Source organism: Pyxicephalus adspersus, chromosome 3 (assembly GCF_032062135.1).
Source record: "Pyxicephalus adspersus chromosome 3, UCB_Pads_2.0, whole genome shotgun sequence".
Lineage (NCBI taxonomy): Eukaryota > Metazoa > Chordata > Amphibia > Anura > Pyxicephalidae > Pyxicephalus > Pyxicephalus adspersus.
Window position 1 is genome coordinate 98,707,717 of NC_092860.1, and position 61,164 is coordinate 98,768,880.

At 38.5% G+C, this 61,164-nt stretch overlaps 1 protein-coding gene across 3 annotated transcripts; it reads left to right on the top strand.

The window, feature by feature from the left end:
* The first annotated feature begins 3,041 nt into the window (after positions 1-3,041).
* INTU (inturned planar cell polarity protein) lies at positions 3,042-57,404 on the top strand. 3 transcript variants are annotated; one of them, XM_072405809.1, is made up of 17 exons: positions 17,866-18,033; positions 18,113-18,187; positions 31,272-31,831; positions 34,391-34,476; positions 36,832-37,035; positions 44,471-44,589; positions 45,665-45,754; positions 46,575-46,652; positions 46,925-47,114; positions 49,908-49,961; positions 50,655-50,717; positions 51,281-51,499; positions 51,981-52,484; positions 52,599-52,699; positions 52,941-53,130; positions 54,138-54,283; positions 55,237-57,404. In XM_072405809.1, the coding sequence occupies exons 1-17, from the start codon at positions 18,005-18,007 to the stop codon at positions 55,346-55,348; spliced, it is 2,820 nt and encodes a 939-aa protein (XP_072261910.1). In that variant the 5' UTR covers positions 17,866-18,004; the 3' UTR covers positions 55,349-57,404. The 3 variants fall into 3 exon arrangements, with proteins under 3 accessions (XP_072261911.1, XP_072261910.1, XP_072261912.1); XM_072405811.1 differs by having other exon boundaries at positions 46,973-47,114; XM_072405810.1 differs by lacking the exons at positions 17,866-18,033; positions 18,113-18,187 and adding an exon at positions 3,042-3,492.
* The last annotated feature ends 3,760 nt before the right edge of the window (positions 57,405-61,164 follow it).

Genomic DNA, 61,164 nt, shown 5'->3' on the forward strand with positions numbered 1-61,164 from the left:
TAGCCTGAGACTTTGCATGCTTTCTATTTTGATGCACCTGGAATATAATTTGCTAATAAAAACACTTTAAGTAAACGATTAAGACAGTTAAGGTCAATGGATATGTATCATACGTTCACTTGCAAAGACAACATGCAGAAGAGAACATGGTCCATTTAGGAACCCTGATAAGCACAGTGCTTTTTACTTGAATTTACAAATTGTAACCCTGAAGGGGAAAGTTTTTTGTAGTTAAATACATTTCAAACATATCTGGAATATCTAAGAAGAAATTGATCTTCTGTCTGTGTCTGTAAAGTCTATTCAAAGGCTTCAGTCATAGATGAGGAAGGAGAAATAGAGTTTTAGTGCATTTATGTTAATCTTTCCTGAATGAAAAGGATTAGAAGAATTATGTAAATAAGATGATTAGTCTTTTAAGGACATTTCTCATGAAAGCAGGGTTTGTCTTTCAGGCTGTTTTACCAATCACCTTTGAAATTTCATTGTAAACTTTAAGTAAATGAACACGCATATGTCTATAATATTTAAATCTGGGATCAGGAAATCTCAAAATAAAGCCCCATTTCATGCTAACTTTACCAAAAAGGATTTTCGGGTGATCATTTTTATGCAGGCACTTGTTATGTGGATATGAGTCATTTTATAAACAGAGATTCCCAACACATGTGTTATAGCACAGAGTATCACACAGGTCATGCCCCCTCCACCCTAAAACTCAAAACCACTTGGCTTCAACCACAGTACAATGAGCGTACCACTGAAGTTCGCACTATGGGAAATGATATACAAAAAAGAAAAATGTATTTGACCCCATGAGCCATAGGACACAGTTTTTATTAATTAAAGCTCTCCAAGGCTGGAGAAGTTACACTTTCATTATTGAAGCTGGGTGATCCAGCAAACCTGGAGTGGATTTTTTAAACGTTATTTGCTATTTGTTAGCAAATGTTTTCAATCCTGGACCAGATCTATTCTAGGTTTGCTGGATCACCAGCTTCACTGATGAAAGTGTATCCTCTCCAGCCTTGGAGAGCTTTAATAAATCAGGGCCATTGTGTGAATGGCTGTGAGGTCAGGTGAATGAAGAAGAGTAGTGGTATACCACCTGTGCTGCACATTAGAAAACCTCCGCAATATAAAACAAATTGGACAGCTTTGTGAAACAGAAAAGGTTAGAGGTAATTCCTATAGCTTCTGACTTGTTTTTAATTAGAATTTTTAAACTATTTCTTTCTGCCCTAAAAGCAGGTCTTTGCCCAATCAGCTGTGCTATCACCCACACAATTATAGTTGCCATCATAAGAGCTTCCAACATGACCGCTTGCAGCAACAGCATATCTTTAATCACTTTCATGTTCCCGATAACCAGGATTCAGCTGCACACACCATGATCTTGTGCCTGACATCACCACGCCTACACATTTCATCACACTAGTACAATATTAACAACAAGAAATGTAGTCATACTCGGTTGCTTGGTAATACAAATGGGCAAGTAAAAACATAAGCTTATGAGCAATAAATACATAGATTTTGCCATTCAGGTAAAAATATATACAAGTGGTGCCATCTTAACCCATTAGTTCAACCCAAAATATAAATACATAAAAATGTCCTTCAGAAAACTATCAGCAATAACTGTCATCTGTACTCACTACAGACTGCAATAACAAGGAGATACTTGGAGTCAGGAGCCCGGGTTTATTGGTGTATCCCCGTTCTATATAGGTTGGTTTAGTAAATCAAGGCCACTGTTTTTACCTGTTCCTGAACTTGCTTCCTAGTAATACAGAAAGTACAAACTAGGAACTAAACAGTGCTGCCATGTATTACTTGTTATTACTTCACTGCACTTTCATATCACCTACTTTTCAGAAATGTCCAAATCTGCATAAGGTGGCACACCTGAGTTAAGGGTCCCCTTGTAATGGTACAATAATTGGATTTACTTCATAAGGGTTATAAAGGATAAGGTTGATGCACACATTAAAAGTGAATGATTTCTCCATAAGGGCCCAGGAGACTGATATTAGCCTTTTAACTAAAGAAGTTTTTCTTCTTCTATGCTGACAAAGATGAAAACAAAGGCTTTACACTGCCCCTGACAATAATAGGAGATTAAAGATCTGCCACAATTGCCATACTAATATGATCCAATATGATGTTCTCCCTGACATGAACAAATTAATATCGAACACACATTGTTCTAAAAGGAATGACCAGTAACGAGTCAGCTTTTTCAAAATGATAGAAGGTCATTATTTGCAAGAAAGATTGTTCTTTCTTTCACTCAGATATAAACTTTTTTTTGAAACTGAGTTTTTATTGAAATTTTTTTTACAAATACAACAAAAGAAACAAAACAAAAAGAACATGGACAAGAACAGAGCATACAGGAGCATTAGCAACATATTACCAAAACCATAAGGCATAAAGTAGGAAACAAGTATATATACATATACATATATACATACATAAAAGCTACAAGAAAAAATAGCAATAGTGGAGTGCAAATGATGCAATGTGGTTTCCAGCAATAAACATGACAAACCAGTAAATTCCTGTATACAGGACATAAAATCAAAAATGGGGAGGGAGGAAAAGGGAAAAGGGCATTCTAAAGCGATTTGCTATTTAACAAAAGGAGGGGAGAAAAATAGGACCATCACATCTGTAATTGAGCATAATAGTCGTCCCATGGTTCCCAGACCTGTTCAAATTTAGTGACAGTGTTCCTGAGCAGGGCAGTAAGGTATTCCATCATTCGGAGATATAAACTTTTAAACAGCCCAGTCATTTTTGAATCAGCAGAATTGAGGGTTTTCTGCAGTTGTATCCCCCTCCATAAAAAGTAATATATCTACAACAATGAAAAAATAATTTACATGCTGGCTAACAGAGCATCATCTATAAGTATGAATGATTTTCTCTCTATGTGTAGTAAGCTGAAGTCTCCTATACCTGACTTGTCACATAGGCACAGATTTGTCTCACACTTCTCAATAGTCTTTTTTTTTTTTTGGCTGTCTGACGTTTGTGGAATGAATGGGAAGTGGGAGGGCTGAGGCTTTAGTAAGATCACAACTATGAGCTGCTGGGAGACAGGAGAGAGGATGGCAGAGTTTACCGCACTGCTTGAAGCTGCAAGCTTAAAACATAGGGTCCCTAAAAGAGGAGGGAACAAGGGACCTCAACTTCTCAGTGACCACCCAAACTTTGCTAGGGCTGGAATAAAGAATGGGGAACAGAGGAGGCTGCGCTACAGAAAGATGAAAAAAATCCAGCTCAGTGATTGTTAAATGTGAAGCATTGGATTTACAGCATCCATCAGGCACCTACAAGATAAGCACTGATTAAAATCACATCTGTAATTGTGCCATGAGACATCCTCCTGGGGACCATGTTTAATGTGGGCAATCACGTCATCCCAAGGACTGTCAGTAAGAACTTGGATGACCTGGACTCTGTGCAAAGTATTTTATTGCACAGGTAAGTTAATAAGAACTTAATAATCCTAAAAATAAGAGCAGGTAGAATTACTTTTGATTTCACTTTGAATTATTATTATTTATTTAGTATTTGTTATTACTATCTATGCTTTTTTAATAGGTCACTGTGGTTTATAAGGACAACCTTGCTTTTTTCCTTGAGTTTTTATAAATCAGCAACTTTGATTTTTTCTACCAGAGATATTCTATGTCCCAACAATAATGTGTCCATGTACTGTCAGCATGAACAAGAATATGACTCAAGATATATATTTCCTGGTAGTCGAATATAAAAGAGTAATTTCCATACAAGAAAGCATGTGATATATACTAAATACAAATATTTTCGCGATCTAACTAGTTTATCTGTCCTAGATTTTCTCCTGTATTTATGATTAGCAATTGATTATGTATTAGCACAATATACACCATGTTATCCAAGTCTAGTTTATATTCCAAGCTGCAGCAATGGACCAGTTTGTGGGTCATTGTATCAGTTCATGTTAACCAACAAGGATTCTTGTTACCTTACTATATTCAAGTTCTCACTAAACAGAGAAAAAAGGCTGTAATTTATATCAAGTCATATTTGACCTTACCTTGTTACCTGATTGCTTGTTGTCTGATATTAGTAGTGACGTATGGTAAGTAGTGATTGGCACACACATTAAATACATTGAATAGGCAATGTAAGCACAAGCAGCTGGAGCATATGAAAGTCTTACAATGAATAACTTAGCCAGATTCTGCATGCACATTCTCATTTCATGACAGTGGAAGGACAGTGTCAAATTCGCACCCTAAGGGACATGTCAAGACCAGCAAATTATTTTTAATATTCCTCTTTATTTTAAAAATTCTCACTAAACAAAAACATAGTAAGGTTTTTGGAATCACTAACCCACTAACTTTACAATGATTTGTAGCTAAGCAGTTAATGACTACCTTTGAGAAAAGTTTGTCTCAGCAACAAGTTTTCTAGGGACAATCCCTCTTCATTCACATCTTTGGCTTTGTTACTAAATAAAGAGAGATTTGTAGCAGAGAAATGGATTCTTAGGAACAAATCACCTGCATATGCTGGCTTTATCAATTTGTACCAGCAATTAAATTCCTCCTTTGAACTTTAGCAATTCAGGCAGAAAGGTGATGTCCTTTCTGCAATAACACCTTGTGCCTGTATGTATAAAAGCTGAGCTGCGCATGCGTAGCATCAATTTTGGTTGCCAGAGATAACCCTGCATTTCTGGATTCACTTGCCTGTGCCAGGGATAGTTTTTTGCACGCCAGAATGGGAGTGAAGTCACTCTGGCATGGGCAATCAAGATGGCTGAAGATCATTGTAGTGCAGAAGAAGAAAAAAAGATGCAGAACCTGGGCAAGGGAGCAAGGATAGCTACCGTAAGTGCCACAAGGCTTAATTCTGCTTTAACGTACAAAACCACCTGTCTAACATGGCCCTTAAGCTACATACAATCATGAGATGAGTGTCATCCCTGGTTACCATGTTTGTCTCGGGAGAAAATCGAGTGTGTGTAGAGTGGTCCCCTGACATTTTTCATCAATCTGCATTGAAAGATTGATGAACAACCATTTGGGAATGACCACTGTACTTTCCTAGGCTGGGTACACACATGCAACAAAAGACTGCAGGATGTATGAATGAGCACTGTACATACTCTATGGGGATGGCTGTATGGAGAGATGAGGGTGAGAACAATGGAGTGGCACCCCGCTATGCTCTCTTCCCATCACTTTCTCGTTCCTCCATGGATCTGCCAGGACGGACGTCGAAACACTGAGCTTTGTACTTCCCTCAGGGCTGATATCGAACAAGAATCATTTGGCATGTGTACGTAGCCTTATGGAGAGGAGTACAGAAGGGTGCTGCTTGCTTCTCCTACCCTCTAGAACACAACAATGATGTGTACAGGATTTGTTTGTTCATTGTCACAGGAAATGATCATTAAAGATTGTTTCTAGCAACAGAAATCTGACAGCTGTACTTTATTCTGTTCAAAAAATTGCAACAAAACTATGACTTCAAGTGAGTCAAGGTACTCTGTGAAGAGCTGATCACTATGTCACTGCTTTATAAATGCTGAACAGATCACTAAAACAGACACAAAACCAGAAATATATTAATTTATATACAGTGTATTAAACATCAAATCATGTTTCAAGAGCACAAAATAAGCTGCTGTATAATTTTTATATTAGTGAGCTAGTTTGTAATATTATCTGCTACTTGGAGGTACAATTATTTTCTCACGGACATCTGTTCGTATGCAGACGGATGTTGTAACAGGAATCCTGTTTTAATGTTTGCTCTTTTTAAAAGTTGTTTTTAGGATAACTCCCAAAAATGTAAGAATGTTTTGCACCTTACCCACTGATAGTTCCAGCGTTTGCTATTTCCGAACATTTATTTTGGGCTCATTATTACAAATACAGAATATTTTGTAAAAATAACAGGATATATAGCCTGCTAACATTTATTGCGATGTAGAATGGATCTGACCTTGATCTTGTTGACTTTGAGTATTTCTTAGTTATTATTGTTTGAATACTCCTCATGTCTTGACCCTCAATCAAAAACAATGAACTTAGAATGGATCCTTTTTGGCTGGTGCTATGACAACCATAAAATATATGCAGATGCTTTTCACTGAAAAAGAAACAGTGTTATCATAAGAAAATAATACAATTACTTGGGTGGCTGATTTCCTATGCAAGCAGCTGTAAGCATTTCTTCTACATCATTATTTCTAATAGAATGACTGATGGAGTTTGTGACTGATTAAGAATGTCTTTGCCCTAATTCATCAAGTTCTGTTTTACAAGAAATTCATGCGCTAGGTAGATTTGAGAAACAATATTAGTGACAAAAATGTATGAACCTTTATTTATAAAGGTAATATTACTTTGAGCAGAATTTACTTTTGTTACACTTGCAAACCTAAAGTAGTCCTGAGCTCAAAAGGGTGAGGATTTTCTATCATTAGGGAAACATCTAAATTGTAACTTGAACTAGGAGTTGAAGCAATCCTGTTTTGTAGCCTCAAAGTTGTAGCTCTGTAGTGTAAGATCTAAGGCTGCGTACACGCATGCAATAGTTGATGTTGGAAAGGATCTTTTGTGTTCATTTCCTACCACAAAAGACTGCATGATGCATGAACGAGCGCTGTACATACAGCACCATTCTGCTCTATAAGGGGGGGGGGGGGGGGATACCCGTTAACTCTATCTTAACTTTCATTTCTCACCTGCCAGCCTGTGTAAGCCATTGTGGCAGACTTCAAATATTTAGTCACATAAAAAGCAAATTCCTGCTTGCTTTTTTAATCTGCACAAATTTGGACACAAGTACATTTTTTGTGTTAAAATTCACTAATTTACTAAATCAGCTCTACTGTGTCGGTGAACTGCTAGTGTTAAAGGTTTGAAGTGAGATTCAGTGATGCCTCTTCGATATTGCTCACTGTTCTTCTTGGAGCAAAAGCTATTCTTGTAATACAAGGCTTTTCCAAGGGTTATTCATCCTATAGAAACATGGAAAGGATTTTTTAAAAATAATTTGATATTGTTTGGCAAATGTTTTCAATCCAGGACAAAGTTCATTCCAAGTTTGCTGATCACCCAGATTCACCAGGGATACCACTGGTCAACAAACATTTTCTTGCTAAACAGAATAAAGTAATTTTAGGTTATGTTTGATGCACAGATTCCAAATATGGTATTGGTTTTGCTAGATTGGCTCTAGTTTTTTAAATAATGACCTCAATATTAACCTCATAGAAAACTAATGAAACATGAAAATTAAGCGAAATTAAACTAGATATGCCTACGTGTACAAAATTACATTTTTGAAACACATAATGTCAATATATTCTATATTCAGTATATGTACAGAACTAATCACAAAATCATTAAAAACTCAGTTTGTATGTTTTCCTTTTATGCTGATGATCAGGACAATCATGTTGAAGGCTCCAGCAGTAGTCTGCCATCATGTGTCTATCCCATCTCCCATGATACCTTTCTTCCATCACCTTTATATCTTGCTGGAACCTCTCTCCTTCTTCCTCAATGAAATCGCCAAGGTTTTCCGGAAATTTTTGCAAATGGGTATGGAGATTGTGTAGCTCCATGCTCATAGTAGCACCCAAATTTTAAAAGTTTAGGAGCAAGTTTTGTAGCAGTTCTTTGTGCTTTAGGGTAACCCAAAAAGTTCTTGACAACTATGACATAGCTGTGCCAGGCAGAAGCTTCAGTATCAGTCATGTAACTTGTAAAACTTGAATCATTTATCAGTTTCCGAATCTGGGGTCCATCAAAGACTCCTGCTTTTAATTTTTCACTACTCAATCCAGGGAAGAAGCTACAAATGTAGGAAAGGGTGCTGAGAAGTTCCTGGCTTTGCCCAGAAAGAAGAGAGCCAGAGTTAGGAAATAACACATTTATTCAACATAATCTCCCCTGGGGGAAAATGACTGATGACTGATGCACTTGGTACAGCGTAGTTGCAGCTTTTCTAGACTGTTCAAATAAAAGTCCTGTTATGCAAGTGGGTGTGGACCCACTGTGCCACTGACTGAGTATGCTCCAGAGGGGCGTGACTAAGCCGCTACCTGGTCTTCACTAGAGCCTCTGATGGTGAGGATAGGCTTGGGCTGCGGGGTAGCTGCCAGGTGCCACTCCAGAGCAATCCCCAGGCCAGTGGCAGCTGACCACAGGAGTCAGGAAACCTGGTGCAAGCACCGAGGGGCTTGCGTGGCCAAGAAGTCCAGAAACAAAGATCCAAGGTCAGGGTCAGACGGAAATCAGGCAAAGTCCAAAAACGTAATCCGAGGTCAGGGTCAGGCAGCAAACAGGCAAAGTCCAAAAACGTAATCCGAGGTCAGGGTCAGGCAGCAAACAGGCAAAGTCCAAAAACGTAAGCAAGGTCCGGTACACAGCAAGGCAAAACAGAGAAAACACCTTAGCACTGAGAGTTACACAACGTAAACCTAGAAATTGCTCAGGCAACTTCCTGTAGTAGGAGGTGCCTTTAAATACCTGCAGGAAAGCAGACATAGGCTGTAGAAAACAGAGGGCGTGTATGTGTTACCTCATAGATTAGGAGAGACACACCCACGGCAGCTCAAACACCAGAGCAAGTCTCAGCATGAAGGAAACACAGGCATGGAACACAGGTAGTGGGGTTACCTGAAAGATAGGACCCGGCGCCCATGCCTGCAATTAGGGGCAGCGGCGCCGGCACAACCTGCAGTGCTAACAGTACCCCTCCCTTACGCCCCCTCTCCTCAGGCCTGGTCCTGGACAAGAATTCTTTCAAAAGACGGGGCACATTGATGTTTTTTCTGGGTTCCCAAGATCTCTCCTCAGGGCCAAACCCCTTCCAGTCTACCAAAAACAGGGTTCTTCCTCTACTCTTCTTCATCCCCAGAATGGCCTTTACCTCATATACGTTCTCATCACTGACCGCTACGGGAGCTGAGACAGGTCTCTTGACAAAACGATTCAGGATGACGGGCTTCAGAAGGGAGACATAGAAGGAATTCGGTACCCGGAGTGAGGCTGGCAGCTTAAGTTTGTAGGAAACGTCATTGATTTGTTCCAGAATTTCAAAAGGACCGATGAAGTGTGGGCCCAATTTGTAAGAGGGTATTTTGAGCTGGATGTATTTTGAGGCAAGCCAAACTTTATCACCAGGACGAAACTTAGGAGAAATTCTACGTCTCTTATCTGCGGATTCCTTCATGCGGACAGAAGCCTCCTTAAGAGCTCCCCTAGTCTCCTCCCAGATTTCAGAGAATTCTCTTGTGGTAGCATCTGCAGCAGGAATACCAGAAGAAGAGGACACCGGGAGTGGGATATTTGGTTGTTGGCCATAAACAATAAAAAATGGCGATTTCTTGGATGACTCACTGACATGATTATTGTATGAAAACTCAGCCCAAGGTAATAACCCAGTTATCATGATGGAGGTTGATGAAATGTCGTAGAAAACTGGTCAGGATTTGGTTGACCCGTTCCACTTGACTGTTAGACTGTGGGTGATAAGCAGAAGAAAAGTCCAGAGACACATTCAAGAGATTACAAAGCTCTCCAAAACTTAGACGTGAACTGTACACCTCTATCTGACACAATACGGTAGGGAAAACCATGGAGACGAAAAATATGTTCAATAAATTTTTTTGCCAGCTGAGGAGCAGAAGGAGGACCAGGCAGAGGAACAAAGTGCGCCATTTTGGAGAAACGATCCACCACTACCCAGATCACGGAAAACCCTGAGGACAAGGGTAGATCAGTAATAAAATCCGTGGCTATCTGCTGCCAAGGAGCCTCAGGAACGGGCAGAGGAAGCAAAAGGCCTGGAGGACGTTGCTTGGAGGTTTTATACTGTGCGCATGACGGACAGGCAGTGACAAAGTCTTGAATGTCTTGCCGCATTGTTGGCCACCAGTAACGTTGGGAGATAAGTTTGAAAGTTTTTCGTTTTCCGGCATGACCTGCAATCTTTGAGGAATGACCCCAGACTAGAATTCGCTTCCTGAGGTTCCGTGCAACAAAAGTCTTTCCGGTGGAATCTCAGAAAACTTAGCGGGGAATACAGCAATTTTTGCGGGATCAATGATGTGTTGAGGTTCCTCCTCTTGATCAGTAGCATCAAAGGACCTTGAGAGAGCATCTGATTTGATATTCTTCTCTGCGGCACGGAAATGGAGAACAAAATCAAAACGTGCAAAGAATAAGGACGGACAGAAAGGAGACATTTTTCATGACAGGATGGTCCCCAACGCAGCACCTCTCCGGACTTCCAGTCAAGGACAGGTTCATGAACACGTAGCCACGGAAGTCCCAAGAGGAGAGGAAGCTACAGACTTGACAGAACCAGGAATGCAATTTCTTCAGAATGAAGTGTTCCCACCTGTAGTTTTACAGGTTCCGTGATGAAGTGTATAGACTCAGACAGAGCCTTTCCATCGACGGACGATATAGTCAGAGGCCTCTGTAGGCATTGAACAGGTATCTGATAACGATCCACTAGGCATTGTTGCAGGAAGTTCCCTGCTGCTCCCGAATCCAGAAGCGCCATCTCGGAAAATTGAACATCGCCTAAAGACAAGCTTACTGGCAGAGTCAGAGGAGGAGAGGAATTACCTTCGCCTAGGGCCGCCTCTCCCACGGACCCTAGGCTAGGAATTCCCGGCTTCAAGGGACAAGTGTGGAGCACATGATCAGAACCACCACAATAGAAACAAAGTCCTTTAGCACGGCGGTGATTGCGCTCCTGGTCAGACAGCCTAACCCGATCGACCTGCATGGGTTCAGGAACTGCCGACAACATGGGAGGCAGTGGGTTAGAAGCTTGCGGAGGTGAGAATGCCAGATGACAAGGAACCACTTCACGTGCCACTTCTCTGGCACGTTCCTGGAACCGTAAATCAATTCGAGTAGCCAGGGAGATGAGGTCATCCAGGGAGGAGGGGACATCCCGACCGGCCAATTCATCTATAATTCTCCCACAGAGTCCCTCCCAAAACGTGGCCACCAGTGCCTCAATATTCCAGCCGAGTTCCGAGGCTAATGTACGGAACTGGACTGCATACCTGCCCACGGATTGCTTCCCTTGACGCAGGGAGGATGTGGCAGAAGTGGTGCGACCGGGCTCATCGAATACCTTGCGGAAGGTCTCTAGAAAAGCCTGTAGATCCATTATGACTGGGTCATTCCTTTCCCAGAGGGGATTGATCCAGGCCAGCGCCTCCCCAGTAAGGTGTGACATCAGAAAAGCCACTTTGGCTCGGTCAGAGGCAAATTGGTGAGGTAAAAGTTCAAAATGCAGAGTACATAGATTTATGAACCCCCGGCACTGCTTAGGGTCACCATTGAACTGTGGGGGAGCTGAAAGACAAGGTCCTGAGCCTAATACGTAGGAAGGAGGCGGGGCAGGAACTGAATTGGTTGGAGCAAGGAAGCTTGATGGCACTGGGTTTGCAGATGTCAAATCATTCAGGCGCAAATTCAGATTGCGTAGATAGGACAATATGTGATCCTGACGCTCACGCTGCAGAGCCAACTCCTGGTGTAATTCAGTGGTACTGGGAAGGTCCAGATCAGCGCAGTCCATGGCCTGAGCAAACTATTATGCAAGCAGGTGTGGACCCACTGTGCCACTGACTGAGTATGCTCCAGAGGGGCGTGACTAAGCCGCTACCTGGTCTTCACTAGAGCCTCTGATGGTGGGGATAGGCTTGGGCTGCGGGGTAGCTGCCAGGTGCCACTCCAGAGCAATCCCCAGGCAAGTGGCAGCTGACCACAGAAGTAAGGAAACCTGGTGCAAGCACCGAGGGGCTTGCATGGCCAAGAAGTCCAGAAACAAAGATCCAAGGTCAGGGTCAGGCGGCAATCAGGCAAAGTCCAAAAACGTAATCCGAGGTCAGGGTCAGGCAGCAAACAGGCAAAGTCCAAAAACGTAAGCAAGGTCCGGTACACAGCAAGGCAAAACAGAGAAAACACCTTAGCGCTGAGAGTTACACAAGGTAAACCTAGGGATTGCTCAGGCAACTTCCTGTAGTAGGAGGTGCCTTTAAATACCTGCAGGAAAGCAGACATAGGCTGTAGAAAACAGATGGCGTGTATGTGTTACCTCATAGATTAAGAGAGACACACCCACGCCAGCTCAAACACCAGAGCAAGTCTCAGCATGAAGGAAACACAGGCATGGAACACAGGTAGTGGGGTTACCTGAAAGATAGGACCCGGCGCCCGTGCCTGCAATTAGGGGCAGCGGCGCCGGCACGACCTGCAGTGCTAACAAGTCCTTTAGCTGGGCCGCAAACCAGCTCTCAGCAGCATCTTTGATGTCAGAAATGTCCTCAAAACGTTGCCCCTTCGGGTGTTTCTTCAAATTCAGGAACAGATAATAGTCCGAAGGGGCCAGGTCAGGTGAGTAGGGGGGATGGTGGACCAATTGGAAGCCCAGGGTGTTCAGTTTGGCAGCCACAACGTTGGACATGTGCGCAGGTGCATTGTCCTGCATAAAAAGGATCACTTTGGTCAACTTTCCATGGCATTTCATCTTAATTGCCTCCTTCAGATGGTCCAGGAGGTTAGCATAATACTGTCCGGTGATACTAGAGCCCTGAGACAGGTAGTCCACCAACAGAATACTGTGTTTGTCCCAGAAAACGGACGCCATGACTTTTTGTCCGATTTCTGGGTTTGGAACTTTTTCGGCCAAGGGGACCCGCTGTGGCACGATTCCTTGGTTTCAGGATCATAGATGTGGAGCCAGGTTTCATCCTCATCGTCCTGTGCAGCTTCAAAATGGGCCAAAACGGCTTTGGACGCTTCAACTCGTTCCTTCTTCTGATCACTGTTCAAACATTTCGGCACCCACTTTGCTAAAAGCTTGCGCATGTCTAGGACAGTGGTGATAACAAACCCAACACGCTCCCGTGAGATGTCAAGTATCTGGGCTATCTTTTTTGCGGATATTCCCTGGTCCTCAATATTCAGCTCATGGACAGCATCGCAGGTTGCTGGGTCAAGTGAGGTTGGGGGGTGCCCTCTGCGGGGCTCATCTTCAATGGTGAAATGCCCAGTCTTGAAAGGAGATATCCAGGTTTTGACAGTGGTATAGGAAGGACACTTTTCCCCCAGTGTTTGTGACATCTCAGTGTGAATGTCCTTTGCTGACTTTCCCTGGAAAAACAAAAACTTCATGACGGCCCATAACTCCAACGACATGAAACATGCTTGTACCATTACAGCTTCTCACTAAAAGAAAAAACAGTTTTAAAAATCGCACAATTCTGATATTTGCACAGTTACATACTAAGATATTAGGCTGTCATACACACTCATTTTTCTATTTCATCTGGAAGGGGGCAAAGCCAGGAACTTCTCAGCACCCCCTCGTATTTGAAGCAATCACTGTCCTTGTTCAGAGCAAATTGCTTCATTATTCCTAACTTTATGTGTAGTGGTGGGAAAATTATTTTTGTCAACCATTGGCTCGTTAACCTCCTTGCCGTTAAGCCCGACCTTCGTACGGGCAAAAAAAAATGGCTACGATGGTTAACCCCGAGTTTTTTCCCATCCTTACTTACCTGGTCCCGCTGTGCTCATCCAGCGTCGTGTTCGTGTTCCAGCGTCGTCCTCCGTCGATCGTCGTCCATCGATCTCCCTCTCCAGCGCCGGGTGCCTTCGTCGGGTGCCAGCGGGACCGGTAAGAAGCCGGCCGGCATCTTGTGTTCCGTCAGTGTGTTCGTCCACGTCCTTCTTCTTCCAGAGCCGGATGATCTCTGAAACGAGAACCCGTCCGGTGGAGAAAAAAAAAACGGACGGCTCCTCCCTGCGTGCGTGATGACGTCGGCGCGTGTGCGGGAAATTGAAATTGAAACTCATTCATTCATTTTGTATTGGATTCAATACAAACTCCTGTATCCAATCCAATACAAAATAATTCAAATAATTACAGAGTATATACCTGTAAATTCAAACTGTCATTTTGTATTGGATTGAATACAAACTCCCTATCCAATCCAATACAAAAAATAAAAAAAAATAAAATAAAAAGTAAATAACCTGGAAATTCAAATTTATATTTTGTATTTGATTGGATACAAACTTGCGTATCCAATCCAATACAAAATAATATAAAATGAATACAAAGTACATAACTGGTAAATTCAAACGCTCATTTTGTATTGGATTGAATACAAACTCCAGTATCCAATCCAATACAAAAAAAAAAAATAAAAGTAAATACATTTTTTATATTCATATTATCTACTAGAACCCCTGTTCGGACATATTTCTGTAAGTTACAGGTCTACAATTTAAAAAAAAAATTTCATGAAAAACAGTGGATCACTTTTGGTACAGAAATCTAGACCTGAGTGTAACGCTCAGGTGGTTAATGATGTTTGCTGCACCTTTTTTCATGTTTTCCCTGGGAGGCCATGTCACTTTTTTCCAGTGATCCTGCTTCGTTCCACTATCCCACAAGCAGATGAAACATGGGTACTTTGTGTATCCACTTTGCTGTCCAAGTAGGATTTGGACAGAACAAATTTTAAATCAACACATATAGACTATTGGTGTTCATGATAAGCAAATCTTTTGTAACACAATTTTGATATTTTCATATTCTTCTTTAAGTTTTGTTGAGTGACCAATTGGAATTGATGCATAGCAGTTGCCATTATGCAGTAAAACAGATTTCAAACTTCGAGTGGAACGGTCTATGAAAAGTTACAACAGTACACAAAGTCTCCATCTTCACTGAAATATGGTAGGAGAGTCACCTCTCTTGTCCTATAAACTGTTATTTTAACTTCCGGTCTCAGACAGTTCTTTTCTTTTAGCCTGGATGCTAAAAGTTGAGATGCTTGATTTGACAGACTTAGGTCACGTATTAAATCATTGAGCTCTTCTTTAGAGAACTCCTGGATTGATGAAACACTTCCTTTCTTTTTCACTTCCACTGCTAACTCCTGGATTACACTCCATACCCTGTATATCCTCCATGTCGGATACGGGAATATCAGGGAGTGTACTGACGACACAGGTCATCTTGCTAATTCCAAATCAGGGTACTCTCACTTGTGTTTCTTGTAACGATTGAAACTTTTTACATTCACAGCACAAAAATAACAATCATTATGATGATTTTTGGGGTCTCACTATACCATAGGTACACCAAATTTCAAACTTTTTCCATTTTTCCACTGACGTAGACACTCTACACAAGTTTTCATACCATATGTGGAGCCCAATACTTATCTTGGTCCCCCAGTTTAAGACCAAAATATGCAAGATGTGCTTGTTTCACAAACTCTGTAATGTTTCTTCTCTGTTTTTGCTGAGAATATTCGCCACAAATGTAGCAAAATACATTAGGGTCATTTAAACATCTTCTTTTCGAAGAACTAATATTTTCTGTAAAAAAAGAAAATTATGAAAAAAAGAAGGCAAATGAAAGTTTCATGAAATTAATGTGACATTTATTATATAAAATGCAAAACATTGGTGTAAATAAAGATTTATAATAATATGCTGTGTTAACATTTGTAGTTGGTAAAATCGTCCATTCCGATTCCTGTATCACAAGAACTAGAGCCAGTTTAATGAAACGGATTTCATTTTTGGATTCAGCAGACCTGAAATACACTAAACATATTAAAAAAACCCTTGGAAAGTGAAAAAAAAATGTTTTGTTAAGCCGTGTAATCTAATTTCCACAGTCTTGGAGGGCTTTGATTAATCAGACCCATTAGGCCTGATTTATTAAAGCTCTCCAAGGTTGGAGGGGGTACATTATCATCAGGGGAGCTGGGTGATCCAGCAAACCTGGAATGGATTTCTTCAAGGTAATTTGCTAATTGCTAGCAAATGTTTGAATCCTGGACCAGATCCATCCCAGGTTTGCTGGATCACCCAGCTTCACTGATGAAAGTGTATCCTCTCCAGCCTTATAGAGCTTTAATAAATCAGGCCCATTGTCTAGAGCTTCTGCATTGAGACTAGACTAGACTAGAGGTGCAGAAGACATACTTTTCTTATATTCTCTGCATTAATTTACCAGATTACTGAAAGGATTGCTTTCAGTTTGGTAAGCATATTAGTGGACCAACCTTTTTTCCTTTACACCTTGATCATTCTTGGATTAAGCTTTCCAAGTGATGGACTGCACTACAATTAGATCCTAAAGAACTCTTTGTGCACTAAAAAGTTAATTTTGTGCAAAATCCCCAAGGAAACAGATCATGTGTTTTAATGCTCTTAATATAGTACAGTATTATATTTAAGTTGAAAAGAATGAAAAATACCATTTAATTAACTAACAATAGATGACAGGTTTTTGGAACTAGCGGGCCTCACTCTATTTTCTGCCCATCACAGTGAATAGGGCCCCTGCAGACATACTGCAGGCAGCTGAATCTGTTGGTTAGCACCCCTACAGATCTCTTCAGTCTGTGTTTGAGCTAGTCTAATTATGCAAAAAACTCCTGACAACAGCTGTTCTGTGACGCTAAAATTTGGTTTCTACCAGCAGCTCATTACAAAAGCCGGGAAATGTTGGGCTACTTCCAGTTTTAGTGCCATTCAAGAATAAAAAAAAAAATAATAGCAATGCACAGACAAAACTCTCTGTTTCTTGGTTTTATTTTACACCTTCCTAGCTTTGCCTCTTAGGATATCATTGTGATAACTACAACTAGGCTTGACTCTGAGTCCTGCCCACCACCAGGGAATGCCCCCTGAAGTGAAATCCCTCTCCTCCGTATGCATTGTGGGGAGAGGGATTTCTCTTCAGGGAGCCTTCCCTATTTACTATGCCGGCAGAATATCAACGTCAGCCACGGTAAATAGGGGAGCAACAGCAAGGAGGCGGCACAGGAGCTCCGGCGGCTCCGGTAGTTCCTAACGCCCCCTGGCTGATCTGTCCAGCAACTCGCAGCTCCGGAGCCACGGGTTGCTGGCCGGCATTAGGCCGGATTGGCCAGGGGCGTTAGGCCGGAACAAACTACTGGCTAGGCCGTATCTGGCCTAAAGGCTGGAGCTTGTGGATCCCTGTACTAGACCCTTGTTTGGACATATTTCGGTAAGTTACAGGTCTACAATATATATATAAAAAAAAATTCATGGAAAACAGCGTACCGCTTTTGGTACAGAAATCCAGACATCAGTGAAACACCCAGAAGGGTAAGGAGGCGGTGCTGCACTTAAAAAATTACAAACAGAATTTTACCTTACAAAAAAGGTGAAAATTCTGAGTTTAGGTACGCTTCAATAAAAGAAGCATTGGGGGAACAAGCTAATTTTACCTTATATAGAAGACTTATCTACCCTTTTATATATCTTTTGGTAGTAGGTTGGCTTTAAGTACATCTGTTCAATTGATTGTGAATAGACATATGAGTTCTGTAACTGCACACTACAACTCATTGTATATATTTAGTAACTGTACATGACTTCCTATTACCTATAAATGAGAACTGCACCATACTTTTTAAAATGTATAAAAATATATATATACTGATATATCACACATTACCATTTAACACAATATATTTCCTCTGGAAAGTGCACCGTGTCAAAATTCAGATATAACCAGGCATCGCCCACACCTCAGTGCTGTGTACCAGCTGTCTCACCATAGCAGAGAACCCGCCGTACAAACACACAGAAGCACCGAGACCCCCCACAAGGTCTCTGTCACTCATCCCGCTGCCGCAGAGGCTTCTGGGAAGTGTAGTCCAGGGATGCTATAAACGTTCTACAACTCCCGGAACCCAAATGCTCCCGGGTTACGTGCCGCGTCCATCCAATGAGCGCAATGAGAGAGTAGGCGGGGCTATTCCCTTACCTGTATCTGTTGCTACAAACGCTGTGTAGGAGGTGATGTGCCGGAGTTGTATGGAATTGTTGTAGTGTGATAATGTATCGGTCTTGGCGCTGAGGTTGTGTAGTGCGGGGAAGTTATATAGCAGGACATGGAGAGGGACAGGACCACTCATGAAGAGGAGGAAGATGACGGAGGAGCATGGTGGAGAGTGATGGAAGAGGATGGCGGAGAGTGATGGAGGAGGATGGTGGATAGTGGAGGAAGATGACGGAGGAGGCGACTGGGGCAGCCGCTCATCATCTTACACTGACTGCAGCAGTTGTTGCTCCAGGTAACATTATTCAGTCCCAAGATGTTTTATACTGACCAAGAAATACATTATGTATAGATTTGTAATGCTGGTTTATACTGTGTGAGGAAATGTTTTAAAAATTCCTGCGGGTTCCTCTTCTCACCGGTGACCACCGATTCCCAAAACAGCGGCACTGTGGTCACCCTGTACTATTACCCACTACCCTTCCTGCCATGCCCCTTGAGGCTTGATTGACAGCTCCATTGACCTATTAAGAGTTAGGACGAGGACCTCCTATCGCTGTCACTTGGTGGATAGCTTGGCCTGGTACAGAAAATATCATTTACTGCCAGGATGAGCCGGTTATAAAAAATACAGATATGTTATTTCCATAGACAACATTGTACATGTCATTTTTTTTTATTTTGCATTCGGGTAAGCTATAAGAATCTTATCCAGTTCTCTCAAAAAAACATCAACCTGTGTTGGCGTAAAGCATCACTCCAGTGTTTCCACTTGACTTAAAAGAGAGGATCTTATCTGCTCCTTCTGCACATGGCCAGTCTCAGGCATGCCCAGAAGGAGCCTTTTCTTTAATGGGAGAAAAATATGGGGATCTTGCAGTGATCTTTTTCCCCATTTATGTCACCGCATCTCGTTCCCGCGCAGTGCAAGATTGGGTGACGTACGAAGAAGAACCTAGAAGAAGATGGCGGCACTCAACGCTTCCTCAGAGCCGGCCGGAAGAAGGATCCCAGGACAACGTGGGACCCGATCGAAGAAACCTCCTGATGGATCGACGGATCCACTAAATAAAAGGTAAGTGTGAGGTTTTTTTTTTCTTTTTTTGTCTTTTTCCTTTAGTTCCACTTTAAAGTGAAAGCAGACTTTCCCCATTTTGCTTCTTTTCGAGGCACTGATTCTTTCTCAGAGTGATCTCCTGCCATCTTGATTGGCTGAGGCAGAATGACATAACTCCATCGCATGGGGAGAATTGTGCACTGAGTGGTGCATGGGTAATCAGCACATTCTGGAGAAGATTGAGAATAGGCAGGTTAGTTTGTTTTGTTGTAGAAGAGAGATCACCTGTCCATTCTGTAATATCTGGATTTCTTCCCACATAGTTCTTTATTTTCTTCTGCGGCATCAATGGAGGGAGATCTTAGTGCTGTATTAATAGTATTGATGCAGTGCTGAACCTAGCAATTTTTTTAAGCCGGGTGGGTAGAAATTGTAGGTGGTTGGCAACCCCTGTATTGTGACCCAACTCCTCCATAACCACCGAAAAACAGCCAGGTGGTTACTAAAAAGTGCTGGGTGGTGCGCCCAGCTAATAGGGGCTGGGGAGAACACTGTGATGTTATGGCCTGTGAGTGCCACTCTATGCAACATTCTTATATGAGATCAGGCTGCTTATTGATAAACTGCCAGGGGATGTGTCCATGACACCCTGGGCTCACAGCAAGTGGATAGAATGACTCTGCATTTAAACCTGAGGTCAAGCAGCTGTAAGAAGTGAGATGGGGGTTTGAATTTTTGTCCCCATTTTACAGGACATAGCAGTATATTGTTGTATATTTCTGTCATTCACTTTAGTTCTGCTAATAAAACTGCAGCAGGCAGGTTTTTCTTGTAGATGAGACGGGTGGTGTCCCTTCTGTAATAACATTTTTTTACTTGCTTGTGCATCCTAGTGTCATGCTGGGATGTGCCTAATATCCTGGCATTCCCCGAGCTGCTGGGAGAAAATGAACTTCCAATCGTACGTTACATCATCTCGACCAAATGAGATGGCAGAAGATCTGACGCCCGGTGAAGATTGTGACAATTGCACTTGGCAGGTACACTTATTTTATTGCCCGGGGACACAGATTGTCTCTTCTGCAATAAAGAACCTGCCTGCTTACAGTGGATTTTAAAGGTTTAGTTCTGCTTTAGGTGCCATCATTTTAAACTTGGTACACCTATACATAACCTTGGTACATAAAGGATGGATTCATGCCATGCGCTTTGTACTTATATCCCAATAAAAACATTTGAGTTAATATTACACAGTATTTATATAATACCAACATATTACGTAGCGCTGTACAAAGTCCATAGTCATGTCACTAGCTGTCCCTCAAAGGAGCTCACAATCTAATGTCTCTACCATAGTCATATGTCATTAATATAGTCTAAAGTCAATTTTAGGGGCAAGACAATTAACATAACTGCATGTTTTTGGAATGTGGGAGGAAACCGGAGTACACAGAAGAAACTCGCTCTAACACGGGAAGAATACACACATACAGACTTCATGCAGAAGAGCTGACGTTTTTGTTAATGCATTGTGCATTTTACATTTTTTCCACACCAGTAGCTAGTATATGTTGGTTTGCAGCATGCTGTGATAATGACACCGTGTAGCTCATTGCAGAATGTTGTACTGTTTTTAAATGCTGCATGTTTCATTTTTACCGGCTTCCATAAGTGCAGCACATCAGGGTGAACTGAACCTATAGATAACAATGGGTTTTGGCTAGTCATTTCATTGGACGAATATTGATCAATGTTACCCAATGTATGTGTTGTGCAGGTTAAAGGGAACTGGGTTATTGTTTGTTGACTGGTTTTACTTTAAAGGGTTAATAAACCCCATGTGTTTACTTGCAGTGGAGCACAGCAAACCTACTTCCATGTAGTCCAAGCCTTAATGTGTATATAAAAGAATCTTTTGTGTAAATGGCTTTTTTTTTGCCCGGTAAATGTAGTTGTACAAGGTTTCTAAGTAACTCATTGCCAATGCTTTGGTATGTGTTGGTCTGGGGTCTTAGTATTTCAAGGTTTATAAAGTATATATTTACAGAGGCATGATGGTGGGATCTTTTCACCCGCAACTTTACTTTCCAGGTTTTATAGTCTTACAGCTATTGTGGCAGCCAATTGACTATTGTTTTAGAAAGACTGACAGCTATTGCAGCCTCTTTATATCTATTTATCTCTTCGCTATGTCTCTGAATAAGAGACATTTCCATTTGTTTATATTGTGGGCCAGTAATTTTTAGGATTAAAGCTACGTACACACTTCCAATTATTATCGTCGGAAAACGAACGATGAACGTTCCTGCACGATATATATGAACGATCGTATAGCACCGATCCTGCACATAGAGGTAACGACACGATCGTTCGTAGATATTGTACACACAATAGATACGATCGTTTAAGCGATAGAGGAACTATGTGCACGACAGGAAAGTGAACGGACGTTCGTTCATCACGCATGCTCTGAACATGGACGATCAACGAACGACCGTACACACGAACGATGTTCAACGATCGTCGCCCAATCCGATCCGCCGGTCCGGTCGTTCGTTTCCAACAATTTTCCTCGTTCGTCGGCGTCGTTGGTTACTTTTTTACTAACGATTTTTTGCCCAATCGATCGTTCGTTGTTCGATTGGAACGATAAAAATTGGAAGTGTGTACGCACCTTAACTCCCGGGTATGATAATTACATTTTTTTATTATATTATTATCATAAATTATAAAATACATAATTATAAATATTCATTTTTAAATATAATGAAATAATAGACAACAATGTAATCCTAAAATAAAATATAAAATTAAAAATGTACTTTTATTTTTTATGTTTTTGTACTGTAAAAACCATTTAAAAGCAGAATACATTGTAATTTGCTTTTAAATTTCCCGCCCGGACACACCCCCCAATACATCCCCCGGAAAATGACTCATCCTCCCGGGTGATGCGAGTGGGGATGTCCCGCCCGCCTCACCCTGGCGCTGGAGCTGCTGCTCTGCATCTCCAGAGAGATGCAAAGCACAATGCAGGACTTCTTCATTGTGCTTCACATCTCACTGCTGATGCGAGCGGCGTGGCCCGGTGGTATTTAAAAGCAGATTACTCAGTAATCTGATTTTAAATTTCACGCCTCCCGATGGACTGGCGCCCCGGCATCACAGCGGGACCATCCGATTGCCGCTGGAGCGCGGGGCAAAGGTAAGGGGGGCTTCTAAAGTTACCCCGAGTGTGACTCGGGATTGCTGCTTTTTGCATGTAAAAGCCACCCCAAGTCACACTCAGGATTACCGCTAGGTGGGTTAAATGACCCTAATGTATTTTGCTACATTTGTGGTGAATATATTCTCAGGAAAATCAGAGAAGAAACATTACAGAATTTGTGAATCAAGCATATCTTGCATATTTTGATCTTAAACTGGGGAACCAAGATAAGTATTGGGCTCCACATATGGTATGCAAAGCTTATTTGGAGTGTCTACACCAGTGGAAAAATGGAAAACTGAAAATTTTGAAATTTGGCGTACCTATGGTATGGCGAGAGCCCAAAATTCATTACAATTCGTTACAAGAAAAACAAATAGGAGTACCCTGATTTGAAATCAGCAAGACGACCTGTGCCACATGGTGCTGATGTTCCCATACCAGTGATCAGTACACTCCCTGAACTTCCTGTATCTGACATGAATGATATACAGGGTTTGGAGTGCAATCTAGGAGTTAGCAGTGGAAGTGAATATGAAGAAAGTGTTTCATCAAACCAGCATTTCCCCCAAGAAGAGCCCAATGATTTATTACGTGACCTAAGTCTGTCAAAACAAGCATCTGAGCTTTTGGCAAACAGGCTAAAATAAAAAGAACTTTCTGAGACCGGAAGTTAAAATAATGTTTTTTAGGACAAGAGAGGTGACACTCCTACCATATTTCAGTGAAGATGGAAACTTTGTGTACTGTTGTAACATCCCTGGACTACTAGCCCATATGGGAGTACCAGAATACCGAGCAGAAGACTGGTGGCTTTTCATAAACTGTTCCACTCCAAGTTTGAAAACTGTTTTACTGCATAATGCTATGCAACTGCTATACATCAATTACCAATTGGTCACTCAACAAAACTTAAAGAAGAATATAAAAAATATCAAAATGGTCTTACAAAAGCTTTGCTATCATGAACACCAATGGTCCATATGTGTTCATTTAAAAATGGTGAATTTCCTACTTGGACAGCAAAGTGGATACACAAAGTACCCATGTTTCATCTGCTTGTGGGATAGTAGAGCAAAGCAGGATCACTGGAAAAAAAGTGAGATGGCCTCCAAGGGAAAACCTGAAAATAGGTGCATCGAACAAGCCATTGGTTGACAAAGAAAAAATCATTCTCCCTCCTCTACACTACGTTTGGATAAGTGAAGCAATTTGTTAGAGCTCTGAACAAGGATGGTGATTGCTTCAAATACATTTGTAGATTCTTCCCTGGATTGAGTACTGAAAAATTAAAAGCAGGAATCTTTGGTGGACCCCAGATTCGGAAACTGATAAATGGTTCACATTTCACAAGTTACATGACTGATACTGAAGCTTCTGCCTGCCACAGCTATGTCATGGTTGTCAAGAACTTCTTGGGTAGCCATAAAGCACAAAATTATCAAGAACTGCTACAAAACTTGTTCTTCAACTTTAAAAATTTGGGTGCTACTATGAGTATAAAGGTACACTATCTCCATAGCCATTTGCAAAAATTTCCAGAAAACCTTAGCGATTTCAGTGAGGAACAAGGGGAGAGGTTCTATCAAGATATAAAGGTGATGGAAGAAAGGTATCAGGGCACATGGGATAGACACATGATGGCAGGCTACTGCTGGAGCCTTCAACGTGATTGTCCTGATCATCAGCATAAAAGGAAATCATACAAATGGAGTTTTTTAATGACTTTTTTTTTTTTTTTTGTGACAAGTTCTAAACATATTTTGAATATAGAATATATTGACATTAATTATTTCAAAACTTTAATTTTGAGTAAGTGGGCATATCTAGTTTAATTTTGCCTAATTTTCATGTTTCATTAGTTTTCTTTGAGGTTATTATTGAGGTCATTATTTCAAAAACTAGGGCCAATCTAGCAAAACCAGTACCAAATTTGGAATCTGTGCATCAAACATAACCTAAAATGACTTTAATCTGTTTGGCAGGAAAATGTTTGTTGACCAGTGTTATTGCATGTGTTTATGTAGCCTAAAGCTATGTACACATGTGCAATAATTGTCACTCGAAAGGGTCTTTTACAATTATTTCCAACGACTGCACGATGCATGAACGAACTGTACATACAGCACCGTTCTGCTCTATGAAGAGGGGAGGGTGAGAACGACGGAGTGACATCCCGCTGCACTCTCTCCCCCTTTACTTCCTGTACACATGTAAGATTCTCGTCGATATTAGCCCTGAGCCAATTGTCAAATGGAACCATTGCACGTATGTACCTAGCCTAAGCTTACAAATTATTTATAAATTTGTGCTCAAACAAAATAAATAAACATATATACATACATACCTGTCCGGGATGATTGGTAATGTGGAACTAAACTTCCTAAGTAAAAAATACTGCACCCAGAAAGGTTGTTTATTGCAGAAAGGACCCGTGATCTCCCCTCTGCAATAAAACAAACCTACCTGCATGTTGGCATTTTTCCGCTCACCTCTCATTCTAATGCAGGTGGCTGCATCTTTACCCCAAATTGTTCTAGGTTCAGGTCTTTAGCATCTTGATTTGGCAGGATGGAAAGATGCAACTACTGCCCATTCATACACTGAGCTGCACATTACAGATTGCACACGGCAGGTAAGTATGTTTTATTACATAAGCGACATCTCCTGCCCATCTGTTCCTTCTGCAATAAATAACCTGTCTGTTCACATAAAACAATAGTTATGTTTTGAGACATAAGTGTGCACTTGGATTATTGCAGGCTTGTATGGTGTAAAATGACTCCTGGTTGTCTGAAAAATAGTGAAGACTGACGCTGGTGAAGATTTTGCACCTGCTGTTTGTTAGTAAGAGCATCCGGGGTGTTGATTTGTCATCATAATGGTAACAATAGTTTGTTTGACAGCGGCGTCACTTTTTGTCTTGGATTACTGTGAACATTATATGGCAAATGTAACCTAACCTGGATGCTTTCAACCAGTTAAGTGCTTTAGTGGGAATTAAATTATTAAAGCTGTTAGGCAGAGAGCTAATTACACAGATGACATGGGAAGACTGTTTTATTTTCATTTTGTGTTCAGTCATTCCTGTGATTCTTACAGCTTTGCCAGTCAGCATGGTCCCAACCATCAGGGAAGAAGACCTCTCACTGAAGTTAGGTAACACAGGTTTTGTAGTGGCAGATTGATATTTGCTTTACATTAATTCATGGGGCATAACCTGGTAAACTATTGATATCTCCCGGATACTGTGAGATCATTACATGGGCTGTAAATGATTTATTCTCTGACAGATGCAGAAGTCCATGCAGGGAAGACAATGACTGATCACTACTTTTCTCACAGCTCAGCTTCTTACAGCTATCTGTTGTTTCTGAGATAAGTACCCTTAATATGTTAGTTTCAAGACTTAATAATTTGTTTCATGATTCGATTGCATAGTATTTTAATAGGAGGGGATTTCTCGTGTCACATCACTGCCTCCCACGCACTGTATCAGCACATAGGTATTCCATGACAGAGTGTATATATAAAAGACAACTACCCTAAGCAATGCCCACACCCCAACCATGAATAAATGTCAGACTGGACACAAATCAAATCTCTGAAGAGGAGGGCCGGGAAAGCCATAATGGGTGGAGTGGGCCAGGTGGCCCTTATAATTCTAAAGCTTGTAATGTTTGTTGTGTGGAAGGCAAAAATTTAGCAAAGAGAAGGACGTGTGCAAAAATGGACTAAGTGTGCAAAAAGGCAGAAGTTAAGCATTAAAAGCAAAGACTATATATGTTCCCATATAGCAGTTGCAAATATTATTAAGAAGTTTGGGTTCAAGGTACTATAGCCAATTGCCCTGAATGTGCAGAGCAAGAGAAAAATCAATCCTAAAAAGGGTGGCAGGGTAGTGCGAATAGTAAAGCAAAGAGCCAACTGTAAAACATGGTGGAGGCTTGGTTCTGTTTTGGGGCTGCTTTGAGGTGTCTGGAATGAGGTACCCTGAGTCTGTGCAAGAACAATAAAATCACAAAACGATCAAGACATTCTGGAAGGAAAATGTATTAAACGGTCTTCTATCCAAGTTGCAGAGAATTGGATCCTTCAACAGATTCATGAACCAAAACTCATTGCTAAAAGCACCCAGAATAACTAGGAACAGAACATTGAACTATTCTGATGCAAGGTTTCTAGGAGATCTGATTTGAATTGTTTGGCACATTATTACAGAAAGAACTAAAACATGCACCGTGGAGGGGACAACCTTCAGAACTGACACAGCTGGATAAGTTTGTTTAGGAAAAGTGGGACAAATGACCCATTAACTGGTGCAGAGGTCCTACTGAGAGCTGCAGTGAAGGCCTCTAAAGGTTGTTTAACAAAATATTAGATTAAAGATCCCCGTTTTGGTTCAAATTTTGTCATTTGTGGCATTATTTGTTTTTTGATTGTTAAATACAGAATAAACAACGATGGGTGACAGTTACTTTTATCAAGTTACATCCAGGATCAATATAGGTTCTGTTTTTTTTTTTTTTTGTTTTGTTTTTTTTCCCTCCACTGTTATCACTGCTTATATTTGCTACTTTCTGACCGCAGTTTAACTTTAGGTAACATATTTGAGACATATGTTCTACTTCTATTGTTAGAAATGACTTTGACATTAACATTTTTCTATAGGCTGCTGCTATGTTTAAAATAAATCGGAGTCCTCAATAGCTCGGGATTGTCATGGAAACCATGTTAGATGTATATAAAGGTTTTGATGTAAACCAGGCATGTCCAAAGTCTGACCCGGGGGCCAATTGCAGCCCGTGTTCAGATTTCCACCGGCCCGCAGCCTTTGTCATCAATAATATGTGGCCCACCAGCACTGTTGACCACAGTATAAAATACACGCGTACAAAAAAGCTGTTTTATATTTCATTACAGTTGACCACCCCCTTGCAGTTATTGGCCCGCCACTCGGCGGGCATAATCCCCATGTGTGCATAGGGAATCCCTACGTCATTATAGTGGGCGTAAGCTGTGCGGGACCCACACAGACCACGCCCACTCTGATTCCAAGAATGTGCTCTGCACGGAGCTCCCACTGACACCGTACTCTGTGCACAGGGAATCCCTCTTGTTACCCTGGTGGGCGTGTGCTGTGCGGGACACGAGCAGACCACTCCCACACTAACCCTGAGTACTTGCTGAATGGTTGGCCCCCTCACATTTTAAACTTACCAAATCTGGCCCTCTTTGCAAAAAGTTTGGAAACCCCTGATTTAAATAGTTTGATGCCGTTACATGTTTAACCATGTTTTGTTATAGTATGCTGCTTCTCTTTACATAATTGTATGCCCTGTTTATGATCCCAAAACCTAAACTTTTCTCCCTGCTAACTTTAGTACTGCAGTCCTAAACAGCATGTAGGTAATTTGTTGACTGCATTTTCACAATTCCAGATTTATCTTGCTTTTGCACACTTGCAGGTTAGTCCCTCTTTTTCACTTTCACAAAACAAGCCTTAGAAGCTGCAGTTGACAACCTAAGCCACCTAAGCCACCTTGTTTCCTGTCTGATGGATGAACAGGCTCACCCTGCCCAACCTTCCTTATCTGTCTTGTCATGGCTCTTTTCAGCCATTTGTCTTGTGTCCTGTTAGTCATTTAAGCCAGCAGTCGCCAACCTTTCGGACCTCATGGACCACTAAATTCATCATTTTAAATCCTGCAGACCATTAATATGAAATTTTTACAACAATAAAAACATTAATAAAATAATGATCTTCCTAATGGTGCCTGGTGGGGACTGTGCAGTCCCTGATTCATTGATCAGCTCCAGGTAAAGAAAAGTATTACTAATATCAATAGTTGCATTATCTTTGGTATTACTAAAGAAATGCAAAATGTTTGTTTGCTTTTTCCCCACTCATTATGGGTTTATTCTATTCGAATCTAAGACCAAACAAGAAATGACAGTTATCAAAGTCAAACTTTTTCATGCCACTAAATATAACTGTCAAATAAAGTATGCAGTTAAAGTGTACTTAGCTAAAAGAGCATCTGAGAAATTAACAAATAAAATAAAACAATTGGATGAGAATCGGTATTTTCGGAGTGTGGTGACTGTTGTAATCGAAAGATCAGACCGAAATTGAAACAATACTGAAGCGTACGGCTCGGCAATGGTTGCCTCATATACATTAGGACTACACTAAGGTCACGCTGCGCCTTCCTTGTTTTTCTGTCTCAAGTACAGTTCATGAATTTAGTGCAATATAAAGGTGAAAAATTGTCATTCAGAATATAGGAATTTATAGTAAATTTTTTTTGTTTTATTTAAATCAAAATTTTATCGTGGACCACTGATTGGTGACTGCTTATTTAAGCCATGTACACAAGTCATAAATGTCACCCAAAGAATGGTTGTGCTCGTCTTGGGTGAAAAGCTGACATGTGTACAACAGTCCCCTAATATCTTTCACCAGTCTGCCATAGCCGATTGATGAACAACCAATCAGGAACAACTGCTGTTCACTCCTATGGTGAAGGGCACAGTGGGGGCCACTCATTCCCCCCACCCCCTCCCCATAGAACGAACAGTGCTGTGTGTGCAGCATTCTTCATCTGTCACTGGAAGCAGTCACTAAAGAACTCTGCTGAGACTTTAGTGTCCACTTGATTTGTGGGCATTTCCTAGGGTTGCACCTTATGGATTTATATCAGCATAGTGGCCGAATTGCACTCTTTCTAGTGACGTACCTTTTGTGGAGCATAAGGAGATACTACTGTAATATATGAGCATTGGTGAAGCATAAATTACATTATAAAAAAACATTTTCAGAGAATAAAAAAGATGTCTGTCTTCAATCCTTGCTTCTTTACAACATTATTCATGGTTTAGGAACCGTGGAAAACAAATGGCTAATAAATAGCAATGTTTAGTTGAAATAATTTGAAGAACCCCCTGCAAATGAGAGGACAAAAGCAATTTGTTCAGTAAAAAAGTGTGACCCCAATATCATATTTCTGTAGTAAGTCTGCATTTTGTTCTGCAAATTATCATTATTTGTATTTCAAAGCAGTTTCCAGCGCTAAAGCTGTTTTATGGTGTCAAACTGGATAAGCTTACTGCAATAAAAGCGTGAATTTATTTGGTCTTACACACACAGTACGCAGAGCCCTATCTAGAAGAAAGAGAATTAGGGGGATGTCATTCACATTGTACATTTCTAAAGGTTCTCCGGCCCATGTGGACATGCTTGTTTATTCAGTCTGCCATCTGAAAGCCACAAATGAATGAGGCCGTGCTGTGTAAACGCTGCCTTAGCAGTGGTTGAATACTAAAATGCTTATATGAGCTGTTTCTGTCTCTGGAGGGGCATCTGTTTTTCATTCCCATGGTTTATGAAAAAAATAGTAAGCCAAACCTTCATGCTGTATAATTCTTTTACTCTTTGAAAAGCTGAGTATTGAGAAGTGTTGAGTGGAAGAGGCCTGATATCAGCTGTACAAGGATGTAATGAAATGCAATGTACACAGAAGTGAAAAGCCAGCTGTCTTCTTGCAGGGCCTTTTATACGTGAAAAAATCCTAATTTATTGTAACGTTTGACACAATCGGCCAATTAGATTGTATTCTGTGATCTCAGCTTGACTGTATTACACTAATCATAATCGATGGCCCCTTGCAGAGCTTTAGTTTGAACTAATCGTCTTTTTATGTATATTGACAAGTAGTTAACTTATTATTTTTAGTTTTATAATACATCTTTCCAGAGCTGCACTAACCTTAGAAGCCACATAGCTAATATGCCTACAGTTTTCAGTTTGTATCTAGTTCTCTTATGCTGTTCCTATTGAATAATGTTACTTGTTGATCCTGGTGATCTTTGAAAAAAGCCATCAGGTGGGTGTTTAAGGAAAGGACAGGCAATGTCCCTTCTGCAATAACCCTCCAGGGTGCGGGAACTGAATGAATTCCCACTCAAATTACTTTATCCTGACCTGGCCAATCATGATGGCCAAAGATCAGAACGTGGAAGAGAAGTAGTAAGAATGGCGAAACAAGGACTGGAGTTAGTTACGCTTTAACAGGAAAATGTCAAATTTTAGAATTAACAAAGTAACCTTGCTCTCATAGTACAAATGCGTTTTTATCAACCCCCAAAATAAATATAATAAATAGAAAAACATGCAATAAATTTTTTGTGCACTTCTGAGCCTTATTATCCTGATTGCCTGCTATTGATAGGCACTGACCTATTCCTATACTTAGAGTACAATGAAAGAAAAGTCAGAAGTTTTTCTAGAATCCCTGAAATGAGAAAATAAGTGCGCTGCTTTTGCTGACCTAATCATCTGAAAATCCTAGTTGATCTGGAGTTCTGACCTTGCTTAAAGGGGAACTAAACTCTGAGTATTGGTGATCTTTTTGTCATCAACACAGCATAATTGTTGATTATGGCACACACTTACCTTTTTCAAAGCATCCTGCATCAGCCAGATTTCTAATATTTTCAGAAGTATAGGTCAGCAGTAGCAACTATTTTCTCATTTCAGGGTTTCTCTAAAAACCACTGACTTTGACTGTGCCCTAAGTACAGGAAGACTTAATGCCAAACTACAGCATGCAACCAGGATAAAGAGCCTGCTCATTCGGGATCCGTAATGAAGCAAAAAAAATTTCAGCATGACCTCCTTTTTCATATGAGGTCTATGATATCAACCTCAATGTTTGGATTCCTATAAGCCCACCTAATAACCCGTCCGGTGTAAGCTACTCTAATGGCTCTAATTCCCTTAATTTACTATCCTGGTGACAGAAATTATCTTCAAAGGTAAGTAAACCACATTGTCATCAGAACAAGTCTACCCGTGGGAAGATGTCTTCCCTATTCGTCTGACAGTTCAGAATTATGGAACTTTCCCCTGTCCAGTGACCAGGACAAATTAGTTTTCTTTCTAACAAAGGAACAAACATTAGAAACTTTACAGGTAATCTAACACATTACCACTTTTTCAGAAAAAATGGATTTGAACATGCTTTAACTTCATGTTTTTATAATATTTTTTCTAATAAGTTCTAATGTAAAACATATCTAATTGCTAATAACACATCTTTCTTTCACTTGTAGTGACTTGGAGCCAGAGTGGCTGGAGAGTGTACAGAGAAATGGAGAGCTCTTCTATCTGGAACTAAGTGAAGAGGAAGAAGAAACTCTTCTCAATTCACAAGGTGTAAACCATGTGCGGTTTTGTGAAAATGAAGCAGAAATGATATCGGGGGATGTCAAGAAAGATAAAAAGACTGAGCCACGATTTAAGAAGCTTGCTAAAATATTGAAAAATAAACACCTTGGCAAGAAAGGATCTACAAGAATAAATAGCCAAGCAAGGCCAACGTCCATCCTCAAACACCAGCCCAGCCAAAAAACAGGAATGATTGTACATCAGCAGTACAAAGACATTTGTCTGTATGTAAATCCAAACCGTTTACTTGAAATTGGACCAAATGAGAAGCTTAACCTGCTGCAGGCACTGATTGGAATTGTACATCAGTCCTCAAGGACCAGTAAGCTCATGGAAAGGCAGGGCAAGTGTGATGCAGTGCATAAATGGACAAGTAATGAGAAACTTGTGATACATGGTTTAATTCCAGAAAGTCCAGCTGCCAGAAGTCGCCAAATTCTTATAGGTGAGAGTATTTTCCATTTGAAACTTCTTTTTTTTCTTCTAGTGCTTATGATATTACATTGTGTAAAAGACAATACATGTAGTGTAAGCATTTAGGCATAAAGAGGTTTAAATCCATATTGTCTTTTATTGGTCTAATCAGTCTGCTGATGTGCCTTTAACTCTTAACAATTTTCTCATTTTGATCACACTTTGGTCATTTAAATAAGTTCAGAAAACACCTGTGGTTGATGTTGGCAGTCCAGAGAGCCTGAAACTTACTGTAGTGAACTAACAATGCTGCAATAAATCTGGAATCTGAAGTACAGCACACAAAAGTTATGATGAGAACAGAAGTGTACTTGTAGTCCTAACACAAACTTCTGTCCTAAAGTAACAATGCCACTCCTTCACACTCCATGTACAATGAGTGAGTGTTGTACCCCTTGTACATGAAGTATTTTATTTGTGGGACCAATAAAAAGTAAAACAAAAACTAAAAAAGAGCCGCATTGCATTCACCATATCTAAGGACTGGTAAGCTACAATTTAGGAGATTTTTGTTCTTTGTATTAGCATAACATCTAAGTAATAATGAGGTAACTGACCCTAGAGGAGCTGTGACATGTGTTCTGTATCTGTAACGCATACTACAGCTCCTCTAGGGCTGCGGGAGTGATCAGGGGAGTGGAGCCGTCAGCATAGCAGAGCTCCGCTGATTGCTCTGCTCCCTGATTGGATGAGGCTTTTAAAGGGAAATCCTGATGATGCTTGAGCTGTCATCAGGGTTTCCTATTTCTCAGCCAATCACAAAGCACTAGAGGTGAATGGAGAGCCCTCACTGTCAGGAGGAGTCCCATGGCTGTGCTCATGTCATGATTGCAGCCATGGAAATCATCCTGTTATTTAGATAACCTGTAAAAAAAAAAAAAAAAAAAAGTTTACACAAACACATTTAATAAAATCATTTAACATTAAAGCCTCGTCCAATTTTTTTACACATATTTTAACCTTTTCAGGGAATGAGTAAGGGGTTTTATGTACCCCTGTACTCATTCCCTGAAAGGGTAAAAAGTAAAACTTTTATAAACGCTTATGTAAAATTGCGGAAAGTCGCTGTAAAACGCGTCATAGGCGTTTATAAAAGTTTTTTAGCGTTTTAAAGTTAAGCTTTAAAACGCTTGTAAACGTGCATAAAAACGTGGTAGGAACGTTTATATGTATTTTCAAAACCATTCATGTAGACCCAGCCTTAATGTGCTGTAGGCAGCCTATTCACATATATGAGCTGACTTACCTTACAACACAGATGTGCCCAGTACAATGCACATATTATGGCCACTGGGTATAAACCTGGCCTAATTTTTCATGGTATTTAATGGAATGGTCGCTTTTGTGTTTTTATTCTATATAGATTTGGTCAGTATTGATGTTTTACATATTCTACTCTAGATAGGCCATCCATCATCTACAATATTCAAGTGTTAAATCTCATAAAATCAGGTGACAAATAAGCTGTTTGCACTTGTGTACTCGGTAATCTTCTGTTATATTACATTCCTATGAACAAATGTTTGCTTCACAGTGCCCTGGTAACCTGAAAGCTGACTGCTGCTTCAAATCCGCTGATGCATATAGGTGTTCTGTAATACACAAGTAAAATGACTCTACACACTGGAGGTAAACCAGTGCAATTCTGGAGACAATGTAAAGCAGGGAGCGTGTGTTTAACAATAGAGCAAAAGATGAATGGCAGCTGTTATATATTTATTTTTTGCCAGCCTGGCTTTTGGGATTTGTCTAGCACTGCATCTATTTTAAAGGTAAAATCCAGCCTTATCTTCATTCTTACTCAGTTGTACAGACTCCTCTCCTGTACTACAATTGTGTTCTTTGATTGTTAGAGCATTTTGAGTTTCTCAGCCTGCATTAGAACCTGCATCAAAACAGATACAGACTGCTATATTTGCTGGCTGAAGGACGCGGCATTATTAGTCCACATTCTTACTGTCCCTGACCCACCCTGTTTATCATAGGATGTTCAGAGGGAGAGCTGAGGAATAAACTATTAGTTCTTGCTGTCATGTCACCTGTTTCTGGCAGTGTTCCTGGTTTGTTTGCACTGCAGATAGAAGTTTATCTCAAGACTGAAGAGGATACACTTTCATCAGTGAAGCTGGGTGATCCAGCAAACCTGGAAATGGATTTCTTAAAAGTCATTTGCTATTTGTTAGCAAATGTTTTTAGTCCTGGAATAGATCCATTCCAGGTTTTGCTGGATCACCCAGCTCAACTGATGTATATCCTCTCCAGTTTTGGAAAGCTTTAATAAATCGGGTCCAATGAAGGAGTCCTATTTTTAAAAAGATTCTCTTCCTAGAAGTAATTATGTGTGGCAGAGTTTGACTGTAGTTATTATTATTATTATTATTAATAATTTTAATAATAATAAACAGGATTTATATAGTGCCAACATATTATGCAGCGCTGTACATTAAATAGGAGCAGTAGTCAATGCTGAATGCTGACTATGATAGGCTTACTAACAGTGCTTTTTTTTTTTTTTTTTTTTTTTTAACAGGGGATACTCTAATTGCTGTTAATGATGTGGAAGTCAATGCGGAAAATATTGAGAGAGTTTTATCTTGTATACCAGGGCCTATGCAGGTAAAATGTTTTTCATTCACTACATTTATTTCTTGGTATGGGAAATAACCTCTATATGTATGTATGTATGTATGTATGTGTAGATATAGAGATATATATATATATATATATATATATATATATATATTACACACACTCTATAGTTCTCTAGGTAAAATAGTTAAAACTCATTTAGACTATTGTGTTAAATTCTGGAGTCCTCACAAACTTAGGATAGAATAAGTTCAGAGATGGACTCTAAAAAAAAAAAAAAAAAAAAAAAAAAAAAAAAAAAAGTGAAATGTCTGAGAGATAAAACATATCTGTAAAAATGAACTTTGTCTTTTTCCACTGTCAGTCTTCTAGTTTCAAAAGAAAAGTGTATAAACATATATGATTGTTAAGCAAGGCTTTAGTAAAGCTCTTTCCTATGATTATTACTACATGAAGCCAATTGTGCATTACCATATAGTGTGATTTTCAGCTTAACAAAGGTCACTAATATCCAAATGAATATATATAAAGGCCATATATATTAATTTTCTTTATTGGGTTTGTTTTTTTGGCTTACTTCCTTTCTATACTTGCTGTATATTCCTTGCCCAGACATCTATTTAAATGTTGCTGCTTGCTCTCATACACAGAGATCTATTTCTATTGAGTTATTCAATAACCCTGACCTGATTGTAATAGCCAATCATGCAGATCTACCTTCAGAGGACATAGACCACAATAGAGAAATATTTCAGGCAGGAAATATGTGTTAACATATTTTTAAATTAAGGGTAATTGCATATTATGTTTAGTAGATTATACAGGCATGCAAAACAGTTCATAAGTGAAACATTACATTTTGCAGCAGACATTTCAGTTTATACCCTACTGGCTTATTACATCTGTAGCACTATACTTACTAAAGGGTAATATGATTCAGGGTGAAATGCAGGGTGGCAAGGCTTGTGGTATACATATCTCGCTGTAAGGCTTGCATGTCACAACCCCTGGCCTACTAACAATCCCAAATGCATGGCAAGGAAATGTATGCATAGTTGTGGCTTACTAACCAAGCTGTCTGAACACAGACTGGCTAAATCTAAGTTGATGATGGGTCTGTTTCAAGGTATTTTTTAGTACTTGCATTTTTATACCTTCATTTATTTATTGAAAATGAAATTGCTTTCAACTAAGATTTAACCATGGCCAGCACATCCTCTTTTGTAAACCAAAATGGGGGTCACTTACATGATCACTAACTAACCGTGGAGGCTTCTGCATAGGGATAAGTACAAATACTTATCTATGCTCTACAAATTCCAGCATTTAGAGCACCTAACAAAACTTTCTGCCACCCAGTTTTTCTCTTTCTCACATGCTAGCGGAATAGTGGACATTTAGGTGATCATGCCAGAATTAAACGCTCTCCATGTTACCTCAGCAGCAGTCAATAGAAGTCCCATACACCCATTGCTTTTGGTGATATAAGTTAACATTTGATTGTTCATGAAGCCAGTGTTGATTAGTAAACTACAGGTCTCAAACATACATACTTGTACAGTTTGAATATATTTGTGTTAATGTTGTTCCAAGGTACTTTTTTTTTTTTAATTGTATATGCATACAACTTTTTTTTTTTTTTTTTTTTTCCTTTTTTAAAAAAAAAAAAAAAAGCAGGGCCTTGCCATAGTTGTTTGAAGCTTTTTTCTTTTTTTTTTTTTTTTTTTACCCTTTTGCTGACTTTTTATCTTTGATGAGATTTTTTCTAACTTTCGGTCGCTGAGGTGCAATAGGGAAAAAAAGGAAAGCCTAGGTTCTGGTGACCTGTAATATGTTAGATCTTTCAATACTTTCTGTCCTGTAATTGTTACCAGGTTAAATAGAGGCCGAATCATTCCAGAAATAACACCCATAGCAATGCAAACCCAACAGAGGTTCTAATTTTTTTCTCAGTTTATGTAAAACGTATTTAAATTTGTATATATCCAATATATAAGTTTTGTAATTCTTTAAATTTTAAACAGCCTTTTTCTGGAAGATGATTTGGAAAGTTTGTTATAATGCCCTACTGACAGAATGTCGTAATTACCAAATAATGTAAAGCAGAGCTGTGGTCTATGACTAAACAAAAATGCAGGAAAAGTGTTTTTTTGTTTTTTTTATTCTACTTTATTTTTTTTTCCAGAAATGTCACACCAAATCTTTTCTGCAATAAAGACTTCTTACCTACCTCTTTTAAAATCTTCTCTATACTGTATATTCAACTGTACTGTACTTGTGTGGCCCTGTGCTGGGATTAACATATTCTGATTAGACTTTCTCTAACTATCTGATCTAAATGTAATCTTAATTACTTTCCTTTTTAAAATTATTTTTTGACAGGTGAAATTAACATTTGAAACATCAGTGTACGATGCTCAGATCCAACCTCCAAGATTAAATGATGAAGCACAGCCATCTATGAATCATCTAACAAAGCTGATCTGGGGTGAAGAACATGCCAGCCACCTTCGTGTTGTGCAAACAATACCTCACATAGCAATGTACCTCACACTGAGGCTGGAGTCTGACACTTTAAAGGAAGAGGTAAGAGTGTTCATGCTATCCCTGTAATAGTAAAAATATGCCTCATGCTGTAAGTCAGAGCCCTTCTTATAAGAGCATACTGATTATAATCACAGATACTTTTAATCCTAAGATTTATGTCCACCCATGGGCTTTTATCTGCATGGGCTCCTACTACTGCTTAGTTGATGATGTTCATTACCTGTACTATCTGATGTGCTTGAAAAAATAAATGATGAAGAAACAGTCCACCCAAAATGAATGCCTTTCTTTTCCCTCTACCCTTAACTGCCCTTTCTAACTCTCTCCACTGGAGGGGAATGCACTAGGGCTCAATTTCCAACCATGCATGAGTAAAGCTAGTACGGTCCAGTGTTTCCTGCTCTCTGCAGAACTTCAAAGTTCTTTCTAGGAGGAAGAACATTTTTCTTCATTCAAGCAGCTTGTCTGCCTGGCAGTGACATCTATTCCAGAAGGAACTGCACTTCCAGCTCAGGCATTCTAGTTACATTTCTTGCTTGTGGAACACAGAAGGTAATGGCATGACCATGCTGTTGCACATAGGTTTAAAATTCTAAAATTACTCTAAAAATGCATGCTCAAGCATCATTTAAAGTCTATGAAGGCATCAGGGTTGTAGTGTCCAAAATACTGTGCAGCAATGTTGTCACGTCCTACTCTCGTCAAAAAAAGAGTAATAAACTGACCCATTCTGTCCAATGTTATTCATTTTGAGAAGCACGTAGGAGAAAACTTGAAAATAAATGTGCTACACACCATTTTTGCCTCAACAATGACTAATAAGTGGAGGGTTAGTCCAGTATCAGCTTGTGAGCTACCTAAAGGCATTTCATGCTGAAGATGTGCACTAAATATTAAGTGTAAATATTAGGTAAATTTAAACATGTTAAATATGTTTATATAAACACTATACATTTTTTTAAAGTATACAATCCCTGCTTTACTTAAATTTTATTGGTTGTGGGATGTTTAATACAGGTGTGCTGACACTTTACAACCTGCTGGGTAGCTTACTGCTCCATGATACTCCTGATCGGCAGCATACAGTACTTTAATGTATTCCATTCATATGAAGGCCATAAAACGTCCAAATAAATCAGCACTCATGCAGTGACAGCACAGTGCTATCTTTTATTAGAGGCAGTAAAGTATATGCTCACTGCAAATGTACATATTTCTGTTAGTTTGAAATTATTATTGTATATTATCTTTTATAAATCCCATCTGCTCACTGCTTGCCTTTCACATATATAGTACATAATATAGGCTACAGTTTGTATGTGTCTGTTTTTTTTGGTTTGTTTTGTTCTTTTTAACTGATGTTTTACAGACTAAGATTTGTGCTGTAGTGGTTTATTAAATCCATTTCATATTGAAGTGTTCACAATAAGGTTTGCCATCTAGTCAGTATGTCAAGACAGACTGACAGGCAATCTGCCCCGCAGATGTAAGCTTTAAGTGCAGGTAGTATAAATAAAATATTTTATCAGCCTTCTCAAGACTGGAACTTTTCATCATCAGGTAATCTGTCGTTTGTACTTTTATGATTATTGGCCCTAATCTGTCTCATGGTTTTACTAGTACAATTGTATGCTTTTTTTCATCATGTTGTATTGTTGCAAACAGTACACTGGTGTAACTCTCCCCCAAAAATAAAGTGCTCCTGATTTTGAATACCAACTGTGAATACTTGGCTGTAACTGTTCATCATCTTGCAGTAATTTGCACCTTGGTACTTATCATATGGGCAGAGTTAAAAAGGATCTCTCTATAGCCATATTTACAGGCAAGTTTAATCAAGTCCTAATAAGCCAACATAACCAGTCACAACCATACACAGAGAGAAAGCTGAAAATAACTCTTTCTACTATTGTCCACAATTCCATTTACATTGTACATGTAGTATAAACAGCACACTGGATTTTTTGAAGTGCACAATGACCTTTCACAGCTTTATTTTATCCTCTACTTTGCAAAATCTTCCTAACATTTTGAAATGTATCTCTGACCCTTTGTCAGCAGCATACATTTGTCCTGTACTTGTGAGTTAAAACTTTTCCAGCATTCCACACACAGCTTTACCGGTGCATAGAGAGATACTCTTCTCTACTTTCTGCTAACTTGCTTTCAGAGGAGCCATTATGAACAGCCTCTACTTGGCCTGGAATCCTATTTGTAACATAATTAGATTCTCAGCAAAGGACTTGCTGACTGTGTTGGCCATTCTGGCAGCTATATGGCAAGCACAAAAGAATGTTTTACTATGATAATGCTGAGAAAAACCATCTCTTTTCAAATGATCTGCTAATAACAAGAGACGCTGCCAAAACATTCTGACATATGTAGTGCTCTCTTTAGTAATTGCTGAAAATATACCAAACCCTATACCTGACACAGTGAGCACTGCCAGGTCATCTGCCTGGATGCTTTTCCATGAACATTGTGACCTATTCTGCCAGATAGTTAGCAGTAGGGCATTTTATGCCAAGGACTTGCTAACCATATGGAACATTGTCCAAGGGACATGATGACTACATTGAATTTTCTTCCAGGAAGATTCTGACCGCATGGAATTCTCTACCTCCTTCTAGTTTTTTTTAAAGCAGCATAGGCACATTATTTTGAAAGGCTGCTTTAGGAAATCAGATCAGTTGCACTTTAGCAGTTGTGCGAGCTTCCAAAAAAAATCATGAAAAGCTTAACTTCTGGCAGAAAATTTTAATGCTTTTGGGAAATGTTTCTTCTGTCTGTTATTAGTTAATCATGTTCTGGTAATTGGCCACTCAAGCACTGTCCCATATTGAAGCCCACATCAAACTTGATCAAACCTGAAAGCCCCACTCTGTTAGCTAGGGATCCTGCACTTCATAGTTTTTCATTGAGCATAGCTAACATTGGAGACATAGCTATCTATAGGTACTGCCATTATGTTCTGAATGGGCAAACAAAAGTAAATATTTACCCAAATGTAAAGTTTTACTTCTGTGAACTTTAATTGTTGCTATGGGTTTCTGCAATTTGCTGCTTGCACTGTTCATTGTATAAGCCTGTTTCAATCTGCAGAGACCAAAAATTTGTCTTTATTACATGGGAACTTGATTATAGCTGTTTCCTTACTTGAATAAATCTTTTCTTCTTTACCAAGTTGTTTGAAGAGAACCTTTCTTCTTCAAGGGTCTGATGTAATTTGGCCGGTTTATTCTGATTGTGAAAGGTGAAAATGAAACAGCTAATTTAATTAGACTGGAAGAATCAGCCTTGACAATCTCATTAATAATTGGGGGAGGGAATCTGTTTCTTTTTGAACTGAGATTTTCCTCACATTCTTGGCAGAGCTTGGATGATAATATAAAGAGCAGCTACTAACCCATTCCCCCCCTCACTCCCACCTAGTTTTTTTTTTGCTATGCTTTGTCTAGTCCACAGGCATTCAAAGTGGTACTTGACCATTTATTTGTAGAAGAGCCATGAAGCAAAAGATGTCATGTTTTCAAAGTATGGAATTTGTTTAATTATATACATGCCAGAATGGCTATTGTTTTACCATAACAAAAGTATTTTTGACATTTTGTCTACTAAATGGCATAGTAAGCTTGCAGTGCTGTGTAGTTTTTACTGGCTTTGTTTAAGTGCATATCTATTAGTTCTTAATCAGGCCCAATGGAGCCCAAACTGGGGAGAGAACTCAGCTGGAGTCTCGGGGATAAGAAACCTTTGGTTCCTCTGTAGTTAAATAGTTATCTATTCAGACTTCTATCAACGCAAAACCACAGATTCAGGGGTTCTCTTCTTCGGCAAGGCTTTCACTGGTATTATAATTTAAGGCAGAAGCTTGGCCTTCTTCTGCCTGCTTTTTGTTTACAAGTGACAGCGGCTACCATATGAGTTGTGGCTGGTTCTGCAGGTCCAACAAAGATCTTTTGGGGCACCATTTAACTTTAAAAGCAGTCAATGCTCCTGATCTCCTTGGGCTGAACTCTGACTGTATTGCCTTCATTTTAGGAGGTCTGCACAACAGGGTAGGTTGGCGAAATCCTGAGCAACAGCTTTAATCTTTTTGCTGGGTACGCCTGTCAAATAACACTGAGCTGTGTACACTTGGTGAATTTTTACAGATAAGTGGCAAGTAAGAATATGTATTGCAGGAGGAGCATTACCTGTAGAGACCTGCATGATGCCCAATTTTTAAAATGTAACTTTAAGTAAGTCAGAGGAAAACCTTTACAGGAGGCTTACATTCAACACACAATCATTTGTTATTTAGTAGAGAAAAGAGTGTTGCTGAAATAAATGGTGTGAAGACAGGGTTTCTCAAAGTTTCTCCCCCCTTCCCCCAGGCCAAGTATTTGAATATTGAGTTATAGGTTTGTTTGGCCCTATTGATACCAAACAGGTTCCATGTTAGTAACTTGGTATCCCAGCCAAAGTGCCAGTAATCCATCGAGGCATCTAGAAATAGGTAAGTGAAAGCAACTTCTGCTATATTTCCTTTAGGCCTCATTAGATTCATTAATTTCTACAGGAAGATGAAGCACTGTGAGAAGTTTAAACCCACTTCTAAGACCAGTTGTTTTGGAACAGACAAAGTGATTGTTGCCTGTTGTAGGACTTCCAGAATAGTTAGAAATAATACATAAGTAAAGAATATTCTAGTTAAAGGCAAACTAGCTCCTAAAAATATGCATTAAAAATGGAGTAACATAATCATAGAAACAGTGTTGGATTTAAAAAGCATATGTAAAATTAAATATTATTCACCCATATCCAAATACCAGTTATATCCCATCGATCCATGAGAAAATAAGTGGACGGAATAAGGAGATCCTGTCTCCAAAAGGCCATTGCTCTTCTCAACATCATCTCAACTGATTTCAAAGCCAGAAATTAATTTACCTCAACCCTTCGCCCTTCACACAAGTTGTGGGGCACAGCTGTTTAAAAAAATTACCAAAGCCATCTTGTGCCTAATTTGAGTGTATAACCCATCCTGGACATGCACATTTTTTCTGACTTTACAAAGACAAGGAAAAGGAAGGAATGTGATGTGGACACTTTTAACTGATGTTGATGTTGAAACTGTTGATGTTTAAGTGATGATGATGAGTTGCTGCACAACACTGCACCTTGTAAGCCAATGCTGGAACCTGGTTTCTGTTTTTGAAAGTTCTGTTCTCCTAAAAAGTTATCCTGTGTTTGCTGCTTAGTAAAAGATTTTGGTAGTGAATATTTGAGGTTTTGATTATGAACATGTGCCACTGTGTTTAATGTTATTTTAATTTTAAACGTTAGTGGTTGAGCGAAGTCTGGTCTTATGCTGAGCACGCACAATAGTCTATAGAACTAATCCAGTGGTAAGGCCATCCCTTTGAAGTGTGGAGATCTGGTTTAAATCTTCTCTATTTTAATCCAAGCCACGTTGGTGCCCCAACAGACATACCAGGAAAACTATTTGGATCAGGAACCATCCACAATTGCAGAGTTTATTTTGATAATATAAAGCTAATTACAATAGACTGGTCAAAATGAAGTATACAAGTTATATCTATATTTCAATATTTGTAGAAGGTGTAGGATATTGCCAGGGAATTAGAAGTACAGAATTTACATTGCTCCTGTTTAATGAAGTGTTTTCTTTCTTGAATTATGGAGAATAGCATTTCATTTCCATACCATGATTTTTAGCATGGCAATGTATGTTTTCATATATTTTTATTATATAGTTATGTGTTTAATCAATTTAAAGTGAAGCTTTATTCTGGTTTAAGAATTTGTGTTGTATGTTAGGTTGTCATTATTTCTGCAACAGTGTTCAGTATCAGAAGGTTCATTTTATTCCATTGACATTTATGTATTTGGCATTTTACTACGTTACTTTAAGTGCACAGTTTTATTACCTGTTATATCCAATATATTGTGTAGCTAGAAGTACCTATACTGGTGGTTCAACACATTTTATACCTTCCTGGTCATGGACCAACATCTGCCTTATCACAGTACATAATGCTTTTAAACCTGCTAGAAAACTTGATTGCCCTAGGCAGTCAATTCCCTGACAAAGCCTTTTCCTTTCTATATCATAACCTTCTACTCATCTGGAAGCATCTAATCTTTCTGCTGTCCTACCTCCCCCTGCATCTTACTACATAACCTTTTATGTAGGTGCTGGATTAGTGGTGAGGGAGAATACTGTACTTTATTGGCATGTCTGTAAGGGTTGCTGATCGTATCTGCAAGGGTTATGGATATCACATCAAGATTGTGACAACCAGGATCAGTCTCACAACTATAGCTTGTACAGGTTGCCAGTATACCTAAATGTGTTTAGAAAGTAATTTTCATGCACTTTCTTATGTGTATACTTGTTCTAGGTGAGCCAGGCACATTATATTTTTCGGAAATTTTTTTGGGGGGACACCTCTTGTCCCCGAAATGTATTTCTGTTTCTTCATTTTATTCTTTGGCAGAATCCATGGGAGATATCTATGTTTCTACTTGGGATTGAGACCTGAAGAGTACTAAATCTGAGGTGAACAAGTAGACAATTTGATCTATGGTATCATCCTTCACTGTCAAGTTACCCTTCACGTAATCCAGTTTTAAGTGTTGGAAAATGGTCTTGTCTGGGTTAGCTGGTCTCCATTTGAATTCAGAGCATGGGGATTGTTAGGACAGTTAGGCAGGCTGTGCACACGTGAAGGGCCTGTCCCATGCTGAGTAGGCTCTGGACTGAAATATTTAAACTTTTTCACTTTTTTTCAATATTTAAATTTCTGGTACCAGAATCCTTAAAGACCTTCTTTACTTGAAATACCCCTTTCTTACTATCCCCAACACAAATTTGCAACGTATACCCCTATTGCCTTAGCAAACTAAAGCCCACATTTGATTGTTTTTGTTTTTTTTTATTGCACTTATATGCCTCTGAATTTAAGAAACCAGAAGCTGAAACTCTAACTTATAAATGCTACCTTAGTTAAGAGGCCTGAGATGGATTGAAAAATGAGTTGGTGAAAACATTACTGGTAACTATCGTTATTCCTCCAATGCCTCTTTCCAACATCCCAGAGAAATCTTGCTGCTAGGTGTGGGTACTTTACACAATGTAGATTTCCACCCTACTATATAGATAATTTTCCAAAGTTACAAAAGCAGATTTTCCTTTATTGGATTCCATTCAGGTAGCACTAAATGCCGTCTTCTGTGGTTCTACCTGTTCCCTAAAATCTGGTTGTACAGATAGGTTTGTTAAAACATACTATCACATGGGGTATATGAAGCCCATGTGTGCACAAATCCTGTTACATGACAACTAAATTATGCAAGGAGAAAAATTCAATAAGTGAAAACGGGAATGCTGCAGTCCCTATGACACCAAGCCCTTTGTGTAAAAGATGTTTGAAGATCATTTCACAAATAAGCTATTTTTTGTTTACAGCAAGAAATACTCTATCGGTACCCTGTGTCTGAAGCCTCACAGAAGTTGAAGAATATAAGAGGATTATTTCTGACACTAAGTGATATGCTGCAAAATGTGTCTGGATCCCGTATTGTTAGGTAATTGTACATTCCATATTAAACCATCTCAGAATATCATTGTTGTGAGTGATAATCATGCTGTGTTATTATGGTCTCTTATGCACTGAAAACATAAAAGAAGTGGAACTCCTTTTCAGCAACGTCCTAAAATCATTTCCTGGCCAGGCCATTTCCGGGTTTTTGACAAATCTGGCTTAGCAACCAGTATAGTTATGGTTTTTTCACTTAGATAAAGATTGAGATTTATTTCATACAAGTGAAACCAAAGAACCAATTGCACCAATGCAGTTTATGAAAAGTGTAAAATTGAAATATATTTTGTTTCAATAGTATATGGTTATTAAGTACTAATGGTTCACTTATGACAGTCCAAACATGTTCCAAAATGCAGTTACGATGAGCTTGATTTATTAAAGCTCTCCAAAACTGAAGAAGGTGACTATCATGCGAGAACTGAGTGATCCGGCAAACTTGGAAGATATTTCTTAAAAAAAGTGTTTGCCGTTAGCATTACGCAAATGATTTCAATCTTGGACTAGATCTATTCCAGGTTTGCAGAATCACCCAGGTGATAGTCTATGTCCTGCAGTTCTGGAGAACTTCAAAAATTCAGGTCCTGTGTGTTGTGCAGGGAATTACTGTCATAGCTACACATAATGTGAATTTATTAATTCTTTTTCAAACATCTCAACAAAGATTCAAAAGTTGGGTTTCAGTTGGTTTCAAACAGTCTAGAAAAACCCACTTGTTTAATTTAGAGGGGCTTGAAGCCTGCAAGCCTGCAGAAATTCTTTTGTACTAGAAAAATAATAATCTAACATATTGTACATGAATCTAAATTTTATTAACTGAAGACAACATAAATGTTTTAAACTTTACTTTTTGCCATTTACATTTGCAGTAAAAATCATTTTTAAAACCAATACTTACCCCAGCCTTGTAGTTTACTAAATAATTTCTGCACTATTCACACAAAAGAATATTTATGAAGCAATTTATGAATAGAACTCCCAATCCAGAGTAGTGTGACAATTGGCAGCCTTCCAATACTTTAGTGTTAACATTTATTTTTATCTTAATTTGTATATTTTAGCTCATCTCTCATTTTGAATAAGCAGCTGGTTCATGTTTCATATTGGAAAGAGTCTGATCGTTTATTTCTGATTTCTGTTCCAGCGGAAAGGTAGGCATTCAATTGTGGACATTTGACTAATATTTATGTAACATTCATAGGCATATGTTTAATTTATTAGATTGCAATGGTAGTATTTTGTATATCACAGGGTAGGATAAGTTGAAGAATTCAGAAGACTCAGTCTGGCAGGCAAGTTGGAAGCCGAGAGCATGGGCTGCCAGTGATGGACTAAAAAAAAACGTCATCATAATAATTGGCAATAAAATCCTAGCCTTATAGCTTTTGTATCAAAATGAAGAACTCGAAGTGGTCAAATCCCAGAATGTTCTAAGACTAGTTTATAGCATTCCCAGATCAAAAACTTTTTTTTGTTGTTCTCTTAAACACCGCACAGACATATACATTTGAAAATGTATGTTTGATGTGTGATTTAACGGATAATCATATTCCATATTGTGGCCTTTTGCTACATTTTCTTTTTCTACAACTAAGCTAAAGTAAATTATCTTATTCAGAACTAAAGTTAAAGTATGTCTGACTTATTCTGTCTGCAGATACCTGTGTTAGCTTTCAAATCATTATCTGTGTTCCCGTGAAGACCAAAGGTTATTAATAAGCCTTGCCTCTAAATGTACCCTAAATGATCATATCCTTTTTTTTCTTTCTTAGTTTTGTCATATCTAATCTAAAAAAATATTTTAATCTTGTTCTATAACATTAGATGTCTTCTTATCAAGCAGTAAATTAAACGATAGGAGGGTTTAGTCGTGATTTTGATTTTTAAAAAAACTTATTTTATTCTAATAAACATTGTACTTGAAATATAGTAACAATGAAAGTAAGCTGATCAACCAACTTTGTTTTTCAGAGTCTCGCTTTTACATTTGAAGAACATGACTGCAGATCTGGTTAGAACAATAAAGTTCATGTATAGCTCTCTGGATAGGTAGGTGCACATAATGCGCTTTATGAATGGCGTAGTTTTACTTAAAATGGTCAGATAAAAGCAGCTGCATATTGTAATGCTAAATACATTGAGATGGAGTTTAATTACCTCAGCAGTTCTTTGGCCGATGGTTAAAGAACTTTGTCCCTCCTACAGTGTTTTTGTATATACTGTGTGGTGTATGCCCAAGTCTAGTTTTCATCCCGAATTCCCTTCTTCTTTCCCGGCATGATTTTTAATTTCCTTAAATGAGGTTTCTGTTTGTATTACAGAGCTTTCTGTCAGGCGGAAAATGTGCCTCGTCTTGATCATTTCTTTAGTTTGGTTTTCCAGCAAGCAGTCAGGCTTTCCATCTTGAATGCAAATCCTGGTCATGGACCTCACTATTATGATGCCTCCAGTGCCCACATTGTAGAGAACCTTCCAGGAGTGCGGTGGCTGTCCTTACCTGAAGATGTCAAGGTTGTTTGTGTGTGTGTGTGTGTGTATAATTTTTTTGCATCTATGTTAGAAAATGTGCCCCTTCTCCGATAAAATTGTTGCAATTACAAATGTTTTGATATTGTCATGTTTATTTATTTTTGTTTTTTGTTTTTTTGGCACCTGAGGAACCCAAAAAAGCAGAAAAAAATAAAAAAACATTCTTAGACATTCCACACAAAACGTCAAAAATGGTCTGGACAAAATTGGCACCCTCAACTTAATACTTGTTAGCGCACTCTTTGGAAGAACTAACTGATTTTAATCGCTTTCTGTAACAATAAGTCTTTTATATCTCTTTTCCTTTGCCAGTTGCTCCAGGTCTCTCAGATTTGAATGTTTCCTTCTCCCAATTGCTGTTTTGAGATCTCTCCACAGGTGGTCTATGGGATTTAGATCTGTACTCATTGCTGGCCACTTCAGAACTCTCCAGCGCTTTGTCTTTAACCATTTCTGGGTACTTTTTGAAGTATGTTTTGGGTCATTCATCTTTGGCTAAGACGCAGCTTTTTTTGGTAGTCTACATATTTTATAATACCATGCCAACAGTCAAGACTACCAGTGCATGAAGCAGCAAGTCTACCCCAAACCATCAGTAAACCTCCTACATGTTTGAGTGTAAGGACCATTTCTTTAAAGGCATCTTTTTGTTTTCTGTAAACAGTCAAATATTGTGCATTACCAAAAAGCTGTATTTTTGTCTCATCTGTCCCAGAAGGATTGTGGCTGCCACAGAAAGTGCAAGCTTACACTGTTGTACCCTTTGTTGTAACCTGCCTGCAGGTCAGCTTGAATTTGTCTGGAAGAGGTTCTTTATCCATCATTCGAACTTGTAACATATCGTTCAGAGAGATAATTTACAGTGCCATGGGCTGTAAACCTATTTACAATGTTGAGCACAGTGGACACAGAAACATTAGGATTTCTGGAGATCGACATACAGCCATGGGGTTGTCCATGCTTTTCTATCATTTTGGGTCTTGAATCCTCAGACAATTCTTTGCTCTTCTTTCTTTTCTCCATGCTCAGACAACACAAAAACAAGATTCAACATTTCTCCATTTGAACTGGTTGCAAGAGGGAATTTCCATATTGCCAGAAACCTATTAATTGCTACAGGTGAGCTAAGTTACAAATTAAAGGAGTATCTCATGATTAAAGTACAGTTATTCAATACGATTCTGATAAGGTGCCAATGATTTTGTCCTTGTCCAGGCCATTTTTAATGTTTTGTGTGGAATGTCTGAATGTTTTTTTTTCTCTGCTTTTTTGTGTTCTTTCAGTGCCAACAGAAGGAAAAAAAAACTTGACAATACCAAAGCAAATGTTTTTGCAACATATTTCTGGGGGAAGTCGTGCATTTTCTGACATAAATACCAAGGTTAACAATGTTTGTGGCCATGATTGTAATATTTATATTTTACTATGTTATCCATAATGACAAATTAAAAGTAGAAGGGTGGACTTTACACTAAGCTTGCATCCATAGGCACTACAGACTGGTAAGCTGACATTGGTATTAACTTTCTGACTTTGTAAAATTATGAAGTTGAGTTGAGCCAGTGTGATAAAAATCATTATGGTGCCCGCACACACATTTAGTACTTAAGTAGACATATATTAGGTGAATTGTGGCTCTGTGTTAAGGCAGAAGACATAAAAAGTCATACTTTTCCAAATTACCCATTCATATTAACTATTTTGTACTAGATATCTATACTTTGAATTTTGGTTATTGAATAATTTAAAGACATCACCTCCCTGAAGATTGTCTAATTTGTGTAGTGAAGAGGTACTGAACTTGCAGTACTGCTGTATCCTATATTGAAAAAGACTCATAAAACTTTTGTGTGTGCCTAGCTGAAAATCTTACTTATTGTGCTTTTCTGTGTAGTAGAATGTGTTTGGCTGCTTCTCCCACTGTCTGGCAAGTAATGTGTTTCTTGCAACACGTCAAGTGAAAACACAGCTGAAATCACACGTTTGTTTCTAAACCTTAAATATGCTTCCGCCTCAAAAGAGTTTAAGATTTTAATTAAAGCTGAGTGGTGGCCATGCAGGATCAATATATTAAAGATTCCATCCCTTCCTGGTTGCTTTGGAAGCAAGGTCTAATCCATGTTAATTGTAGTTGCCTGTGCAACTAGGGACGCAAAGCTTGAGTTTTCAGATAAAAAGCCATTGTGCAATTTGTCTGAGCTAAAAATTCTTCACCTAACAGGGATTACATTTCTTCTAAAACAGAAATATTTTCCCTCAAAGGTTAACGTGCTCTTAGTTAAAGTTTATTTAAATTTGTTCTGTTAATCTGGTTTAAACCATACAATACCACCAAGGCTACTTTATTAGAGAGCATATATTGTTATACCAAAATATTCAATGAATTAGAAACCAATAAACCAGCTGTTATTGCATCTGAAGCATCTACCCCCCACACCCACATGCTAGATTACTTGAACCTGTAACAGTTTCCTCCTGGTACATTTATGAACGGATTGTGAAAGATTGAATCAGAACTGCATGGTTGTTGCTGGCCAGTCTTTCTTGAATAAGACAGTCATCAAAATCCCCTGTACAAAAATTGTGATAAATCAAAAGGATTACATTACAACTGTAATATGTGTATCCAGCTCTAGCATTGCCAACAACTATGTAGTGTAAGCTTTTAACAAGAAAATATTTTATTTTTTTTTTTTTATTTTTTTTTACGCTTTAGTTAGTTGTTTTAGTTAAACACTAAAGGGTTATCCTAAAACTATTTGCTTCTAATTTCAGATGGAGATTGACACTGTACTGAGTGACCTTGAGGCACTTGATTTTGCAGAACTGGTGAGAAGTGTATGAAAAATTGTTTTTTTTAATTAACTTTTGCTGAAGAGTGTTACCCACAAAACTCTCTTTTCTGTAAATCTGGCATTCTGAGAACCCCTACTTGCGATACAAGAGAGAGATTACCAAACACACCTTTTTGCGGGCTCGTTTCTGTCTCTTGTATCAAAAAACAAACAAAAAGAATATATAATAAAATTCTTACACCCATCTCAGAGGGAAGCATTAAAAAAAAAAATAGAAACATTTTCAAAGAACAGACATTCAAGTGTCCTCCTTTGAGCCTGTATTATTGACATAAGGCCTGGCTGTGGTGAATTATAAAAAATGAATTGAATGACCATTGCTTTTAGCACAATTGCAATGTATAATATAGGTAGTTCACTGATTGGGCCTCATTAAAGCTCTCCGAGGCTGGAGAGGTTACACATTCATCATCAGTGAAGCTGGGTGGTTCAGCAAACCTGGAATGGATTTCTTAAAGGTAATTTGCTATTTATTACCAAATATTTTCAATCCTGAAACAGATTAATTCCAAGTTTGCTGGATCACCTAGCTTCACTGATGAAATTGTTTGCTCTCCAGCCTTGGGGAGCTTTGGTAAATCGGAGGCATTAAATTAATTTTCCTAAATTCTTTTTTTTTTTGTATGTGTGTGTAATGAAAATAACCTTTTTATCACTGTGCTTTCAGTCTGAGGACTATTATGAGATGAGACGTCTCTACATGATCTTGGGAACCTGTCTGTTTTACAAAGTAAGCATTCTGAAATGTTCCAGTCAGGAACTTTTTGTTTAAACAGATAAGCACTAAAGGATTTTAGAAATGGTACATGTTTATTATATGTATCGTTGTTTAATTTCAGGAAATGGAACCATAATTTTAGGCCCCATGGTTACTACATTAGTAACTAGTGTCTCTCCAATATTTTCTTCAGCTAGACTTTTACTGCAAAATGAGCCATTTTTGATGACTGCTTTTACTGTGGCTTTCTGTGTATACACACAAGTTGTAGCACATTCAGGGAACATATAATTAAATATATGAAGCATTTAGAATGTATTTCTCAAACATTGCTCAATCAGCATGTACAGTCTCCTTTCTTTAGAGGAAGCATTATATCTCAGCACAAATTACTAGCAAGTAAGATGCAGCAAGTGTAGTCACATACATTAGGACATCTAAACTTGTTGCACATATTAATTTGAAGGAATATATAATGCATGTTGCATGAATGTATGCTTGCAATTTCCCCCTACTTGTTTGAAAATCACATTTTATCCTAATAGTGTTTTGCATCTAATTCATCTTTTTTAAAGGGTTACCTGCTTGCTAATCATTTGCCCAAGGAAGATCTTCTAGATATTGCCCTGTATTGCCGGCATTATTGTCTGATGTCCCTGGCATCTGAGAGGATTGGCCAGCTTGTGATCTGGAGGGAAGTGTATCCATCTTTTCACTTGGAGAAGTGTGGGACTCCAAGCAAGGAGGAATACAGTGAGCCAGAGGCCAGGTACTTTCTTCTCATCGTAGGCATGGTAAGGAGTTGCACTGACCTGCAGAGTAATATGTTAATGATTTATTACTTTCTCTATGGTCTCTTTAAAGGTAAATATTGTCTACAACACCAGGCATTGATGTCTAAAATAGTTGTTCAGAACAGTATGTGTCCAGTTCTGGACAGTTACAGAAGTAGTTTGCCAGGTGTCACCTATAAATAGCTTAGTTACTGTAAGTTAAGAGAATGCAAGAACTCCATTTAGCCAAGCACACATCATGCATCCTTACATTTTGCATTCCTCCTATGGATAATTAAAATATTTACATATACATTTTTTACAAATTCTTCTGGTTTCTGTAAACATGTTTTTTTTTAATTTATGCATATTTAAATATCAACACTCCAATCCTAGTTGAAAAGATCCATCTCTAACAGTTTTGCTTACCTCCTTTTTGCTGAAATTTCTGAAATTGCTTAGGTATAGTATCCTGCCTATAACTGGTTTTACTTTCCCACAGAAACACTTTATGCTGTGTACATTGCTAGAGGCTGGAGGATGCACTTCAAAAGCTATGGGAACTCCAGGCCCTGATTATGTGTATGTGGATCAACTAAGAGCAACACTTCTTCAGCTGGAGTTGCTGGATGCTAGTATTGAGGAGAGACTAAATGCTTCTCCTAACCCATGTCTGTCCTGCGCTGACTGGTTCCTTCCCTCTGCCAAGGACAGGTTCCAGAGTGTTGTGAATTCTGTTATGTTGAACAAAACACAGACTCCTAAGAAGACAAATTTTTCATTAAGCAGAAAGAGTATGACTGCAGACTCCCCATCTTCTCTAAGAACACGTAGGCCAAGCCCTTCAAGAAGCAGCCGAGGATCAGATCATGGAAGCGACGGTGTAATGGAAAACACAAATATCACTTCTCACTCCACACCAGAATTGAGCAGGAAGATTGGAAGAAGGGAATCGCAAGGGTCTGGGGGCTCAGAGGGAAGTGGAGGCAGTGGGAGTGCTCTTAAGGTGGGTGTATGTGATCTAGAAGTGTTTAAATGGCTTTGTTTTTTCCTTTTGTACATTGCGTTTTAGAGTTTTGGGTATCTTGATGTTATATCTCACTTGATAATGTCATTGCAGATCAGCAAGAAGAGGTACACACTCCCAAATCCTTTTAATTTAGGGAGTTTGAGACGTAACCTTTCTGAGCGAGAAGCTGAGGACCTCTATAACACTGTGAAGTAAGTTTTTAGTTGTTGATGATACAGTGACTGCAATATAAACAATTGTTTTTGTGCTATGATTTCTTTAATTTTTTCTATAGAAGCTGCTTGTTTTTATGCCTTCATTTATGTCACCCTTTACTTTTCTTTTGTTAAACATGCTTTTATCTATATAATAGTGTGTGATGTTTCTCTTATTTCACATTAACTGGTTTAGATTTCCTCTGGTTAAACAAGCCTGATTCATTTATTGTTACAGAATAACCTCTGGTACAGAAAACACACTTTTTCATTACATATATCTGGAAACTATCCAAGGAGTCTTCATAGCACCAACACACAGGGATGTGGAGGAACTTGGTGGATCCATTCACCCACAAGTGATTAAAAACTTCCACCGATGCTGCATGTCTATACGTTCTTTGTTTCAGCAGACATTAATGGAAGAGGTACATCTGCACACTGTGTATTTGGTTGATGAAAGTGCATGTAATGCCAAATCATCTTTTGTAGTTCTAGGTAGAATAGAACATAGATGTAATTTCACTTTGTGGTTTTGACAGTTGGAAAAATCTGCCCAATGGGGACAAAAACTGCACAAAAACCTGAAAAGGGGCATTAACACTTCCCTAACCTATAGGGAAAAAGCTGAAATCTGATAAAGTAAAAGGGGGCAAGTATAACCTTATTAAAAATGAAATCTTTAGCATCTTACATAGAAGAGGTTGTCCTGGGGAGAAGCTTAACATTCTTAGTACTTTAGATTTCCCAGTCAGTGGAGACTAAACTGACTTCAAATCAGAATTACTGCACTCTTATAAATAATCAGTATGGTATGAGATATATATATATATATATATATATATATATATTGGCAAAAATGCATTAAAATATTAAAAATACTTGCATGCAGAAATTTCATTTCAGTTTGTGTAAGCTTTATATATCTTTGTGCTCCTTTTTCTTTACTTTTTGGCTTAGTTTTTTTTTTAAAGAAATGCTTGTTAATTTAAAATAAATTTCAAGTTTACCCAATTGTAATATTTCACTTTTGAGTAATACCCTTAGGTTGAATTACTTTTTGACTCTCAGAAACTTAATTGGGAAAATGTATTTGTGGTAGGTAATCTCAATACCTGCCTTACAACCATCATGAATGTCACCAACATCATCTTGTGGTTGTACCATCCAGTTGTTTAATCATGCCATGATTTGCCTTAGTAATAGTCAATGCAGTGACTTCTGGGATTTCAGTTGTTAAACTCATATCACTGGATCTCCCAATTGATATGAGCAGATGGTTTATGATCCAATTTTTTTCCAAACAGCCATCCTAACCCCAACTAAACTATATGTTCCAGGTAAATGTGGCCTGCCGTGGAACCTATTATTGTGTGACTCCTGGTTTATTTTAGTTTAATAAAATTATTTTTTTTTATTATTATTTTTTGTACAGAAGCAAAGTCCATCCAAAGCAGACACGTGTAGAGATTTCACAGGCTTGGGTCCAGTAAAGGAACATGGCATTTTATTTGAATGTGCGCCAGAAAACTGGACTGATCAGAAGAAAACTCCACCCACCATGTCATACTGGGCTATAGGGTAAGACTCAAACAACTGATAGATCATGTAGTTTCTGTAACTTGGTGCTGCAGGACCAGCTAAGGATGTCAATTCAGATGTGTCAAATCAAATTGACAGAAGAGTTCAGAGTATTGAGAATGTTTACTTGAATTGTATCTGTAGGTCAGTCCTTCTTTATAGTTGATGTATGATTAGTAATTTATTGTTGGGCTTAGTAACCATATTGCATTCAACTGTCTTTTATACTATTTACAATACAATGATAAGGTTTTAAGTATTAGGACCCCCCCCCCCCTCCAAAAAAAAATATATATATCTGGACCTTATCAGGTCATAAAATTAGGTAAATACAACCTCAGATGAACACTTAACACGTGACCCATTAATATTTTACCAAAGACTGAGTGAAGTCCACTTCCCTAGGAATTAAGATTTAGCAACCAGGAGCTAATGCACTTGATGCATTGATCATTATTGATCAAGTGTGACCATCTCTATAAAAGCAGAAGTTTTTGCATTTTCCAGGTCTGGAGCATTCAGGTTTGTATTAAAACAATGCCAAGGAGGAAAGACATTAGAAACTATCTTAGAGAAACAATCTTTATTACCTATCAATTGTGTTTGAGTTTTAATATCCAACAGTTATGGTTACTTTTATTTTTCTTTATTTTGGAACATCGTGACCAGGTTTCCACACTTTTGTGTTCTCCTTTTCCTGGCAGTTTAATGTAGGAACAGTAGTCTGCTGGTTGCTATGGTAGGAAGGTAATATGTATTTTTCCCACTAAATCGGCATGTGCAATAAACTGTAATGTTCATAACATTGTGCTTTACAATGATCACTTCTACATGTTAAATCACTTAAGTAAAACATTTAGTAAATGAAACCTTAATGCAAGAGATGATTGTTGAACCATTGCCCGGTGTCTCAAAAACTCCTCTGACAAGCTAACCCTCTTTTTCTTTTGCAGGAGACTCTTTCTACATCCACAGCCACAGGAATTCTATGTTTGCTTCCATGATTCAGTCACAGAAGTGGCAGTTGAACTGGCTTTTAAGTTGTCATTTGGAATGCCACTTTAACGATTTCATCTTCATATGACTTTGTTATGACAAATACAACAACTACACAAGCACTTATCCTGCCATTTCACATGGCAATTCATTCACTTGATTCAACCTTCCATTAAACATTTCAGAACACTAAAGGCTTAATAAAAGGCCATGGTTTGTCAGATTCCCAGCTGACCACATAAAGAAACTCTGATTTCAATGTGGTTTCCAATTAGTATGTGTCTAGTTAGTTGTCTTTTTGTTTATTGAGTCTTTAATATTCTAATAGAATTTGTACAAATTTAGAGCATTTTATTTATTGAAATTCTTTTTTAGTAATATTAATTTAATAATATATTCAGGCTGCAGCATAATGGAAAGAAATTGGTGCAAATGTCCCGGCAATGTTTGCAAAGTATATTCCTTTATCCATGGGTTGTCCATGGCTTAGTTCTTATGAACGTAGCGGAAGTAGGAAAATAAATGAAAAATAGCATTTCTAAACCTATGTTTGATTTTACTCCATTTTCATTCTAATCATCAGTTAGAATAGTGTGTGCTTTTTTCTTAATCTTCAAATGTTTCTTCGACGGTTGATTAAAATTGGTTTGTGTTTGACAGCACATTGCTGTGTGTGTAGCATAAGGCATTTTAGAGACTCTGTTTCATATTGTATACCATCTTGGGGAAACCAATGGTAAAACATGGGTCTTCAGGGAAACCTTAATATTATTACTATATCCACAGGTCACAGTATATTAGAATGGTTGTGAGTGGGGAAAAATGCCTGGACATTGTTTGCCACCCTTACAGATGGCCAAAAAGATCATTGGTGTTACTTAATCTGAACTGAGAAGCACAGATTTCTCATTGCTCAAGGAACCACTATCAACTTCTGGAGAATCCTTAGAACTCCACGGAACTCTGGTTGAAAAACACTGATATGCATTTTTTTTATATATATTTTTAATAAAAAAAATATATATATATACCAAACTGGTAATTCTAGTCCTTTGCCCAAAACATAGGACAGACAGTTGAGCTATTCCACAATCCTTATCCAAAAACCTACCTGTATGCATCTTCCTTGTCTTTTTAATTATTCACCGTTTTCAAGCATAATATCCACCACTCCACCATTCTGTTGCGCACAAGAACTGCTATTTTGTGTGAGAACAGCTGTCGTTCCAGTGGTCCAGCATGTCCCCTGCCTCATCGTGACTACAGTACTACTATTAGCACAGCTTGCATATACACTAAGACATTTGCGGAGTTAACACATGTCTTTTAAAAGTCTGGTTTAAAAGGATTCTCTTGCTGTCTTTTTAACCAATAAAATAAAAAATAAAGAAGAAAAGGAAAAAACATGATGTCTGGTTCACAATAATTTGTAAGTACCACCTGTGGTTATTTTTAAATGCCAAGGTGAAAGCTGCTGCAGTTGGCTTTTATTGTAAAGGTGAGTCAGTCACCTGTTGGTGATTGGTTGACGTGCTGTGCTTGCCTTTACCCACACCAGCCCATTGGTGAGTACTTGTCCAACTCCTGCTAACCCAAAGGGACAGCACTAGTCCGTGAATGAACTAGAGTGTTCAAACATACATGATTGGCTTTAGAAATGTATTTCTGAACCTTAGACTGGGCGTAATGTACTAGGAAAAGATTATAGAAATGGGGTAAAACCTCTCTTCACCATCTCTAAAAATAGATCATTTGAGTCCCAACAATATTGTCATTTGACTTTCTTTTACTTAAAAGAATGTGTTACATTTGTTTACAAATCCTATTTCATCGTTGAATTGACAAAAATGAATATACATTTTTCTACTTGAAATGTATATTCAGAAAAAATTAAAGTCAATTTTGCACTTTTGTATTTTAAGAATTTTATATACTAAATTTTGAGTTTATTTTCATATTGTTTTTGTATCTTTTGACATTTCTTACATGATTGACATGTAACAGAAACAAAATCTTATTTGTATTTGCTTGAAAAGAAAATCTATACTTTGTAGCTGAACACTAAAGTGACCTCAACTTTTATAACAAAACAAATATTTCATTATTAAATAATCTTTAAAGATAATCATTTCTTGTCTGCTGTTTCTTTGATACACCGTTATGAAATATTGTGCCATGGTTATTTCTGTTTGCAGCATAAAATCCCTTTAGTTTTGTTGGTGCATGTTGGCTGCGTAAGATATAAAGACAGACTTGCACAGAAAATGCAATTCAGCACAGGATAATCTTGCATCAACATGCAGGAAATACAAGAGAACAGTGAGCAGCACATTGGTGACATTTCTAAATCTCACTCCAAATCTGTGCCTTAGTATTACACTGCAGATATATAGATTTGTCACAGGAGTACAAAATATTTTAGAGCAATGTTTATGCATAATTGAAACTAGTAAGGGCTAACTTATCAAGCTGCAAACAGGTCGTTCACCATAGAAGTGGTGATATGTTAAAAATATTGTTCCGTTTCAGCCCTATCATTACTCTTTAAAGTTATTACCACTTTTAATATTGAAAGTTGTGATTATTTACCAAATTGAGATGAGCATGGTTATTTATTAAACCAATTTTTAAATGGGTTTTAACCAGCACCAAATTCCAATAATTCAATCTTATACACCGATTGTTCTTAAAAACAGAATTTATTGTACATAAAAAAAAAATAAGTTGTGTAGACAAAAGACTGGAGTATACAATTTTGTTGTTAACACTTCTAATGTACATAATCTAATAATTGTCCTATTTTCATTTATTTACTGGTTTCACAGTATATATTGCTTCCTCAGAAGGCATGGGGCATAAAAAAAAATTGATAAATCTCTCTTAATCTTTTCATGTCCATTAAAAAAAAAAAAATTTAGGATCTTGACAAGATCCTACACTAAACCGCTGAACTCGGCCCACCACATTCTTTGGTTTTTTCCTAAAGCTTTTGAAGTTTTACTTCCCCATTCTTCAGGATCAATTTTAAGTTCATGTAAAATTAACAGCTTCACTTTTCCTTTGTAAAAATAAGATTCATCCTCTATTGTCTGTCCTCTCTCTCTATACCAAATGCGGTCTGCCTACTGTGCACTGTACCTCAATAGATTATCTTCAGTATTAACCTAACATATGAGCATGGTTATTACCATATGACCTATTATTACCGTATATCATTCACCACTTTGCTAATGTGGGGAAACTATAGGCTACAATGGAGATCAGAGGTGTTTGTTTTAAACATTTGATCCATTTATCACCACTTAAAGTGGCAAACAAAATCTATATTGTAAGTTTATGAACACCTGTCACCTCATTGCCAAGTAGTGATAGGGCTAATGATGTAATAATAATGTATGCGGAAGAAATGGTACCACTTTTTCTCCAGTTAGAGAAGTCTGTTCACTGGGAAACAAAAATCATTTGACAAATCAGTTGTTTTCGAAGTGATGGGTAGGTTTCTAAAAGTGAATTACACATTTTGATCAATAGGCCCCTGGGTGTTCACACACGGAGTTCAGTCTGTTTCAAGGGTGATCTATCATGACAAAGTATGGGGACTGCCATTACTGACCTCCTTCTGAAAAGTCTAGCTGCCTTGGCTTTTTCCAGTTTTATTGGAGTCACTAGCCTGAAGCAACTCTGTGGATAAAGACGGGACAGTTTTGTCCTGAACTCTCGATTTGAACCAGTAACATGGAAAGCACTGTAGCCATTGACAAGCAGCTATAATTTTCAGTAGGAAATCAGCAATTGCTTTACAAACTACTCATTTATAACTTTATTATTGTTGGTCCTTTAATTTGGTCTCATTGATGACTAGAAACAAAGATCTGACCCAAGCATGTGCTGACATTGTTATGTGCTCAAAGCTTCCTGTGACCAGACCTTTCTGATGTTCATGTTATATACACAGTTCAGTAACTCACATCATTTTTTCATTATCATACTACAGTAGTCTGAAATGTGATTCTATATACTGTATTCCATTGGGTTAGATGGGGTCAGTGCCCACTGGAGAGATGCAGAAGAAAACTGAAGTTGTTCACGTTAGTGATTTATAACTCAAAAGTCCCTTACACTGTATATTTCGAATGGCTTTTATGTGAAATTGATATTTCTAGCAACAAACTTGAACATGTCTGTGTAAAATGTGACTGCGCTCTGCTTGGTTTGTGCCAAACTAGTAACTGTACGTTAGAGCATATTTCACAAACCACATAAGTAGGTGGAAATTATAGAGCTTGAACCAAGAATAAATAGGTAACAGCTGATATATTGATAACTCATTCCAGACTGCTATATGGGGGAGGGGGGACATTCCATGGGCACAGTGCACACTTTTCTTTAGCTTGTTCTGTTCACCATCCAGAATATGTTTTTTTTCCCATGCACAGATTTCATAGCAAGATAGAAGTATAACCAGACACAATTAGCCTATAGTACCCATGGTATGCATTATTGAATATAGTGTTTTCTAGTGTTAGGTTGTAGCTGTTTGTTTCAAACATGATGAGAGTTTATTAAACTAATGCAGCCCTTCTTAATGTTTCTAACATGGAGAAACCCTTGAAATAACTTTCAGGTCCTAGGTACCCCTCTATAATTACTATATCCACAGCTCACAGTACATTGATGTTGCTGACCAGTGAGAAAAATGTCACCATTACAGATAGTAAAAAAAAGATCATTGCTGCCAGAGAGGCAGATTGCTCATTGCTTAAAGCGGAACTAAATTCTAAATAAAAAAAAAAATCACACTTACCTTTAATCCTGCAGATTCCTCGATGGCGCTGAACCTTTCCTCGATCCGGCACCACATCGGAATCAGATGATGTAGCCCACTGTAAATGGGGAAAAAAGAGAGCCAATCTCACTCCGGATACATGAGATCGGCATCTTTCCCCTTAGTGTAAAAAATACCCCCAGTGCGCATAGTCAAAATCGTGCGCAGAAGGAGCAGCCTGAGCCTCCTGAGATGTGTGACATAGGTATCCCGGAAGCCTCTGTGCTCCCATTCAGTTTTAAAAGGGGCAGTGCTGCACCCTTATTAGTTTTTTTTAAATAAAAAAGGGTGTTGCACTTTAAAAAAAAAAAATACAATTTTTACTTTACATATAAGGGTTGTCTTTAGTAAGCATGGTGAGTTTAGGTCCACTTTAACGAACCCCTAGTCAAGAAACTTTGATCTAATGTGTTAACAACTCAATCTACATTAACCAAAAGGGATCCTCCAATAGAGCTGGAGATGCAAGATCCCTGTCCTTAAGAATGCAATAGGAAGGCAGATGGATAGAGATGTTTAATGGGGAGATCTCTTCTCTGGGGTTGATTTTGTAAATAGGCCACCAAATTTTAAAATGTAAATTTTGGATGGGCATATAAGCATTGTTTTTATTTTTAATCTAAAATTATTCCAAACCACAAATAATAAATTGAAATATAACTAGAATGTTCTGTTATCGTTTGAAGGAGCTGTGCAGGGAAGATAAGGCCAGAGAACAAGGTGGAATGTGTTGTTGTCAATGGTGCTCATTTTTAAATAACCTGGATGAAGGAAAACAATTGCTGTTGCCCACACAAATAAAGTGTCATTATTGCCTTATAACCAGCATTTCAAGAGGTGTTTGGTACTTGGCTGGTGGATGTTCTCCAACACCTTGATAAATTGGCCCGATAGAAGAGATGTGTTTTTATGGTATTTTAAGTAACTGTTTTACAAGTGAATAAAAGCAAACAAATTGGTAATGCTTCCCATGTTTTGGGTTTGGAGTAGAGATAGAAGACACAAACTAGCCATTGCACAATTAAACAAATGATATACCATCCCTTATTCACAAATGTAG

Excerpts from the sequence above, each read along its gene's own strand:
- INTU (XM_072405809.1), top strand. The coding sequence starts at position 18,005 with ATGGAGAGGGACAGGACCACTCATGAAGA. Across the intron at positions 18,188-31,271 it reads TGCAGCAGTTGTTGCTCCAG|TGACTTGGAGCCAGAGTGGC; the intron begins GTAACATTATTC and ends TTTCACTTGTAG. Across the intron at positions 49,962-50,654 it reads CACTTGATTTTGCAGAACTG|TCTGAGGACTATTATGAGAT; the intron begins GTGAGAAGTGTA and ends CTGTGCTTTCAG.